This window comes from Platichthys flesus, chromosome 18, assembly GCF_949316205.1.
Source record: "Platichthys flesus chromosome 18, fPlaFle2.1, whole genome shotgun sequence".
In the NCBI taxonomy this organism is placed as follows: domain Eukaryota; kingdom Metazoa; phylum Chordata; class Actinopteri; order Pleuronectiformes; family Pleuronectidae; genus Platichthys; species Platichthys flesus.
The window spans coordinates 20,000,393-20,055,124 of NC_084962.1; the positions used below are offsets into that span (position 1 = coordinate 20,000,393).

Consider the following 54,732-nt stretch of genomic DNA (forward strand, 5'->3'; position numbering starts at 1 on the left):
CAGACACTGTTTCCTGAATATTACAGCATTTAAGCTTTTTTAAAAAAAAAACACAATAAAGTATGCATTAGTTTTCACACTTCAAAGTGCTTAAACAATATTTAGAAACCTTTCTCAAACCTGTGGAGGAGGAACTGGAGTCCCATCAGACGTACCAGAGAGAGAGAGAGAGAGAGAGGTTAACAGTGTGTGGTCTGAAGTGAAGCCTCCAGCTTCACTTCAGACTTCAGGTTGTTTCCGGTCGAGCGAGGGCCGAGCGAGGTGTCCTCACTGTTAAGGTCGAACGCAGCTGTGATTGGTGGAGATAGTTATCAAGTTATCAGTGCAGATTAACACTGTCCCCTGTACACAGCCCGTCCTGCAGCGTGTCTCTGTGTGTGTCTGTGTGTGTGTGTGTGTGTGTGTCTGTGTGTCCATCCATCCAGAAAATAAAGCCTTATTGAGGATGAAATGGGATTTTTAATTGGCTGAGCCTTGGCCTAACGCGGCCGCATGAAACTTCACGGCCCCTCGTACAATGTCACCGACACACACACACACACACACACACACACACTCACAATGGACACAATGCACAGTCACTATACACACACACACACACACACACACACACACACACACACACTATGTCTTCATGTCAGGGAGTATTGATTAGACCATTTAGTCCAAATGGAAGAGAACACTGGCCCTCATCAGGGAGACCTCCCTAACAGGCTCATTTACACACACACAGTTTCTTTCTGCAACACAACTGCAATCAGCTGACACACACATTTACTGTCTCTGACACTAACCTCCACTCCCATCCAACACACACACACACACACACACACACACCTCGTAGGACAGACCCACACATGCAGAGTGTGATGGGCCTGTTAAAAGGTTGTGTCCATGTCTGACAGGGCCTTTAAGAGCCCTGCGTCGATCCCCCCCCCCCCCCCTCCCTTTGCTGACTGACTGAGGGGGAGAGTGAGGAGGGGGAGAGGCAGAGTCAATGTGTCGAGCAAGGCACTAACACTGCCGAGGTTCAGGGTTCCACCGCCTGCAAACCTTCTCCGTCTCCTTGTGGACGAACACGGCTTCACCGCCGCAGGCCGACACACAGCATGTGTGTGTCTGGAAGACGGCGGCTGCGAGTGTGTGTAACCGATAGTCACAGCTCGTGAGCGTGAAAGTTGATTTACATAACGTCTTATCCGATCTGCCGCCCTGAGAGGAATCTATTTCAGCAGGCAGAGGGGGAGATTTGAATTCAGCTGCATGTGTGTCAGCCTGGAAGTGGACTTTCATGTCCCATGGGCAAATATGGAGGAGACCCTCGACTTCACTTCCTGGAGATGTCATGGAGGCACAACTGATGGAGGCGCAGGGGGTTCAACCGACAGTCCAGACGAAGTGAACTCTGTAGTCCTCTCAGGGATCATCAGGAGCGTCATGGAACCCACACACGTGTCTGTCTGTGTTCAGGTCTGATCCGGTCCAGAGTGCGAGGGGCCGACGCTGCCAGGGCCGGGGTCCTCACCTTCCTGGACAGTCACTGTGAGGTGAACAAGGACTGGCTGCCTCCGCTGCTGCAGAGGATCAAACAGGTGACCTCCAGCATGTGTGTGTGTCTGTGTGTGTGCGTGAGTGTGTCTGTTTCTGTCTGTTTCTGTGTGTGTCTGTGTGTGTGTCTGTGTGTGTCTGTGTGTGTGTCTTTATGTGTGATGACAGTGGTCGAGGTGAACTATCCCCATGAGAGAAAATAGCTGTCGCTCTGATTGCCTCTCATTAAGAAATAAGTGCTGCACTCTCTCCTTCACCCCTCGGCTCGCCTCCTTCTCTTGTTTCGTCTCCTCACCTCCTCCCCCTTCTCTCTTTTTACCACTCGTCACTTCATCCTCCTCTTTCTCACCTCGCCCTCCTCCTGTCCTTACCTCCCCGCTCCTCTTTTTGTCTCTGCTCACACGTCCTCTGTCTGTCCTCCAGTGTCATCGCCTCCTCTCCTCTTTTCTAATCACGTCTCACCTCATCTTTTCTCCTCTTTCCCTCCATGTCACCTCTATATCTCCCATCTCTTCCAATTCCCCCTGCTCTCTTCTTTGCTCTCCCCCTCCCACCTGCTGTCAGCTTCCTTCTCCTCACCACTTCTCCTCAATAACCTTCTACACCTCCTTTCTTTCTCCCTCCTTTCACACCATCTTTCTCTGATTTCATCCCCCTTTTCCTCTGCCAATCCCTTCATTTTCTCAGCTGTCGCCTCCTGCTCCGATGCATCAAGTCAACAGTTGTTTCTGATGATATTAAAGACCTGTGATCTCCATCAGCACAGCAGCGATCAATAAGTAAAACCACCACGGAGCCGGTGTGTGTGTGTGCGTGTGTCTGTGTGCGTCTGTGAGGGTGAGTGAGTCATTTGTCACTGTCTGTACGCTCACTTTATAGTCATATATTTAGATTTAAATGTATGAGGTATTGATCCAGGTAAACAAACACACACACACACAGCACACACACACACACACACACACAGCACACACACACACACACACACACACACACACACACACACACACACACACACACACTGTTATGAAGCTGTCTCCTACCATGAAAACAACTTTATTAATCCCACTGGGGGCCATTCATCCTGAAGAGCTTTTACAAATACAACACACACAAACAGATGCAAGGGAGCTAAATGAGGGTTTAGGATAAATACTAAATGAATAACAAAGTTAATGACAATACAAAGTTATGGCTAAACAAAGATAAACAAGGGTGTAATAATCGATGCACCATTTACAAGACAGATTGCAGAAGGATTAATGATTTTTTTGAAGCGCAGCATTAAGTTGGATTTACAAAGTCAAATACAACCACGTGGGATACGTTGTGTTAGCAACTTTTAAATGTTCTATTTATTGTACGATCGGACAAATGAAGAAATCTTCTTGTGTTTCTATTATCGTGATGAATAATTCACCGGTCTAAGTTTTAATTTTATTGATTTAGTTTGAAGTTCGGCAAAATATCTAAATGTTAAACCCATTGTTGTAACAATATAAATAACTCCAGCTACACTGCATTTTCTTCAGGTCTATATTTTACCATTTCAGGAAGGCAGTGGCGCTCTGGCTCATACACCGTGCACGCTCTCCATGCACGCTCTCCGTGCACGCTCTCCGTGCACGCTCTCCGTGCTCCCTCTCTGCTCCTGTAATTGGTCTGTTCCCCGTTTCTTTATTGGTTGAATGAGGTTGGAGATTCTGCAGGTGAAAGTCTTTTCTCTGCTAATCCACGAGGGCACAATATTCTTATCGGTGTTAAAACATGAAGCGTATCACTTACTCACTGAAGCAACCTTAATCATGTTTCCCAGGAAAGATATTCACATATGAGGAATACACCTGAAGACACTGATTCACTGTTCATTGTTGGGTTTTTACCAAATGTTCAGTTTATACATATACTAGTTGGTAAATGGACTATATTTATATATACTTTATATACTTGACATCCTCTCAATGCCTCAATCTATATCTCCCTCCATCAGTCCTGCAAACGAATGTCTGTCAGTGACACCGGATGTTTCCCGTCGCTCCTCCTCCTCATTCAATGTTGTCTTTTCAGAATTAGGGTGGGGGTGATGGTGGGGGGGGAGGGGGGGTAAAAACAACAACATAAGAAATGGCTGAAATTAAGAAATCGTTCCCAAGCGATTTGAGAATAACATTCATCCAATTAAACCGTAATGTGGCGGACGCCTCGCCCGGAGTGCAGCTCACTGTCATTACCCTAACAGCCATTAAAGCAGAGCAGTGCTTTGTAATGTGGCCGGAGCTGCAGAGGGAAGCAGTCTGCGTCCCCTTGTACTGACCCTGCAGCTAATGGTCCAGAACCGCTCCACCTGCTCCGGAATATCACCGGCTGAAGACGCATCCAGCCATTTGGCCAAACTAATAGAGGGACGCTCCATGATTTAGCAGGGAGCTCAGGTCTGGAACTTGTGTGTGTGTGTGTGTGTGTGTGTGTTGTACTTTTATTCTTGTAACGAGCAAATGGTGCCGTCGAGGTGGAATATGAGGGGGAATCAAGTTCAGACCTTTTGCCAGTTGGGTAAATGCTACGGGTTCTATTTAAGGCTTAAAGAGGTAATAACCAAGCTAAATCCACGAGAGTCATGTGGCCTCATGGATGATTAAACAAGGCTGAGGGATTGTGGGTATTTTGTGTCTGGGACACTGCGGCTCCTCGATCGTTACTGCTCCGACTCGATAGTTACATGGTTTCGAACAATGGGAGGAAGAGGAGATACGTCAGAATCAGCAAACCAGTAAATGTTGGAGTCGTTCCTCTCGCCCCCTTTTGTCTGTGCAGGTTCCATAAGTTAGTTAAAATCCAACTTTAAACCATTAATCTATGAACATGTGATGTTTGAACATGTTGGTCAGCTGATCAGCCTCCAGTCTCCCTGATCTTACCAGTTGTTGGAGTTCTGGTTTAAACAGGGAACAAAAGACGGTCTCTCTCTAAAGACACTTTAATGTTAAACCCACTGTTAATACCAGAACATCTAATATCTCCTGCAGCTGTTTCCCTTGAGACCCCCCCCCCACACACACACCTGAACCCCCCACATGTAACGACTCTGTATTCACTGTATTATCCAGCTTTTCGTGCCTCGTCTTGATTAATTCTGCTTTCATCAGTGTTTCCTATTTTCACATGGCTCCATGGTCTGACATGAATGTGAGGAAAGTGAATAAAAGGGAACTGAAGTAGAGCAGAGGTCACTCTCTCCTCACTTGATGTGCCATGTGCTTGATTGCTGTTGAATTACTTAAATTCCTTTTAATGTGCTTCAGTGTAATGACCTTGGAATATACAATCACACACATGTGCACACACACACACACAGGAATGAACATCTCATCTAGTGGAACCTAATCTGATCTGCTCACAGGAACACGCTCTTATTTTTCATTTTCTTTAGAACCCTTTTATTCATCTCTGTGTGTTTGTGTGTTTGTGTGTTTGTGTGTCTGTGTGTTTGTGTGTTTGTGTGCAGGACCCAACCCGTGTGGTCAGCCCGGTCATCGACATCATCAACATGGACACGTTTGCCTACGTGGCGGCCTCGGCTGATCTCCGTGGAGGTATGGAAATGCTTTCTTTCCGTTTACAGTCTGGGAAATAAAAAATGGCTCTGAGGCAAATTCCAGGGTTTTTTGATGACGGAGCAGAAGCCCAGAGGGTCTCTCCTCTGAAGAAGCTCTTCAAGACCAGTTCATGAACCTTCTCTCTCTCTGTGAACGTCAGGAAGCTTTTGAAGTCTATGAAAAATCTACCTTCAGGATCCCAGAGGGACTCGAGCAGTTTCCCTTTTTGAATAGGATTTTATCTTTGATGCAGAAAGAAACATGAAACCTATATGTGTGCAATGTTACATTAATATGCATCACAACTTTGTAAGAGCAGCAAATCTCACTCAGGGATCCAACCAGATTTTAAGCGTATAAATTATAATATCAAATTGTAGATTAAAAAAATGCTATCACAGGAACAAGTAGTAGGTAGGTTGTAGCCTGGGTCGGCCCAGTGGTGGCCCAGTGTCGGCCCAGTGTCGTCCCTGTGGTAGTCCAGTGTCGTCCCAGTGTCGGCCCAGTGTCGGCTCAATGTCGGCCCAGTGTCGTCCCTGTGGTAGTCCAGTGTCGGCCCAGTGTCGGCCCTGTGGTGGTCCAGTGTCAGCCCAGTGTCGGCCCTGTGGTGGTCCAGTGTCGTCCCAGTGGCGGCCCTGTGGTAGTCCAGTGTCGTCCCAGTGTCGTCCCTGTGGTAGTCCAGTGTCAGCCCAGTGTCGTCCCTGTGGTGGTCCAGTGTCGTCCCAGTGTCGGCCCTGTGGTGGCCCAGTGTCGGCCCAGTGTCGTCCCTGTGGTAGTCCAGTGTCGTCCCAGTGTCGGCCCTGTGGTAGTCCAGTGTCAGCCCAGTGTCGGCTCAATGTCGGCCCAGTGTCGTCCCTGTGGTGGTCCAGTGTCGTCCCAGTGTCGGCCCTGTGGTGGTCCAGTGTCAGCCCAGTGTCGTCCCAGTGGCGGCCCTGTGGTGGCCCAGTGTCGTCTGGGACTGGCTCCAGCTCCCCTCAGGCCTTCTTATTATAAATGGTCCAGATAATGAATGGATGCTGAAGAGCCCAGAAATCTCTACCAGCAGCGGAAGTGGAGGACGCAGGTTTTGTCACTGTCTGATTCGGTGTTGTAGGACGACACACAGCCATGTTCTCCACCTCCATCATCCCTCGCTCCTTCTGAAGCCAATCTCCCCGAAGAGCCTCCTCATCCCTCTCTCTTTCCATTAGCCTGTCTTCTTCCAATCTTCTTCTCTTGGTAACAGCCGTCTGCCAATCAATGCTGATAATAGCCCTGTCCACCACACACACACACACACACACGCACACACACACACACCTACTCACACACACACACACACACGCACACACGCACACACACACGGGAATCGATGGTGATAGTTGGGCTCACAAAGGACGTTTTAATTATAGATGAAGCCGTCGCTCATAATATAAAAAAGAGATTGGTATAAAATGGACCTTCATTGATCCACACACACACATACAGACACACACACACACAGACACACACACACAAACACACACAGACACACACTGATGGGGGAGGGGACTCCATGACCGGTCTTGTGCTGAATCAGCAAACGCACACGTTTACTCACATCAACGCAGACAAATCGATGATTTTATTGACACAGAAAGTAAAAGACAGAAATCCACTGAAGCAACGTGACAAGGACTTAGAGACAATATCATCGGCCGATATCGATCCATCACGGATACATTGGAATTGACGTAAAGCCGATTGAATATGAAAACTCATAAATACAAACATAACCTGATGAGGAGGAAAATGCTTTGTTACCAGATTTAGCTACCGGCCTGTTTCTCTGCTCGCTGACTCGGCTGTGAGCGGAGTATCGTTAAACCATCAATCTCTATAAGCCAACGACCGACCGATAGAACAAACTGCCGCCTAATAAAAGAATCATGTTCAATAATTCAATATTGATCAGGCTCTACACTAAATGTACAATTTGTAAAAGGCTACTTTACTGATTAGTTAAAAACATGTTCTGTCTTGTTTCTCACTCGGTGTTTAACTGGATGAGATGAGGTCTCTGCACTTTGCAGTATTGTCTGTAAATATAATATAAACATGTGTTTATTGGTTATTGTTTGTTGTTTTTCTCTCAGGTTTTGATTGGAGTCTCCATTTCAAGTGGGAGCAGCTGTCGCCGGAGCAACGGGCTCGTCGGCTCGACCCGACTCAGCCGATCAAGTAATTCACACATTCACACTCCCCCGTACACATGTGTGCAACAACAATACACACACGTGTAAACACAAGCATATGATGGTGTGTTCACATCCTGACCCCAGAGCTCGTTAACCGTAGATCAACACACAGACTCAACAACACGTGTGGAGGGAAGTGGAAACAGAGGAGTTTGTGTTCAGGTTTTAAAAACACTGGAAAACTACGGCAACACAATCTGCTCATGTGCATTTAGACGCTTTCTGACATGACAACCTCCTCCTCCTCCAAACCGCTCTATCCTCAAGTTATAGAAAGTTAAACAAATAATTAACGACTTGACAGAAAAAGTTTGGCGTGGGCGTCTGACCCCCGATCTTCACTTCCCGATCTCAAGCTCGAGTGGAGCGTTTTAATTGGTGCTGAATGTGGTTCAGTGTCTCGGTGTTCGTGAGGCTGGTGCTCGATGTGGAAAGTGCAGATCTCTGCTGCGTCTGCAGGGAAATAAAACTGCTTCACTTTTTATTCCAAGTATAAACTGTGGACTGCAAACAGGTGCACACACACTGTGATGTCGTGGCCTGAAGAAAACACAATATATGATCAACATGCAACATAAAGCCAGAGCAAATAATTCAATACTGGATCACAGAGAGGATCAATAATAAAAGCATCAACCACAGGAAATCCTGTTTTCTGTGTTGGTTCGTTTCAGAGGACGTGAGTCATCACCGCTCAAATGATAAACGAGGAAGATTCTTCTGTGACAAACACTTTGACCCGTTTCTGCTGCAGCGCCGAAAACTTAATTCACTGCAAGTTTACACAAAACTAAATCATCAGGGCCTGAGTCATTGGCTCCGGAGAGAGGAACAAACAAACAAGGCTCAGGAGCCACAGACACACACACACACACACACACACACACACACACACACACACACACACACTCACCCTTGTGTACTGTTCCTTCTTCATAAATCAGATTGGTGGCAGGAACCCAGATTTACTGCTGTGCCAAGTTGTGTCTTGGTGCATGTTATTTTAGTGGAGGCAGAATGTTTAGCACTCACAGGTGTGTGTCTGTGTGTGTGTGTGTGTCTGTGTGTGTGTGTGTGTCTCAGACGCACATGAGGAGAGATGGAGTGTGGCTTATTAATTATGACGGCCCATCTCTACCTGGATGTCAGTTTGCTGCTTCTGTCTGTGTCATGTCAACCTGCGGATGATGGACTGAGTCACTGTGTCCGTCTGTGGACTCACACACACACACACACACACACACACACACACACACGCGCACACACACACACCACACCACACCACACACAGACACACACACACAAACCATACTTAATGACCAAATAAGTTGATTCATATCAAGATATCATTTTAATGTAGATAAGTGGAGAGCATGTTTTTGCAGATGTCCTCTCCTTCTACCTTCATGATTCTTTGAAATGTTGTTGACAAACGTCTCGACATCGTCACTGAGCACTGCACTGTACCTCTGTGGCTGCAGGGGGCGCTGTTGCTCAACACGGGTACTTGAGAAAGATTTGTAAGTTTGTGATTATGCATCATGATGGTCAAATATGTCAAAGCTCAGATTTTAACTGGGACCTCTGCTGTGATGATAAAATGGAATTCAAAGCCCAGGCTCATTTTGTGTAGAGTTGTTGTGTCTGAAGATTCTGTGAGACCGATGTTGTAACTGTCCTCGTGGATCCGTCCTCACAAACACATGTAATCACACACACACAGAAAAGTGCACCAGCCTCGTCTGCTTCTGTTTATTTGTTTGTTTCTGCGGTTTAATTTATTTCTCATTTCCTGAGACACACACATGCTCCACAATCAACACAAGTATAACGTTTTACACATACACACGTACACACACTTATATTCCTGTAAACACACAGGACAAATTGAGCTTGAAAAAGGTTTATTTGCCTCAACCCACATACACACAGATACACACAGACACACACAGACACATACACACAGACCCACACAGACACACACACAGACACACACAGGGCTATTTGCAGGTGGTGGCAGCAGGATAATTGTTGATAAACAGGATATTTGATGACGTGTGCTGACGGCCTTCAGCTATTCACTCGTCACATTGTCCAGATCATGATTCACCCTGTGTGTGTGTGTGTGTGTGTGTGTGTCTGCATGTGTGTGTGAGTGTGAGAGTGTGAGAAGCAGCAAAATACCAAGCTCTTTTCTATTGTTGGAAACACAAAGGGACAAAAGAGTTGAGAGCTTCTTTTTTCTGCTTCGATCAGATTCAGTCTGACTTTGGATCGATTTAAACATCGGGGAGAAAACGAGTTTCATGAAATTAAACAAGTTCTTACATCCTTAAATTCAAATGCACCAAATTTCACACACTCAGATATTGTCGTCCACACAACTCCGGAGTTTTAGAGCCGATGCAACTGAGAGGTTGATTTGTGTGTCTTAGTCTGGACGAGCAGAAACTGAGAAGTTTGGACACAATGATTCGTCAGGTTCCTGTCACATGACCTCCTTCCAGAAGAAACACAACACGGACCGACAATTACAACTCGATGTCTGAACAGCTGCTCAGTTAAATTCTGTATTTCACGATGATACATCTGCTCCAGTGTGTGTACGTGAGTGGACGAGGTCGTTTGATTTTTGGAGCTTCGTAAATAACCAGGAGAGAACATCTTCTGTTTTTAGATCTGCGTTTGAGCCGGAGGACGTTTCCACCTTTTAATCAGACGTGTGAGTTTGAAGCTGAAATTAGTCGTGTCTCATATTCACGTCAGATCGGTTTGATCAGGAGGAGAATTCAAACCCACACGAATCCCAGTGTCCTCAGATAACCTCACCTGCCTGAACACATCCCTCACCCGTCTCTCTCTCTCTCTCCCTGACAGGACGCCCATCATCGCAGGTGGGCTCTTTGTGATTGACAGGTCCTGGTTCAATCACCTCGGCAAGTACGACACCGCCATGGACATCTGGGGCGGAGAGAACTTCGGTGAGTCATCCCCCGACCGGATAGAGCAGCTACTGGTGCAGCTACTGGTCCCACTGGTCTGATAAAGAAACGAAACGAGAGATCGGAGCAGATGATTCGATCTTTTAAAAAATACGATACCGTGAGAGAGTTTAATGTTCTGCAACATCTGGTTCCCCTGCTGCTACCTGCAGTCATCTGAAGGGTGTATGTGTGTGTGTGGGTGTGTCGAAGTGTGTCGATGTCTGTGTGTGTGTGTGTGTGTGTTTGTGTGTGTGTGTGTGTTGGTTTGCTGATTGCTGCATCGCTGCTTTTTGTAGATCAATGAAAGTCTAACCTCACTTTTCCCCTCTCTCTCTGAGACACACACACACAGACAGACACGCACACACACACACACACACACACACACACACACACTCATTCGCTGTGTGTCAAGTTGCTGTTAGTCTCTCCGGCTCTCGTCTCAGTATCTCAGCATCTCACTGACTTTGCTCGTCCTCCTTTCTTCTCTCTGGTGTTTGATCTTCCATCTCTCCTCTTCCCCATTAAAACGTGCTGGTGCTCTCGTTTTCACTTCCTCTCTCTCTCTCTCTCTCTCTCTCTCTCTCTCTCTCTCTCTCTGTCTCTCTCTCTGTTTCTCTCTCTCCCTCTCTCTCTCTCTCTCTCCATCGCAGTCGCTGTAAAACTTCTCGTTCTTCGGAGAAACTCAGACAACAGCAACTTTATGAATCAAAACTAACACACACATGGTGAAGTTGATTGTTGTGTACTTGTTGCTGAGCTCATGTCAGTGTAAACAGGCCTTACAAACACACACAGTGCATGTGAAGTTACCACAGACACACACACCAAATTAAACCAATCGGAGTCCATCAGTGGCTCATCACATATTCAGATGTTTTCCACACACAGAACCAACAAGTCTAAGGGTGTTTGTGTGTGTGTGTGTGTGTGTGTGTGTGTGTGTGTGTGTGTGTGTGTGTGTGTGCAGAGATCTCGTTCCGGGTGTGGCAGTGTGGTGGCAGCCTGGAGATCCTCCCCTGCAGCCGAGTGGGTCACGTCTTCAGGAAGAAACATCCGTACGTCTTCCCCGAGGGAAACGCCAACACCTACATCAAGTAGGTCCTCTCCTCGTCCTCACAGCTGCTGACCACCACTCATAATCCAGAGGAGAACAGCTGTTGTGTTGAGTTTCAAACCACAGTGTGTTGTTGTTGTTACATGTAGCGTCTGTGGGTATCTTTAGTTTTTACCTACAGGCTGACTTAGGGTTGTTTCCCTGATGTAAGATTCCTCTGACCCGTGCGTCGCAGCCGCCGAACGCCGCTCACATCGTTGTTAAAGTGGATTTACAGCTGCCTGGGAGCCTTTGAGCTGCGGGGACAATATTATCCTATTAGCGTAAGCTGCATTCTGTTCTCTGCTCCTTTTCACTCAGTTCAAACAGAGGGATGTTTACAGGCAGTCCAATAATCCATTAACGGGACTAATGTGCTCACACTGCATGTGAATTGATCTGGTATAAATAGATTCATCAAGGCTACAATGAGGAAGCTGCTTCCGTCCAGATTATGATATCAAGAGCACTGTCACCATCCTGGTCTCTGTAAACCACACTGTGTGGTTCACCGGGGGGGAAACAGGAGGAGGCGGATTCCAGAGGATCCAGAGCGACATGTTTTCTTATTAAAACCACCACAAGGGAGTTTCACTTGGACTCGAGGATGAAGTGACCAGTGACCTCAAGAGACTGGGGACTGAAGCTGCACTGGTCTGAGGAGACAAGCGACCCCGAAGCTGTTTGTCGAGTTGTTTTTTTAAAACACAATTGTAGGAAGAAGGGGAGCACAGGAGTCCAGGTGTAGGAAACGATCATTTACCCTCTAATCATCTCCAACACGTCTTACCTCCTTTATGTATTAAAGCCAAATCCATTAATGACCACTATTGTTTTTTTGGGACATTCCAACACATTGGCACCATATGTTGTTAGCATTGTTAGCACAGAGGCTAACCTCTTGTTTCGTTACTTTGGGAGATGGAGCAGAAAGAAATGACGGGTCCGGCGCTGCAGCCAAACGGCTCATTTAAACTTTTTGTGTCGACCACATAATCCAAACCAACACTTCTTTTATTTATTTTTTAAGCCGATCTGTTGAGCCGCTCATTTCGCCCCCTGTTGGCCGTTACAGAGGCAACATCTGTCCCCCCGGAAGACGACTTTGTGTCCCGACATCCTGATGTTTGCAGCCGGCGCTGATCTCACAAAACAAAGCCGCTCTTTTCTGCTCGCCTGTTGCTGCTCAATCAGCTGGAGGCTCGGCGTCGGCAGGCTCGGGTCTGAATACGCAAAATAAAAAGAGCGGCTTAATAAAACGATTACCAAGATTATGATGCGGCTTGCTGCTGTGACCTTGTGTGTGTGTGTGTGTGTTAGTGTGTGCGCGCGTAGGGAGTGAGGTTTTAATTGTAAGACTGCTCATATCCTCTCTCTCTCTCTCTCTCTCTCTCTCTCTCTCTCTCTCTCTCTCTCTCTCTCTCTCTCTCGTCCCCTTTCATTGAACCGCCACAGCCAGTGTGTGTAATGCCTCTAATGGAGGGTTTCTGTCATTTCCATGGGAGAGTTCACAGCTCAGAGAAACTCAGCTAATGGCTAATTACTACAGAGAAGGAGAACGAGGGGGAAACAGTAACTGGGGATAAGAGATGGAGAAAGTGTGTGTTACTCCTCATGCACTGTTTTTACACCTGACACAAACGTGTTCAATATAATCAGGATCAGTGTGTATCTGGAAATACGAGTGTTAAAGGAGACATGTGACATTTCAGTGGTTTGTGAATGCAAACATTTTCAGCAGTGGAACTCATGTGTATGTTTGTTTGTGTGTGTGTGTGTGTCTGTGTGTGTGTGTGTGTGTGTGTGTGTTTACAGGAACACACGTCGCACAGCTGAAGTGTGGATGGACGACTTCCGACTCTTTTACTACTCTGCTCGGCCTGCAGCTCGAGGGAAATCCTACGGAGAGTAAGAGAAAACACACACACATACACACACACACACACACACACACACACACTCTATAGCTGCTTGCAGAGGTGCACTGAGCAGATCCTCTATATTTTGACCAGAGGACATGCATGTGTGATCCTAGACGTCTGAGTGGAGCCTCTGGGTTATCTGCAACCAGCCTCTTAACATTATAATAGGATGAACTGCAGGGTACGACTCGGGGACATGATGCCTCTAACCATCACATCTCACAGTTGAACAGCTTGTCTGACGTCCCCGTTTGCTGCTGAGATGTTCAGGTGTCCTCCTAAACCTGCTCACGTCACTGCCGGTTGTTTGAAGCCCTTGAGCACAAAGAGCAGTGAACCTGAATGAAAGGGTTCAACTCGTAGCTCTGTGTTTTCCCCGTGAAGGGAGGCGACTCCCTACAATGTGATTAATGTGAGACACAGACGGCACGGAGCTTAAAGCCGACAGCTTTGCCTAAATGTCAGAATTTATCAGTCCGACTCAGGTAAACACTGACATTTAAACACGGCTTTAAGGTCTCAGCTGCGTTCACTTCACACGTCTCCATTGTTCTCCCTTGCTGAACGCTGGGGCTGTTGTCGGTTATTTCAAGGTTTAGTGGAAAATGTTTCTGATTGTTGTGTTTTTAATCTGAAGCCTTTTACTTCACGGAGCTAATGTTTGTGTTTGTGTGATCGTGTGTGTGTCGCTAGTGTCCACGGACGAGTGGAGCTCCGCAAGAAGCTCAAGTGCAAATCCTTTAAGTGGTACCTGGACAACGTTTACCCTGAGCTCAAGTAAGTGTGTGTGTGTGTCTGTGTGTGTTTGTGTGTTTAACATCATGAGGTAGGGTGTCTATTCCGGAGAACAATTCATTGATATGACTGAAAAAAATCAGCCATGTTCAGAAGATTGATATTCATTTGTATTATTTTCTATTTAACTATATGAGTCACACATAACATTTTCTAGTTGCAAGAATAATAATATCTTCCCTGAAAAGCTCGTACCGGCCGACTGATTGTCAAATTTCTAAGAATAAAAGATTCATGAAGCATTTGGAGATGAAATATCACAACAGGAAACAAACACAGGAACAGAAAATAAGGATGAAACAACGAGTTCTATTTGAAACATCAGACCTGACGGTGACTCTTTCCCAGTTCACGTACGCTGCTACACAAACATGCCAATACAAAAACCTTTAAGACACATAAGCTCTTTCATTTAAATGCTTCATCTTCACCTCAACACACACACTCACTCTTAAATACCCATTTATCCACTGGAGGCAGGATTTAATCCCCAAGAATGGAATTAACAGTCTTGCTCTCGGGGGAAGACGGACCTGACCCTTAAAACGCAGAATAACCTTTAACGGGTTATTAAAACAGAGAGAGATAGCAGATTGAATTAATGCTACAGGGCTTAAGCCCGAGTTTATGGCACCGGCCGTGAATTAAACAAGACTGAGAAAGTTTATCAAAGAGGAAGATTGGAGGAGAAACTTTCTGAAGTAATGAGTTCAGAGAATTGTGGTCTTCAGTGGATTTGTTAAAGGTGCAGTTCGCCATCTTTGAAAGTACAGATGAATCAAATTAACGGTGATCGTGATAATAAGGTGAAGATGATTGAGCCTCATCTCAGTCTTTAAGAGACGACCGGATTTCATCTAAACCCTGAAGCTTCCACACGTGATAAACGTGGCTTTGAAGATCAAAGCACCTCTTGGAAAATAAGCGCTTCACTTGTTTTTTATTTATGAACAATTTTTATAATTCAGTTTACAGCTCAAAGAATGAACCTGATCTTAAACTGCTGTGTCGTGTTTCCTCCGTCAGGGTTCCAGACGACTCGGACTCTCGGTCCGGACCAATCAGACAGAGGCAGAACTGTCTGGAGTCTCGAAGGCTGGAGGGACAGGAGCCGCCCGTCCTCACGCTGGCGCCCTGCATCGGAACAGAGGGGGTCCCCGCCATCAACCAGGTGGGTCCACCAGCAGAGTCAACCAGTGCTTCTATGGGAAACTGGCAGGGAACACGTGAATGTTGTTGTGTTTTGTTGCCACACAAAAACAACACAATGGATTTAACTTGGGTGGAAGGATGTGACCCTCTTCATTGGTGTTCGGGGTCGTGGTAACTCTGCTTCACTCCTCTTCCTCACTACTACACACCCCTGAGTGTGACTGTGTGTGTGTGTGATGATCTGTTACGATGGAGGAGGAGATATGGTTCACCTGACTTCACCTCCTCCCACTGGCTGTCTCCCTGTGGTCATTAGTGGATGTTAATACATTTCCTACGAGAGTCTGCAAAGGAAAATATAATAACGTTACAACTGTGTGTGTGTGTGTGTATTTATGTATGTGTGTGTGTCAGTGATTGACAGGCAGGGTGTTACAGTTGTGAGCAGGTCCATGTGTGTACACTGTTTCTGTACTTGTGTTTGTCCAGTTATCTTTTCGTTGTGAGTACGTCCGACCTGCTCTCACTGGTTTTCTCCCTGTGTGTGTGTGTGTGTCTGTATTTGTGTGTCTGTGTGTGTGTGTTAGTGTGTGCACGCTCTGCCTTCTCTCAGCCATAATTAATACCCGCAGGATTCTCATTATTCCGAGTGCAGAGCGAGTGCGGAGGCTGTGATCCGCTCTAACAAGCAGCGAGCGAACATGTCAGCTGCTGAAATGCCTTCAGGCTGGAGAGGCCTGCCTGTGACTGGAAGGTCGCTAGTTCAAATCCCTTAACTCTCAGTGCAAGTGTGAGTGAGAAACTCCCCCTTGTCGACCACTGTAGGAGGACGAGTCCCCGGAGGAAGCTCTCGATCCTGTTTGTTCACGTTCTGAGGCTTTGGTCTGAAGTGGGAATGTTTTTCAACTCAGAAGAATTCATTTTTCAGTTTCTTCTTTGAAAAGTGAGAAAAGCTGATTCCTCTGATGTTTGCAAACAACGAAGTAAATGAGAATCTGCATTGGATGAAAATATGAATTCTTCTTATGAATGATGTTTCAGGGTTTTCCATCCATATGTTTGCTTTCCTGGGAACATGATGTCTCAGAAGCTCTATATGGAATCTTTTTCAAATGTGGTTTAAAGGTTCGATTGGGCTTCATTAGGGATTTCTGTCTGGAGCCGCCATTTTGCACCGACACTCACATAGCGAGAGAAATCCGTCGTAGAATTAAAAAGACCAATTTGTGAACCCGCCGCTGCAGAAAGCCGAGCAGTCATCTGGGATTCAGATGTATTCTGCTGGTCCGTTAACAGGAGGTTTCACAGGGTTTAAGGTTTGACGTCCGTGTACAGCAGAGCAGAAACGAGAGTGACGGGTGTGAAGCTGAGCCTCAGAAACATCTGCTCACATTTCAGCCCCAGAGTGAACGAGCAGGCGTGAAGCTGCGGTTGTGTCATTTCTGCAGCTCGGTTAACTTCTCTTGCTTGAAGCCTTCAGCTGTCAAACTGAACCAAAGTGCAGTTTTTAACCTTTAATTCATCGACTTGTGTATTTCATTTCTGCTCACATCTGTCATGTATCTCGAGCCGTGTTCACCTGAAGGCCTCGGCGCTCAGGTGAGACGTGTGCATGTAAACCAGCCCAACCTGACGAGGCTCCAGCGGAGACGAGACGAATCGCTCTACAGCACCAATTAACCTCCAGTGTCATCCTCTCGGCTGCAGCTCAATAAATCAATCACACGGTGAAACGAACCTGCAGCACCGAGATGTTCCCGATAAGAGTCAGAGCTGCTTCAATAACACCTCCCACTGTCACATCCCCAATTACCAGCTTTAAATAAGATGTGAATATAGAATAATGTGAATATAGAGCTCAACAGGCAAAGAGACGACTTCTCATTAACTTTGTAACAACATTAACCAGTGTGTGTTTGTTTCCTGCAGACATTTCGTGTTTCTACGTGTTTGTTGAACTGATTCTTTGATTTCAGTTCTTGACATTTTACTTTTGACTGCACATAAACTAAATCGGTTAACCAGCTTTTATCTCAAGTTTCCAGAGACTTGAGACAGAAGGTGTGAGGCTACGTCAGCGTCCTCCTTTAAAACGCTTTAAAAATTATATTTTATAAAATGGCTTTCAATTCACACACACACACACACACATGGATCCTGTTTGCTACCATAATAAAACAGACCCAGTTCCACTTCTCTCTGCTGGTGTTGGTTTGTTTTGCTCCTATCGGCTCATTTATAAATCAGGATGCCATTACTTTGAACTTTGACCGCCTGAGAGACCCTGTGTGTGTGTGTGTGTGTGTGTGTTTGTATGTGTGTGTTTGTGTGTGTGTGTGCGTGCATCACCTACAACTCTGCTTCAGACTGAAATAGCTAACACATGAATATTTGAATGTGGAGGACCAGATCTTTTTTACTGTCAGAGTTATGAATTCAGATCAGCAGCACGGAGCTGCTTAAATGTTTTAGAGGTTAGTTATTGGTGTATAAGACCATGTTAGACAGTTGTTTTTCTCTTTTTTATTTTGGGAATCTGTTCTCCTACAATAACAGTTCTACTCCAACCGACTCTAGGTGTCATATTATATAATAATGCAGATGATTTGATCACTGGCCCTTATCTGTAGTTTGTATTAGGGAATCAGAGTTATCACAGCCCCTCCATGTCTGAAGCAGCTTTTACTGCAATTATACTTCACCTGAATGTCACTTTTCTTCACTGTCTCTGCCTCTTTTTCATCTTCATCACCTCTTTTCACAAAAAACAAAAACAAGGCAGCTCTGCAAAATGTGTATTTTCAAAACGCTCTACACAGACAAACAGCTTTAACAGTGAAACGATGAGAAGATGAAGATAAACGATTGACTCTGTCCTGCTCTCTGTCTGCAGGAGTGGGTGTACACTCACGGGCAGCAGATCCGTCAGCAGCAGCACTGTCTGTCTCTGTCCACCACCTTCCCCGCCTCCCAGGTCCTGCTGCTGCCCTGCAACATGGCCGACGGCAAGCAGGTCTGTACTGCACACGCACACACACACACACACACACACACAGCCCGACAGGTGGTGTGTACCTGCAGGCGAGTCACTGCCATACATCATATGGCTGATAATTTAATCTAAATGTTAATTAATCTAAAGCTAAATTTATCTAGAGATGATTGACACACACACACACACACACACGTTCATGCTGCAGGGGCAGATGCTTGACACTTTTTTGGACAGGCAGGTTCAAATAACGCACACACACACACACACACACACACACTTGTCACTACCTGACCACTGGGCTCCTTGACGGCGTCCCAGAAGCCCCTGCAGCAGAGAACAACCTGACAACCAATAAATCACTTGAGAGAGAGAGAGAGAGAGACAGAGAGAGAGAGAGAGAGAGAGAGAGAGAGAGAGGCACAGGTGGAAAAGCGAATCGAGGACGAGGGAGGGAAGGAAGGGTAGAAAACGGTGAGAGAGGTAGAGGAAGATTAGCTCATTACACCTCACCAACTGTTCAGTCAACGTGGACAAATGTGCTTAGTGTGTGTGTCTGTGTGACTGATTATGTGGATGTGATCACACATGAAAACAGTCCTCACGTGTGTGTGTGTGTCTGTGTGTGTGTGTTGCTGTTTGTGATTCACTGGGTTTTTGTCATTGCTGTTATTATGCTTTCAGGATCTGTGAGTCATCTGTGACAGGTGGGAACGATGAAGAGGCCAGAAAGAAAGAGAGAGAGAGAGAGAGAGAGAGAGTGAGAGAGAGGGAAACTTAAATAAAGAGAGAGAAGATGATAAAGAGGAAGACGATGAGAGGATTAACAGTAAAAAGATGGAAGGAAATAATGACGAAAGATGGGTTATGAAAATGTCGTAACCTTGAATTCTTCCAGTTTCATGTCCGTCACGTGTTAAACACAAACGCAGGAGGTTCATTTTATAAATCAAGATCATTTAGATTCAAATAGACAATAAAGCACCGCATGCATGGGGGGGGCATCGTGATTGACAGCAGGTACCGTCCGGCTGTGGCTTCCACTGGTCGAGATATTTTCATCCCTCAACAATATGGTATCATCTAAAACGACAGAGCTGGAGGTGCAGTAGAATTAGGGTTAGGTCAAGGGTTAGGGTTAGGGTTAGGTCAAGGGTTAGAGTTAGGGTTAGGCATTTAGTTTGGGTGGTTAGTGTGAGGGGCTAGTTAATGCATTATGCCAATGAGTGTCCTCACTAAGACAGCTGTACAAACGTGTGTGTGTGTCAGAAGGTAGGAAGCAGAGCGATGACGGATAATTAGAACGAAGAGTCACTGGAGAAACAGCCCAGAGCCGACTGGTAGAGAGACACCGAGACCAGCAGAGAGAGAGACAGAGAGAGAGAGAGAGAGAGAGACCGAGACCAGCAGTGAGAGAGAGAGAGAGAGACACCGAGACCAGCAGAGAGAGCGAGACACCGAGACCAGCAGAGAGAGAGAGAGAGAGAGACACCGAGAACAGCAGAGAGAGAGAGAGAGAGAGAGAGAGAGAGAGAGAGAGAGAGAAAGAGAGAGAGAGAGAGAGACACAGAGACCAGCAGAGAGAGCGAGAGACCGAGACCAGCAGAGAGAGAGAGAGACACCGAGACACCGAGACCAGCAGTGAGAGAGAGAGAGAGAGAGAGACCGAGACCAGCAGTGAGAGAGAGAGAGAAAGAGAGAAGAGGAAATGCAGAGTGAGGTTAAATTAAGGAGATAGAGAGAGAGATGGGGACGAGCGAAAGTGGTGGAGACAGAACTTAACAGAACATGACAGAGAGAGAGAGAGAGGGGGGAGAGGGGATGGTGTTGAGGAGGGGAAGAGAATGAGGGAGTGAAATCAAATAAAAAGTTATAAAGATGTTTTGTTAATTTCTTTTTAGTAATTTCTTATCATTTTTCACTCACCATTAGTTCATGTTTGGACCTGATGAACGTTGTGTGTCCACGAGGACGGTTCAGTTTTCATCGTTAACACAATCAACAGAAACTTTACTCTGCTCCATTTTCTGAACAAGTTAAAGTCCCTTCAAGTGACTGTACTTTATTTTGAAAATGTCCGTCCACATGTTGCTGCTCTTCTTCCTGCTCTGGGGTCTTTATCCAGAGTTTTACTTTTTGTTTACATCTGCCTGTCTGCTGCTGCATCAGTACACGTCTCTATAGATCGGGTTGAAAGAGGAGCCTCCTTCATGAGGACGTATTTCCCAGCTGATGGCTCGTCTCACTCTAACATGTGACTCCGGCTCGATGCCTCTTCAGCCAAAGAACGAGTCAAATCCAGAAGTCAGGGCTCAGAAGTCGTGAAATGTTGATGCACCCTCAAACCCCAGAGGAGGAGGTTTCAGGTCTGATGTGTGATCACCCTGCAGTGACCGCAGCCTGAGCCCCAGTGCATCCTGGGATAAACTCCTGTAACCCCCCCCCCCCAATTATGCAAATTTAATGTAAATGTAAAGACAGGTGTTATTCTCACTGCAGCCGTCGGTAACGAGGTGAATGCTAATTGATTTACTTTTAATTATCCCTGCGTCTTTTTTTTTTCCAATTAAAAAGCTCCACATCCCATCGCTACACATGAGTGTGTCGTCTCCACAATGCAGACGCAGACCCACAATGCAGTTCTCTGCCTGTGTGTGTGTGTGTGTGTGTGTGCTCTTACAAGGTCTTAAGAGATCAAGATCCACCAACATGACGGCGACACGCCTCAGAGGCTCAGCAAACACAACATGGCCGCTCCCTGCCGACATGCACACAAACACACCCGTACACACACAAGCTCAAATTACAGACACACACTTACACAAAGACGCACTCAGATAGTGTGTTTGTTCCTCTCTCTCTCCTCCTTTATCTGTCAAGCTGCTCCCTCTCTCTGAAGACTGGGTTTCAGACCCACAGCTTGATAAAAGCCTCTTTTCACATCTGATCATATCTGCGGCTTTGTTTTCCAGCTATGAATCATGCACGAGCCGACACACACACACACACAAACACACACACACACATTGTACTTCTATTTTAGTGAGGACACTCATTGGCACAGTGCCTTCCCTAGCCCCTGATATAAACCGAAACCTAATCCTTACTCTAACCCAAACTAATTCTTATCATCAAAATGTAAGGTCTTCACAAAGCTACAAGTACACACACACACACACACACACACACACACACACACACACACACACACACATGGATTTCCTGGAGACTCACTCTAACCTTAACCCTCAGTTATTACTTCCTTCCTAAACCTAACCTTCTGACATGTAGTTTTTACATCATGGGGACTTTCTTTTTTCCTAATGTGACTGTTTAAACAGATTAAGGTCCCCACAACATGAGTAATACCGAGACACACACACTGGTCATAGCAGATAAAGTCAGGAGGGTGATGACCTCGCCATCTAGTGGTGATCAGTAGCAATCACACGTTTCCTATTATGAACCTGCAGGCTGCTGTTAGGATTTAAAATCACCACATTTTCATTAACATGATAAAGTGGGTCACTGCAGAAAACCATCCTGTGATAGCTCGTGACTTGTTGTTGAGTCAGGTGAGTGTGTCGGGGGTTCGATTCCTCGGCTGTCCATGTGTTGCTGCACTGAAGTTAGTGAATTGAGTAACATGTGATACCTGCTTTACTTTACTGCACCACAGGAATGTAACAAACGAGTCGAGTGTTGGTAGCGTGAATCTGTGTCCAGCTTCTGATTGGATGTGTCGTGTCCTTCACAGCGGTGGCAGAAGTCCGGGACCCACCTGGAGCACCTGGTGTCCCGGTTCTGTCTGGACTCGGAGATGGCTCTGGACGGGATGGACTCGTCGCGGATGCTGGTCATCAGCCCCTGTGAACTGACGGCGTACACACAGAGATGGGAGGTGCCCTTCTCCTGACCCCCACCCCCCTTCCTCACCTTTTGACCTTTCACCTGCAAAACAATCTGCCCTGAAGCCGGTTCTCCAGCCCGCCACCTCCAGCTCGCCACCTGCTGCTCAGACGGTGGAGGTGCACGGCTGCGTCCTGTCGAGTCGCTGCGGGGACGAGAGTCGAACAGAAGGTCGACGGACGCTTCGTCTCTTTAGAGTTAAACTGAGAAGAAATCCAGTAGAGAACTTCAGCAGGACTCAAATCCTGATTCTCACAGGATGGAGGCCGGATCGAAACTTTGCAGAAGGAGGAGACGCATCAGGAAAGTTTGTTTGGGTCGGAAATTATATCCATAAAGTTGAAGAGTGGAATCAAATGCACCTTAAAACATTGACCTGTCAAAGACGTGAGTCGGACAGAAGCTTTGCTCGAGGGAAAAAAAGTCAAACAGAGAATGTGTCCTGGAATCTTTTGCAGTGAAAGTGTTTGTTGTTGAAGCAGTTTGAGAATTTTGAAATTAAAACCAAGCACAACTGAAAGTTTTAGTTTACTTGGTCAAATATCTTTATTACAGTAACCGGACCTTCTGGTTTTGTCTTTACACTGAAGCACAAACGATTAGCTCACCTCCTCCTGATTTAAAACTATGAATTATAAGATTAACAACTTAAAGCCACACGTCCAACTTGACTCTCACCACAAAGTCCCAGTTTACACCAGTTTATCAACTGGATCAATCATCTGACTTGATTAACATCTTGAAAAAAACTCTAAATCAAAGCTTTCCTAAATGTTTTCACCTGTTGCAGGATTAAGTTAAAGCGAAGCAATGATTCTCTAGTCTATCCCTGAGGGTGATCCCCCCCCCCCCCCCCCCCCCCCCCCCACAGCTGGAATGTGTAATTCACAAATATCGTACAAGCTGGCGGAGGAGAAACTGGAAACCACGGAAAACAAAGAACCAGTTCGACTGACTTGGGTTTTGGAGTCTGGAAGTAAACGTTTGCACTTTCACTGTTTTCAACTCCGAGTAGAAAAGAGGCAAACGAGCTAACGAGCTATTACAGCGAGCAGGTAGCCGACGCAGTTCTGGATGTCCGAGCAGGATGTGTATCAGATTACGAGGAATTGTTTGGCTGACTTGTTAAATCTCTACTGAAATGGGTTCTCCTGGTTCTGATAAACCAGCAGAGCAGCACAAGACAAAGCAAACAAGCTAAAGGTCTGATGACCAATAACAGCAGCACCAGGGCCACATCTGTCCTCCATCCTATAGCCTCTCTTAGCTTCAGTCTAATTTAAATGTTTAAAATAACCTGCATTTACCTGATCCTGTTGGAATAGAAGAGGAATAAGTTTGTGTCACATCAACATCATTTCAACGCTTTAATTTGAAGGTTTTAAAAAGGACTTTGCTTTGTATTGAAAATTAGTAAAAGATGAAATTGTGTTGAGTCTTGATTTGATTGGATGGAGTCATCGCTCGTCTCTGTCTGCTACAGTTTCTATATTAAGCTGTTAAAAGGATTCGGTTCCGTTTCTCCTCTGAAGTGGACGCTTTGGCTCCAGTGGCTTCCTCGGTCATGTCCGCAAATCTGATGCAGGAGAAGAGAGGAGCACGAAGGAGAAGGAAAGACATGAAGGAGGACAAGACCCAGGAGGACACTTTAGTTTCCAACAGAGGAGTTCAGTCTAGAGGCGAAACGATGAAGAGCATGAATGCAGCACATCTCCTGCAGGGTGTCGCAGAGACTCCAGATGTGAAGTGCTGCTGTGCATGTGAGGGTTTTCTAGATTTCTGTTTAATTGGGATCTAACTGGGAGAAAAGCTTTTACTCGCTGTGGTCTGTCAGTCACTGTGATGAAGATTCAACTTTGGAGGATTCACAAAAGAGTTTCTTGCTGTTTGAGGTTTAGAATCTGAAATCATCCATAAGCAACCAAACCTGACTTGAATTTTCAACATTTATCTTTGTGGTTTTCATTCTTTAAATTTCAAATTTTCAACACAACTGAAGTTAATTTCTGACTTGAAAATGTTAAAGGAATCTCTAAACGCCCCCCCCCCCCCCCCCCGACAGTCACAGCAAAAGACAGACCCTTTTCTGATTCCTACTTGTGGAACCAGATTCTGTGTATTTGACATCTTTGATATCACGTTGACTCTGAATAAAGGTTTTGTATTGGTCGCCTCTATTTTATTGAAACAGCTCGGATGTTTGCATCGAGGTACAAATACACACACAGATACTGCATGAAACTCCACTGGAGTTATTACCCAGCTGATACTTTATTATGTGCCAATGCTTTTAGTATTAATGAGATTTTACTAATATAACAAGTGTTGCTCAGTGTAGATTATTGAGCTGTTGGGTGATGCTGCTGAAAGACGACCTGCTGGGAGGTGACAACTGCAGACATAAACCTCAATTATTAAAATACAGTACAATAATATTTGTTCTTCTATAATAAGTCACATGGCTATTCACAGCACGTTTCTATATTTGCTTGTGTTGTGAATTGTTGCAGCTTGTGTGTCGTCAAATTGATTTTTTTTTAATTTGCAGATTGTGTAACTCTCGTCCTCCATGTAAACGTCTTTTGAGACGATCTCAGTTTATAATTTATTCTGACACAACATTATTTTTTTTCATTATTATTGTCCTGCTGTCAATGATGAATATACAGGAGCTGTTTTCTTTCTCTGTTGAATTAAATAAATATTAGAATAAACTCTGTCATATTTAAGAAATGAAGAGAGAAAAAATGAGTGTAGATCAAACATGTGTGTTTGCTTTAACACACAAAGTGAGGGAGGGTCTGTTTAAGAACACACACACACACACACACACACACACACACACAGAGGATGCGTCTCCTCCTGTTTCTTCTTCTTCATCTTCCATCATGAACTCCTCTTCTCTTTGACTTGTATCGACTCTCTCTCTCAGCTCAGGTCTCAGATCAGCTGATCTTCCTCTGACCTTGTTCTCCTGCAGGAGACTCGTCTTCACGTGAGTACCTTCATCTTCTCCTTTCGCCATTTTCAGCTCCTGAGGAAACGAGACAAACCCCCGCAGGTCGCGTTCCTGCTCATTTCACGTTAAACCTGATTCTTACAACTCAAATTCATCCGCAAGATTTAAGACGCAGGAGAAATGTGACGTTTAAGAATCCTCACGATTAAAAAAATAAAAACGAATTCATCTCTGAGCCACGTTTCCGGTCGGACCAGTGTTCCCGTCGCACCGACGTGGCTGTAGTCCGTTACGTCGTTCGTTTCTTATTAGACATCCGGCAGAAGACTACAAGTCCCAGGTAGAGAGGCGGAAGTAAGAGCGAATCGCCTGCGGTACAGAAAATGTAGGAATTGGTACAACCAGAGTAAAATAGAGGAATAAATGCTTAAGAAGAGACGTTTATTTAACTTGATGAATTAAGGACGAATCAAATAATTATAATTATCTGTTTAAGTGCCTGGAAGCTTTATGAAATACTAGAACTGCATTTTAGTTTGGGTTCCTTGTTTTTTATTGTCAATGACGAACTCTCGCTTTGTGAGGAGCCTGAACGCACCTCAGCTGTCCCCGGCGCACGTTGTGTCGTCATCACCGAGGGACTCACGAGAAGTGGTTTGTTTTTGGTCAGAATCGAAAAATAAAAACCTTCATAATGTGAATTTCTAATATTAATGCAGATATTTCCAGAGCGGAAGTTAATGGACGAGTTTTCCGCCTCCAGAGAGAAGTGAGTCGGGTTCAGCTGCGATTTAAAACAACTCGTCTGTTTTCACTTCCACTGAAAACAGCTGACAGTTAGTAAACAAAGAATCTTTCACGATCTTTTTTACACGCGACGCAGATTTTGGGTTCTTTAAATCTTCAGCTACTTGTTTTTTTTAATAAAGCTCAGTTTGAATTCAAAACAAGTCTTGAGAAAAGCTCTGAAAAATTGACTTAATGAATGAAAGCGAAACCAGAGAAATCCAGGGAGACATAAATATAACCAGAATAATAAAAACAAAGACAGAAGCAACAATTACAAATTATAGTAATATTTGTAGAACAGTATAAATATAATTGTTCTTTACGTACTTATGTTATTCCCCTGTTCACGAAGTCGTCACCTTCTTAATTCTACTGAAATTTAACGTTAAATTAATACAAATCTTGGTAAAAGTTTCTGAAATGAAATGAATGAATAGGAGAGAACACAGAGAGACAAGGAGACGTGATTATTATAGTGAGTATTGTTATTGTATCAATAATTTTACATCCTTTTTTTTTGCGTAATGTTCCTTTTTAAGCTGGATTTTGTTCTTAGACGCATTATGAATGATTACAAACAGTATAAGTTGAATTGAAATTAGTAAAACTTTCACCAAAGGTTGTTTGTTTGCCTTTTTTCCTTTCCTCACTCCTGTTTAATTCCCCCCCCCAGTCACCCCATGTTTCTTCGCCGGGTGATCTCCGTCAGCTCCTCCGTCAGCTCCTCCTTCCTCCCCCACACCTCCTGTCGTCCTCTCAGCAGCTCCAGCCTCAGGAGCAGCAGCGCCTCCTTCACCTCCCGTCCCCAATTTATCCCCACGCCACATCCATGGTGGTCAGGGCGACCACCCTGGCCTCCAAGACCCCCCCTCGCCCACCCAACGGCACCTCAGGTTTTCCCTGGCAGGACCTTTTATCCTCATAACATCAGCGGCAGCGGCGGTTGGCGTTCGTTCCACACATCTGCCGGCCTCCTGATGGAGCGGGCGGACAGAGATCGAGAGCCTCCACATAAACGGAGGAAGAGTGAAGAGGAGAAGAGGCGCTATGAAGGAAGAGGAGGGCCAAGGGGAGGAGCAGGGGCAGCAGGAGGCGGATTTAATGATGGAAACGCAAGGAGGGAGCGACATCCCCTGGATCCCAGCGAGGAGAGCCGCCCTCGACCGAACCATCACTCTAGAGAGGGGGGTGGGGACAAAGGGAAGAACGGAGCTGGAAAAGGTGCGAGCCGGGAAAACAGCAGAGATAAAGATGCTGGAAAGACAAAAGCTGTGAATAGAGACAGCACCGGTCAACAAAGGAGCAAACATCAACAAGAAGGACATAAAGATTCTCGAGCTGCAGCTTCCAGGACTCAAACACCTCAAACTAAACCTAAACAAGGTGAAGTTCCCACAAACAAACCCAAACTCAACCACTGGTTCAAAGAGGGAGGTGCAAAGCAGCAGGGAGTCGATCACAGGAGAACAACCCCCCCAGAGCAGCAGCTACGGGACGGAGGTGGAGGTCCTCGTCCCCACAACCCCTGGCAGAGAACTGGAGATCAGACGCAACCTTCTCCACCCGGAACATCTCCACCGGTCAGACACAAGGACGCAGCTGCACCAGTGACGTGTATGTTCATTCTTTATTCGTGATTCATGATTCACTGATTATTCTGGACGTCTACTGTTTAAGTAGAAGTTTAAAAGCCTTTGTTTAAGGTAGATTGTAAACCGTGAACGGTTGAGTGGGATTATAAGCAAAGATCAGGAGCTTGATTCTAGTTGTTCATCAAAATATAGTAATTGATTCGGTCTTAAGCCTCCTGATCTGTCTGAGATCAAATCTATAAACTCTAATTTTAATTTTTCCCCTTTTTCATTTTCCCTGCTTTCTCCCTTCAGCTCTTCAGAGACACTGGGAGACTTCCCCTGCCTGCAGTACCTACCCTCAGCCACCAGGGGCCAGCACAGTCTTTGACTTCTCAGTAATGAGCTACAACATCCTGTCTCAGGAGCTGCTGCAGGACAACCCCTACCTGTACAAACACTGTGAGCCCGACGTCCTGCCGTGGGAGTACCGGCTGCCCAACCTGCTGGCAGAGATTCAGCAGCACGACGCGGACGTGAGTGGATCACACAACCTGAACATTACACACAAACAACCTGAACATCACACACAAACAACCTGAACGTCACACACATACAACCTGAACATCACACACAAACAACCTGAAAATCACACACAAACAACCTGAACGTCACACACAAACAACCTGAACGTCACACACATACAACCTGAACATCACACACAAACAACCTGAAAATCACACACAAACAACCTGAACGTCACACACAAACAACCTGAACAGCACACACAATAAACCTGAACATCACACACAAACAACCTGAACATCACACACAAACAACCTGAACGTCACACACAAACAACCTGAACGTCACACACAAACAACCTTAACATCCCAAACAAACAACCTGAACATCACACACAATAAACCTGAACATCACACACAAACAACCAGAACGTCACACACAAACAACCTGAACATCCTAAACAAACAACCAGAACGTCACACACAAACAACCTAAACATCACACACAAACAACCTGAACGTCACACACAAACAACCTGAACGTCACACACAAACAACCTGAACATCACACACAAACAACCTGAACATCACACACAAACAACCTGAACGTCACACACATACAACCTGAACATCACACACAAACAACCTGAAAATCACACACAAACAACCTGAACATCACACACAAACAACCTGAACGTCACACACAAACAACCTGAACAGCACACACAATAAACCTGAACATCACACACAAACAACCTGAACGTCACACACAAACAACCTGAACGTCACACACAAACAACCTGAACATCACACACAAACAACCTGAACGTCACACACAAACAACCTGAACATCCTAAACAAACAACCAGAACGTCACACACAAACAACCTAAACATCACACACAAACAACCTGAACGTCACACACAAACAACCTGAACGTCACACACAAACAACCTGAGCATCACACACAAACAACCTGAACATCACACACATACAACCTGAACATCACACACAAACAACCTGAACGTCACACACAAACAACCTGACCATCACACACAAACAACCTGAACATCACACACAAACAACCTGAACATCCCAAACAAACAACCTGAACATCACACACAAACAACCTGAACATCCCAAACAAACAACCTGAACATCACACACAAACAACCTGAACGTCACACACAAACAACCTGAACATCACACACAAACAACCTGAACATCACACACAAACAACCTGAACATCACACACAAACAACCTGAACATCACACACAAACAACCTGAACGTCACACACAAACAACCTGAACAGCACACACAATAAACCTGAACATCACACACAAACAACCTGAACGTCACACACAAACAACCTGAACAGCACACACAATAAACCTGAACATCACACACAAACAACCTGAACGTCACACACAAACAACCTGAACGCACACACAAACAACCTGAACATCCCAAACAAACAACCTGAACATCACACACAATAAACCTGAACATCACACACAAACAACCAGAACGTCACACACAAACAACCTGAGCATCCTAAACAAACAACCAGAACGTCACACACAAACAACCTAAACATCACACACAAACAACCTGAACGTCACACACAAACAACCTGAACGTCACACACAAACAACCTGAACGTCACACACAAACAACCTGAGCATCACACACAAACAACCTGAACATCACACACATACAACCTGAACATCACACACAAACAACCTGAACGTCACACACAAACAACCTGAACATCACACACAAACAACCTGAACGTCACACACAAACAACCTGAACATCACACACAAACAACCTGAACATCACACACAAACAACCTGAACATCACACACAAACAACCTGAACATCACACACAAACAACCTGAACATCACACACAGTAAACCCGGCTGCAGGGATTCACTAAACCTCCAGGAGATGAAGAACCTCTGATCAGGACTTTGATGGAAACTTTATTTTTCTTTAGATTCTGTGTCTGCAAGAAGTCCAGGAGGACCACTATGAAAACCAGATCAAACCTGCACTGCAGGGGCTAGGTAATGTGTGGGTGTGGGTGTGTGTGTTTGTGGTTGTGGCTTTGGGTGTGGGTGTGTGAGAGTGGATGTGTGACTTCCTGTCATTTTACAACATCAGTCTCAACTGTCAATCATGTGGTTTTACCAGAGAAAACGGATCTGTCAGGTTTTTGAGTTTTTAGTTTGGTCCATGTCCCATCCACTAACATGGAGGGGGTGGGGTTTGTGACCAATTCTGCAGCCAGCCACCAGGGGGCGGTCCAGATTATTTGACGTTGATCTATACTCTGTTGTTGTGCGTGGTTGTGTACCTGTGTGTGTTCTTATAGTTTCCTCTGTGTGCGTCAGGTTACCAGTGTGAGTATAAGAAGCGGACAGGAAGTAAACCAGACGGATGTGCCGTCCTCTTCAAATCATCCCGCCTCTCCCTCGTCTCCTCCAATCCCGTTGAGTTCTTCCGGCCCAGCGACGCCCTCCTCGACAGGGACAACGTGGGATTGGTTGTGCTCCTGCGACCCAACAATGTCGTCGGCAAGTCTGATCCCTCCGGTTTCATCTGCGTGGCCAACACCCACCTCCTCTACAACCCGCGCCGCGGGGACATCAAGCTGGCTCAGCTCGCCATCCTGTTGGCCGAGATCCGCCGGCTGTCCCGCCTCCCTGACGGCTCAACCAATCCGGTGGTGCTCTGCGGGGATTTCAACTCAACACCCTTGAGTCCGCTCTACAGCTTCTTGACCACCGGCTGCCTGGACTACAGAGGACTCCAGATCGGCATGGTGACACACACACATAGACACACATACACACACACACACCGAACACACACACACACACACTCACACACACACACACACACACACATGCACACACAGACACACATGCACACACAGACACATAGACACACAGATACATAGACGCACAGATAGACATACACACATGTTTGTCCAGCTTTCTTAGTGGGGACCCTCATTGGAATGATGCTTTCCCTAGCCCCTTACTTTAATCATCCAAACTAAAAGCCTAACCCTTAATCTAACCCTTAATCTAACCTGAACCTGATTCTAACCCTAAAACCAAGTCTTAACCCTCAAACAGTCCATTAAAAGGGGGGGGGGGGGGGGGGGGGGCACAAAGTGAGGACCAGACATAAGGTCCTCACTTGGTAGGTTCAAACTGGTCCTCACAAAGATAGATGTACAAGAGTACACACACACTTCTAATGATCAAAAATTTGTTAATTATTTGAAAAGAAAAGTTGAACTCTTGATTATATCAAAACAATAATTTTGTTTCCGTGTGAAGGTTTCTGGTCAGGAGAAAAGTCCCAGAGGTCAGCGTCTCCTCACGTCTCCGATCTGGTCTCAGAGTTTAGGAATCAACCCCCAGTGTCAGTACGAGAACAAACACACAACTGAGTCCTGCCCCGACAGCAGCAGTCCCACAGGTGAACCACCCTGCTGCTGGGTTACTTAGTTTAGTTTAGACTCCAGTGTCAGTACAAGGACAATTTAGTATGATTTATGTTTTGGTTTAGTTTTTAGTTAATTAACTATAATTAAGTTCAGTTGAGTTTATTTGTTATGAGTTTGGTTTTAGTTTAAATGACTAGTTTAAAGTGTGTTGTTGAACTTCATGTCTCTGTCCCTCAGCTGTGGAAGGAGCCATCTCTAATCTGACTGTCCAAGATCTCGTCAACAAAACTGCAGCTTCTGCTTTTAACAGGTAACGTGTCATTTTCTCTTCTCACGTCACAAACACGTGGGTCAGTTCATCTGAAGTGATCACAACACCCTGACAGCTGCTAAATTAAAGTTAATTATGTGTGTGGGTCTTTAGAGCGAAGATCGAGCACAGCCTGAATCTGAAGTCGTCTTATCAGCACCGCCTGAGGCATGATGGGAGACCTGAGATCACCACCTGTCACTCCCGCACCGCCATTACTGTGGACTACATCCTGTTCACACCCGGTACTGACACACACACACACACACACACACAGACACACACGTACACATTCTGTCCGGATTTTCTAATATATTAATTTTTAAATGTACTCAGTGTGGTAGAAAAACAAATGTATAAAATAAATCAACTACACAACACAAGTCAGTTTTAGATTTACTTCAGTTTCTTGGTTTTTAATTATATTGAGGTTTCTTCTCATTTCTGACTCAGGTTTCTAATTTGACCTCTTGTTTCTTCTCTTCCTCTCGTTGTCCCGTCTTGCACCGTTTCTTTCCATCCATTAAAGAATTCCCCGCCTCTCCTTCATCTCCCAGTGTCCGTGGCCTCCAGCTGCTGGGCAGACTGTCACTGGTCGGCCAGACCGAGCTGGAGGAAGTCAATTCCCTCCCCAACCCGCGCCACTCGTCCGACCACCTCCCTCTCCTCGCTCGCTTCCGCTTTCGGCTCTGACCTGAGAAATCATCAGAACCGATCAGAACTGTTCTCACGACGCGGCGTGAACAAGAGAAAGAAATACAGTTTCCACCAGAATCAATGTGAAGCATGTGCGACACGAGCAGTGTTTGGATTGGTGAATTCCTTTTAATGCAGACATTGTCACGTTGAAGAAGGAAGTTGATCCACGCGGTGCCGGAAACTGCAGGAAAACACAACATGATGTTTAAGGACAAAAGCTTTTAAATGAAAAAATACAAAAAATTGATCTGTTTGAATTTTGTTGAACATTGATGTTTCTATTTTGAACATTTAAAGTGTGGATAATTCTCTGGGTTCAAAACAAGTTTTAACTTTACACAGTTCTCAAAGTTGAAGGTTTGAGGTTTTACTTGAGGTTTAATATTATAAATAATTTGTGTAGCTAAAGTACACTCAAAATTTTTTCTTTCATTATGACTAATAATTGATCAACAGTTAAATGGATTTATTCACATATTTTGAAAAAACATCACCAACAGAGACAAACAACAAGAATGGATATATTTTCGATGTTTTGGAAAAATCATTCTTTTACAGTTTGTAAATAAAAAAGACGTTTTTCTTATGGCTGCTGTTCAGGGTCGATGTTTTTAAATGTGTCGCCTGCTGCTTGTTTTCTGCTTCTACAGGAGTTTGCTTTATTTGACTCCAGCATCTTCACACTGGGAATTTATCACCTCCACCAAGAAAGTGATGTTTTCACTCCTGTTTGCTTGTTGGTTTGATTGTGAGCAGGAATACACAAAAACTCCTGCTAATACCAGCTTTCCCAATAAATTAGACCGTATTTCTTCATGCGCAGATAGTTTTAGTCGGTGCTGATGGATATTTTCTCTGCAACTAGCACATGACGACAGAGGAGACATGTCACTGAGGGGAAGTGATCAACAGGAAGTAAACACCACATTGCACTTTTTACTAAGAGCCGAGAAGCAGAGGAGAGAAAGAAGAAGAATGGATGAAATCAAACGGATTCAAATGTCTTTACATCTGCTACTGGTGCTGATTCCATTTACAGGTGAGAATAAATACACTTACACAACTTTACCAGTGTGAACAATAAGAATAACACCAGATTGTTTGTGTTTGCTTTTAAAAGTGAAGAGTTTCACTGATGTGTTGTGGCACAAGTCTGGCTCATTCAGGGGACTGATACTTATGAGTACTCTGATATTGTACTTGTGTGTATTTGTGTACTGGATCATTCCTCATATTTTGATCTGCCCATTAACTCACGGTTTAACTGGTTAGATTTGGAGGTTAAAGGTCAAGGTTTCAGGTTTTTGGCCTCTCACTCATCTCAAGTCTGAATTTCTTCAGATTCTGACCAGTTGTCTCCTCGAATGAAAACTTAACAGATTAGATTTCAGTGATCAAGTGTCAGAGTGACCTCATGAGTCTGGAGACAAAAGTACGTAGACTGGAACTGGACTGGTTGGCTGAGGCATTCAAATGCAGGGAGAAAACTGGAGTTGATGTTTTTCAGGTTTATCTTGTCAGTCATGCTCCATTTGGTCTTAATTTACAAAGTTATGTCTAAAAGAATCCTCACATTCAGAAGTGAATGAAAATATGAGTCTTTTTCTTGGTTCAGTTTAATTGTTGCTGTCTCTCTCTCATTTCCTCCACAGTGCTCGCTGTCCAATATTCCTCCATCATCATCAGAGCTGGAGCTGAAGTCACTTTGTCTTGTGACAAGATGAGAGATGATCATGTGAACTGTGGAGCTACTGAGTGGCTCTTCGTTGATTCAGAGGGGACTAGAACAGACCTGTTTGTAAACAGGCAGCTCGACACATCTGTGATTTCCAAATCTAAAGCAGACAGACTACGTCTTGCTGCAAACTGTTCTCTGGTTATTAGGGAGGTCACAGCTGAAGATGCTGGTCAATACACCTGCAGACAGTCTGACCTGACAACACAAACACATGAAGATCATTATGTTTATCTCTCTGTTGTCAACGGTGAGTAAAAGAGTCTCTTCATAAAAACATTATGATAATTCTGATCATTCTGATGGACATAGTTTCACTCATGTTATCTTTCTCTCTCAATATCTCCATCATCCCCAGTGACTGAGCAGAAGAGAAGTGATGAGGTGACGTTGAGCTGCTCTGTGTCCACATGTAGAAGCTGTGTCCTCACAGTGAAGTGGCTGTTTATGAATATGGATGTGACTGAAAACAACAAAGACCTGAAGACATCACAGTCTTCCTGCACGGCCAATGTGAGCTTCTCAAAATCCCATTTTGATCACAAGATGAAGAACTATAGCTCATTAACATGTGAAGTGAAGCATTTTAACAAAGAGGAAAAGTTTTCCTTCATCCCTCCGTCATCAGGTGAGAAAACACGGAACACGATGAACTGCTCCTGATCCAATAAATTCCATTTATTAATACATTTCTTTTTCTTAAGAAGGAAAGAACGAACCAGCTCCAGGAAACAAAGAGATGACAACAGGTACTGAATATTCACTGCACCTCTCATTCATCTCTGTGCTGCTGCGTGTTGATGGAGTTCATGTTAACAACATGTGTAAATACAGGAAGTTGGACTGAACAGGAAACTAAAGCTCTTGTCATTCTGTTCACAGATTGGTGGCTGTACATCGCTCCGGTTGTGGGTTTTGCCACAATCGTGATATTGGTTGTGATTCTCATCAGATGGAGAAGAAACAAAGGTGAGAACATTCACAGATGAAACTAACATGTCACTTATAGAGTTTATACCTCCTCTAAGAACTGATAGTCTCATGAAACCACAATTGAATTCCCTAAATCTGGATTTGGATCTGCACCAAATTTCAATCACTAAATATCAGTCATCTAAATATTCCAGATTGTTTTAATCCTTCCAGCTACAGACACACAGATGAAGGCAGATGAAAACAGAACCTTCTCTGTGGAGGAGACGAGAGGTTTTGATGAACCTGACTCTTCTCTCTGCGAGGCCAACTCTTCTGTTCCTGTCGTCTCAGGGAACAAAACACAGACGCACAAACACACGGTCAGTTACAAAGATGAAAAGAACTGTTACAACTTCACAGAAGCAGCGTTTCTGGACGATGGTTTTCATAATCTACAGCTAAACAAAACAATAAAGCATCAGAGGAGCTAAACCTGTTTTATGTTCATATAAACCAGACAATGCTAAGTTTGTATTTATCTTGTAATAATGCCATGTCATCATGATGTCATCACAAGTTATAGATTTTTGATGTAGAAGTTATAGAATATAAAAAGGTGAAGTCAGTATGAATCCATATAAGTGAAGAGTCCATGTGGTGTCTTCATGGTGTAGGTCGACCCTGCAGAGGATGTGGCCTACGCCTCCATCAGCCACTCCCCTCACAGCACGGCCCAGGTAAACTCCTCTGTTCAACAAGACTTCCTTATCTACATTAGTGTTCGTTGTGTTCTGTGAAGCTCATTGAAATACACTAACCTGATGAAAGGTGCTATACAGATGATTGATTGATTGATTGATTGATTGATTGATTGATTGTATATCCTACAGATCCAGGGAGGTGATGATGCAGTGACCTACAGCACTGTGAAAGCTCCCTCCTCTTCTACTGGACCCTCAGCTGATCCCAGCAGCCTCTATGACACCGTCAAGTTCAATCAATAGAGATGGGCGGTGTGGCCTAGTGGTTAGAGTGGTGGTTCTTCAACAAGAAGGTTGCCGGTTTAAACCCCACTCTCTCCCATCTGCATGCCGAAGTGTCCTTGGCAAGATACTGAACCCCTAAATGGCCCCTCATGAATGTTGAGTGTGCTAATTGTAAGTCGCTTTGGACAAAAGCGTCAGCCAAATGACTTGTAATGTAATGTAATGAGACATGGAGAGACTCCTCCTGGTGATTCCTCCACACAGCATCAGTATCAATGTTTCTCACCAGAGCAATAAGCTGTGTCTTTCCACTGACGTCTGTCCATTCATCCAGCTGCAGTGAAAATGCTTCAGCAAGTTTTTACACAACTTCATCAACAATGTCTGTTCCATCGTTTCTATTCTGCAGCAAAGTGTCATTTGACAAAGACCCAGTTTAGAACTGATCTGCTGTGTTTGTGTCCAGCATCGTCTCGGTCAGTACAGCAGCAGCTGGAAGTAGCAGGTCCTCAGCTGTGGTGAAAGGCCTTTTGGCTTCATGAGAAGCCTCCAGTGCTGTGGCTGATGTTCTGGAGACTTTTCACATCGTTTCTTGTGAAACTATGAAGTCAGACTGTTTCGTCTTGAGAAACTCTGGTGTGTTACCGACATGACACTGATGTGTTGTGCTGAGATGTCGCTGCAGCTGCTCTGACTTCATGCAACTGTTTGATCATTTTTCCATCAGAAAATGCTCAATGCTTTGGGCGGATTGCAGCTCGTTGAAGTAAATCCCATTAAAACATATTCTTCATGATACTAACGATATTGTGTTGGCTTTTTTTTGTTGGCACAATGTATTTGTGATCCACAGCTCGGGCCTACATGTGTAGTCAAAAGCCTACAGCCACATGTCCCTTTGTTCTGGAGAAAACCAGAATCTCCAGAACTCAGTCTCCCAGGATGCATCAACTTCACAAAGGAGTGAAAAACGACCAGGGACACAAGTTTCAACTTCTATTGGTCACTCTGGGCCCCATGACCTGTGAGGTCACCAGGGCCAATATAAGGCCAGGTCTCCCCCTCTTCATTCTCTTTCCATGTAACTCTGAGGAGAGAAGTCCGGCTTCTCCATCTCACATCTTCTCTTTCCATTCACCTCTTCGAGAGGAGCCCACCTCTCTGTCTGAGCAAGAGGTGCAGCTTTCCTCTCACAGAGCGAGGGAAGCCTCCTCCAAATCCAAGCTCTACCAACCTTCACACGAGGGCCTGATGAAGAACTGCAACGGAGCTGTATGCAGAGCAGAACCACAAAGACAGGAGACACACAACCAGCAAGACGACTTCACAGAACTTCAGACAGCACTTTCTTTTTACCTTTCCACGGACGGTAACACAACTTGGCTTAATAATTATACTAGGCTTTACAATGACTGTTTATTTGATTCCTTGTGATGTTTATAAGTTTAATTTGTGTTGATGTGATATTGTGGTTACAAGTTATTTGAAAGTTAATATTAGTTATGACCTTCAGTCTTTCATGCATGCATCTAGTAACTCTCTCTAATTTGGCACCAACACACACAGACACACGCATACTCATATACATATCTTTATTTAGTAAGTACACCGTTAGTAATTTGTATTTTTATACTTTATTATATTCATAATAAATGTTTTTCTTTCACAAATGTTTTTTTCATTAATGTTGCATAGTGAAATTTGCCAACCTCTACACTTTCAAGAACTCCATATACTTCAACTTACCTAATTATCTAAATGGTATTTTTTGTTATAGTTATTAATTGAATTGTTTGTCAGAGTTCCAAATTCGTAGTTATTAGATTTATGAAACTTAATCAATAAAATTGGTTATTTTTCCATCCTTTGAAGGGTGGTGCCCCGAGGTAACTTAAATCAATCAATGATATTATTTATTATTAATATTTTTAATAATAAATGTTTTATTTTGATAACTAAATTTATTGAATACTGAAAGGCACACCATATTATAGTATCACATGTATTGCATTATTGCAAAACAGTGTTCACTTCCTCCTCCTTATTCTCAGCTGCGTTGCTTCAACAGTTTTCACTGTAAGGGAACTAGTTGATCAACGTGAGAAACAGGAACCTCACGTTCATGTCACTGTTTCTCATGAATTCATGTGATAAATGGTTTATTTTCTTTTGTAGAGTTTATTATTTAAATTTATAACCAGACCCAAGGTCAGATTCTGGTTGAGTTGGTAGTATATTCTGCTCCCTTTAACCTGGGTATGAACCAGAATCACATGTTTAAGCTTGCAGCCCTCATCTTCAGATTCTCAGTAATTCTTCCATTTATTTCTCGTCATTTCTCTCCTCAAGGGAATGATCACTCACCTGTTAATGGATGAGTATAGAACATGGGTTTTTGTCTATTAAGCACGAGGCATGTCCTTATGAATTCATCCTGTCATTTACATGTTATACGCTCAGACACATGCAGTCATGCACCTCTCTACCATGGGATGTGGGACGTTATCATGGGCGTAGGCAACCTCTATATATATTGTGCTTTTGATGCCTGCAAAGCGGGCTTCATTATTGCCGTGTGAATGTCTCCGGATTTCTAGAGTCCGTCCTGACCTGTAAGACCTTTGTATCATTATATCTATACAAGCAAGTTTTGGATCCGCAGAGAATTCTTCCTTCAGCATTAACTTGACCATCATCGACATCTCGGCTCCTCAGAATATACGATACGATTAATGCTGATTTTGTTGTGTCTTTGTTTGTGTGTTAACAACAGATCATTTCTTTCTTTCTTAATTTCTCTCTTTCTCAGTAGATGAGTAGGAAGTGGGAGGCAGCTTCTGGTTTCTACTGAAGAAACCGTGATGCTCGTCACACTGAATGATGTGTTGATTTATTTTCAGACACAGTGAAGTTAAAGATGTGACCATATATGACAACGACTCTGAGACATGATGGACGGTTACTTCTTCATTTACTTTATTGGTCCACAGGCAAACTAAGTTCAATCCACAGCTGGAAACCACAGAATCACATTTGATTCACGTGAACATTTTGAAGCCCAAGTCAATAATGTTATTAAATCTTATTAAAGTAAAATCCTCCATGCACATGTGACCTGAACAAATGGTTAAATAGCTCTTGGCTCCATGTGTTTGAATATGAACCTGAATAAGTTTCATTCATTCAGTAACTTCAAGATAAGTTTCTAATTTGTTATTGTTTTTTTAACAAAGGAATAAAACAATAAACATGAGACAGAAATTCAAGCTGGACCACCTGTAGAATATCAAAGTCCAGATGTGAAGCTGCTCCAGAGGTGACGTGTGTCGTCCTTTGTTTGGACTGAATCTCCTGATGTTTGCATCTCTCATGTGAACGAGTGACAAGTCTCTGAATCTAAAAGTCGCTGCTGCTCATTAGTTCATCGTCAGATATTCACACAGTCTCTGGTCAACGGGGGAAAGTCGGTGCTGATGGATATTTTCTCTACATGCAACTAGCACATGACGACAGAGGAGACATGTCACTGAGGGGAAGTGATCCACAGGAAGTAAACACCACATTGCACTTTTACTAAGAACCGAGAATCAGAGAAGAGAAAGAAGAAGAATGGATGAAATCAAACGGATTAAAATGTCTTTACATCTGCTACTGGTGCTGATTCCATTTACAGGTGAGAATAAATACACTTACACAACTTTACCAGGGTGAACAATAAGAATAACACCAGATTGTTTGTGTTTGCTTTTAAAAGTGAAGAGTTTCACTGATGTGTTGTGGCACAAGTCTGGCTCATTCAGGGGACTGATAGTTATAAGTACTCTGATATTGTACTTGTGTATACTTGTGTACTGGATCATTCCTCATATTTTAATCTGCTGTGCGTTGCTCTTTGTCTAATTGTGATTATTTGCTCTAGTTTGATTCACCTGCTCCGTCTCCTGTGATAATGAGCTGATGATGTCACTTCTTCAGTCTCGTTCTTCCTTTGCTTTACTTCTTCTTTGTCCCCTGATGAAGACCAGTCTGCTGCAACATGTAGTTGCATCTTTATGCCTCTGGGCCAACGACCCTCAGGAACACTTTGAGGGGAATTCCTTCAAATGTGGGACAAACATTCAGTTTAACACAAAGATGAACTGATGAGACTTTGGTCGTCCAGGGTCAAGGTCGCTGTGACCTCACATAACCCTCTTTCCCTCTTGAACATGTTATCGAGAGAAAGCTTTCCAGTTTACCATCAATGGTCTCATTAACTCACTCTATTTAGATTTGGAGGTTAAAGGTCAAGGTTTCAGGTTTTTGGCCTCTCACACATCCCAAGTCAGAATTTCTTCAAATTCTGACCAGTTGTCTCCTCGAATGAAAACTTAACAGATTAGATTTCAGTGATCAAGTGTCAGAGTGACCTCATGAGTGGATTGCTGAGGCATTCAAATGCAGGGAGAAAACTGTTTCTCAGGTTTATCTTGTCAGTCATGCTCCATTTGGTCTTAATTTACAGACTTATGTCTAAAACAATCCTCACCTTCAGAAGTCTAAGAAAATATGAGTCATTTTCTTGGTTTAGTTTAATTGTTGCTGTCTCTCTTGTTAGGGTTTGTTGTTCAGTTGAACCCCAAAGCAGACACTGACTGTAAGTGTAGAACAAAAGAGAGTTTATTTGCACAAAATAACAGATGCAGTGGGCGGCAGGGTGCTGGCTGGTTCGGATTTCCAAGGCGAAATGAGAACGAAGCAGAGCGGCAAGGCTACAGAAAGTCAAGGCATATGGCGGAAAATATACAGGTTAGTAATACTTCTGGTAAAGACACGAGGGCCGAGAGAATCTATAGAGCGTGCTCTACCGGACAAGACGCTTAATCTGGCAGCGTAGCGGAGAGCAGACCAGGCTTTTATAGTGAGGATGATTAGATGAAATGGGGCTCAGATGGAGGTCTTAGAGGGCTAGAGGACAATGGCTTGAGGAGTGAAACATGGAAAGCAGGGTGGACATTTAACAAGAGGGGTAGATTAAGCTTCACAACACATGGGTTAATGACACGATCAATCTCATAAGGGCCAATGTACCTGGGGGTCAACTTCCGGGGCTTAGTCTGGAGTGGTAGATCACGAGAAGATAACCAGACCCTTTGGCCTGGCTGGTAATCCAGAGCTGGGGTGCGATAATGATCGGTTACTCGCTGGCTGCTAGCAGTGGTGCGGGTGAGAGCTTCCCGGGCCTCGCACCAGACCCCCCTGAATGGAGGGACCTGCCACGTCTGTCTCCTGGGCTTGGAAGAATGGAGGTTGAAATCCAGTAGCGGCCATGAACAGGGACATTCCTGTGGCGGAGCAGACCAGGGAGTTGTGGGCATATTCTACCCAGGGGAGGTGGGTGGACCAGGAAGCCGGCTGCCGAGATGCAGGACTGGCCCTAGCACATTTCGTGCTCTAGGCAAGGTTCACTCCTGATTTCTTTTGCTCGGCGCAGTTTTTGGTGCCCCCCTCTGAGTGGCGCCCTTGGCAACCGCCTATGTCACCTGTAGGAAAGGCCGGCCCTGCCGAGATGTTACACAGCGTAGTACCACCCCCAGATCCTGATTGGCCCGTTCTGTCTGGCCGTTGATCTGCGGCTGGTAACCAGACAAAAAGCCAGGACAAAAAGCCTTCAATGTCCTGGCGGAGAACTGCGGGCCCCTGTCCGAAACAATGTCCACAGGAATGCCATGTATTCCAGAACACATGCCGGGCAAGTAGGTTGGCAGTCTCGAGGGCGGAAGGCAACTTTGATACGGGGATGAAATGTGCCGCCTTCGAAAAACGGTTGACTATGGTCAGGATATCCGTATTACCTTCCGAAGGAGGCAGGCCAGTGACGACTCCATCGCGATTACTTCCGGCGCAGACAGAACAGGCGGCTACAAACTCCTTGGTATCAGGAGCCATGGAGGGCCACCAGAAGCGTTGCTGCAGTAGAGCCAGGGTTCGGCAAAAAGCAGGATGACCGGAAATCCTTGATGAGTGTCCCCACTGGAGGACTGGAGATCTGGCGACGAAGGAACAAACTGACGGTTGGTTGGACATCCTTGAGGGACTGACTGATCCCTTTGGGCCCCCTGGACCACTCCCTCAATCTCCCACCCAGCTGCTCCCACCACAGATGGCAGTATGGTGCTCCCCAACGAGTCCTCCCCAGGAGGGGCAAACTGACGAGACAGGGCATCTGGCTTTATGTTCCTTGAACCCGGTCGGTAGTTAAGCCTGCCAGCAGTGCAAAGGTACGAAAGGTTCTTATGATCCGACCAAACTATAAAAGGGTGAGTGGAGCCTTCAGCCAGTGCCTCCATTCCTTCAGAGCCAGAACGACACACTTCATAATTTCTCTCTGCAGGGGAGAGCTATCGGGAGAAGAAGGCACATGGATGCTGCTTCAGGTCGGAAGTGGTTCGCTGAGAGAGAACCGCCCCCACCCCGGAGTCAGAGGCATCCACCTCCACTACGAACTGAGCAAAAGGGTAAGAATGTATTAACACAGAAGCAGAGGAAAACAAAAACTTTAGCTTGGAGAACGCACCCTCGGCGGCCGGCGACCACCCAAAAGGAACTTTAATAGATGTCAGCTTGGTAAGAGATGTGGCAACTCTGCTATAGTCCCGTATAAACCTACGGTAGAAATTGGCAAACCCGAGAACCCACTGAAGTTGCTTCCTTGATGTAGGAGTGGGCCAATTCGGCCGCTGCCTTAACTTTGGCAGGGTCGGCCTTGATTTCTCCACAATAAACCCCAAAAAAACTAACAGAAGACACATGAAAATAACGTTTCTCAGCTTTCACATACAGTTTGTTTTCAAGTAGTCTCTTCAACACAATTTTCACATGTTGCACGCGTTCCTGGATGTTACGAGAAGATATACAAAAACAAATCTATTGAACATATCCCGTAAAACATTGTTAATAAGAGTCTGAAACACTGCAGGAGCATAAGTGAGGCCAAAAGACATGACCATATACTCAAAGTGTCCCAGGGGAGTGTTAAACCCCATCTTCCACTCATCCCCGTCCATAATTCTCCCTAAATGATAGGCGTTGCATTTAGGGCCACCAAGATGGCGGGGGCTATCTTGATGGTGGGGGCTAGCATCTTGACGCAGCGACCACTCGCGCTCCCAACAAAGCGGTGTTTTGTTTATTTAATAAGTGGTTGTTCGGACGTTTTCCGTGTTCGTCTCGTCTGTCTGCGTCGGATTATAAGTACAGTCAACAGGCTCTGTTAGACATCTGCAAGAGCAAGATTAACAACGGGTTGGATACAACAACAGAGACAACCATCAAGGAGCTCGGATTACTCCGCCAGCCTGTGACTACACCGGACCCGACTGCAACCACAGCCCCGATAAAGAGACGTCGGAAACGGTGTGCGAGGAAGCAGAAGAGGGCAAGCGCGGAGGTATCCGAGCTAGGCTAGCGGCTAGCCCGACTCGCCCAGCCATACCATCCATCATCATGGCTAACGTGCGATCCTTGGACAATAAAATGGATCATATACGACTGCTGAGGTCAGCGAATCGGACAGTGAGTAACTGCTGTGTGCTTTTTTTCACTGAAACCTGGCTTAATGATAACATCCCCGACTCCGCTGTACATCTGGGGCAGCTAACATGCTATCGAGCGGACAGAGCCCTCGTCAACGGAGGTAAACAACGTGGTGGAGGAGTTTGTGTTTACACACGTGATGCGTGGTGCCAGGACGCTGTGGTAGTATGCAGACACTGTTCACCACTGGAGGAGTTCATGATCATAAGTGCCGTCCTTCTATCTGCCGAGGGAGTTCACTGCGGTTTTAATAATCGCGGTATATATCCCTCCAACCTCCAGCTGCAGTGACAGGGATGCGGCACTTTGTGAACTTTATCAGGCTATCAGCGAACAACAGACAGCACACCCAGATGGATTGATAATCATCGCTGGAGATTTGAATCATGCTGATCTTAAAACCGCCTTACCAAAACTTCATCAGCATGTTAATTTTCCAACAAGGGAGAAAAACACCTTGGACCTGGTTTATACCGCACACAAAGGAGCATACAAGGCCTCCCCTCTCCCCCACATCGGACTTTCCGACCACATCACTGTCATGCTAATGCCAGCATATATGCCCAGAGTGAAAGTGGAAAGACCGGTCCGGAAAGAGATTACAGTGTGGCCGGATGGATCAAGGTTTGCTCTCCAGGACTGTCTTGCGACAACAGACTGGGATATGTTCAAGCAAGCAGCTACATACAACAACCACATAGACAATGAAGAGCTTACAGACACTGTTCTCTCCTACATCCGCAAATGCACAGATGATGTGACCCACACAAAGTCCATCATCACTCGGGCTAACAAGAAGCCATGGCTGACAGGAGCTGTCCATCGGCTGCTGAGGGCCAGAGACAAAGCCTTCAGAGCCGGGGATAGAATTGGCTTGAGAACAGCGAGAGCCAGCCTGTCCCGTGGCATCGGAAGAGCAAAACAGGACTACTCCAAAAAGATAACCAGCCACTTCAAAGACAGCAGAGACACGCGCAGCCTGTGGCAGGGCATCCAGACCATCACGGATTACAAACCTGCATCCCAGACCTGCGACAACAACATCTCTCTGCTTAACGATCTCAACAGCTTCTTTGCACGGTTCGAAGCAACAAACAACACAAGCCCACAGAAACCCCCCCCCCCCCCCCCCCACGACCAGGTTCTGTGCCTGTCTGCCGAAAGTGTGAAGAGGGCACTCTCCACTATCAACCCCAGGAAAGCAACAGGCCCAGACAACATTCCAGGCCGTGTACTGAGGGACTGCGCAGAGGAGCTTAAAGACATCTTCACGGATATCTTCAACACTTCTCTGAGTCAGGCTGCTGTTCCATCACATCTCAAGACCTCCATCATAATACCTGTGCCAAAGAAACCGGCTCCATCCTGCTTCAATGACTATCGCCCTGTGGCACTGACCCCCATCGTTATGAAGTGCTTTGAACGGCTAGTCATGTCTCACATCAAGTCCATCCTCCCCCCCACCCTGGACCCCTTTCAGTTCGCATATCGAGCTAAACGTTCCACAGAGGATGCAATCTGCTCTGCTCTCCACCCAGCCCTCACCCACCTGGAAAATGCAGACTCACATGTGAGAATGCTTTTCATAGACTTTAGTTCAGCGTTTCCCACAACAACTCATCTGTAAACTGGACCAGCTGGGGCTCAACACCTCCCTTCGCAATTGGATTCTGTACTTCCTCAGTGAGAGGCCACAAGCAGTACGGGTCGGCAACAACACCTCGAGCAGCATCACACTCAGCACAGGGGCCCCACAAGGATGTGTGCTCAGTCCCCTGCTCTTCACCCTGCTGACTCACGACTGCACATCAACCTACAGCACAAATCACATGGTGAAGTTTGCGGACGACACAACTCTGGTGGGTCTCATCACCAAGAACGATGAGGCCCACTACAGGAAGGAGGTCAACCTCTCGACCACCTGGTGCAGAGACCACAACCTCCTGCTGAATGTCAGCAAGACAAAGGAGATGGTGGTCGACTTCAGGAAAAGCCTCACTGAGCACCCCCCACTGACCATCGATGATGCTGCTGTGGAGCGAGTGAGCAGCACCAAATTCCTGGGGGTGCACATCAGCGAGGACCTCTCCTGGGCCACCAACTCTGCATCACTGGTGAAGAAAGCCCAGCGACGCCTCTACTTCCTCTGCAAACTCAAGAAAGCGAGAGCTCCCATACCCATCCTGAACACATTCTACCGGGGCACCATTGAAAGCATCCTGTCCAGCTGCATCACTGTGTGGGGCAGTAGCTGCACTGCACACAGCAGGAAGAGACTGCAACGCATAGTCAACACAGCTGGTAAGATCATTGGTGCCCCACTCCCTTCCGTGCAAGACACTTACACCACCCGCCTCATCCCGGAAAGCCACCTCGATCGTGGGTGACACCAGCCACCCCGCACACGGTCTGTTCAGCCTCCTACCCTCTGGAAGAAGGTATAGGAGCCTCCGTTGCCGCACCACCAGACTCGGAAATAGTTTCATACACCAAGCTGTCAGGAAGCTAAATTGTCTCCCCTCACTCCCCCCAGCCATATCCTCTAGTCTGACTGGAGGCAGAAATCACCCCCCAAAAAACTAAAAACACTCAGGACTCTGCAACAAACTGTCTCTTGTGCTTCTTGTACTGTTTGCACTTTATGACTTAAATCACTACGTTTACACTTTTAAAGAACCTTATGCTGCTGTACAAAAAATTCTGTGTGTTTACTTCTGCAACAAACTGTCTCTTGTACTGTTTGCAATTTATCACTTAAATCATTACGTTTACACTTTTAGAGAACCTTATGCTGCTGTACTTAAAAATTCTGTATATTTACTTCTGCAACAAACTGTCTCTTGTACTGTTTGCACTTTATCACTTTAATCACTACGTTTACACTTTTAGAGAACCTTATGCTGCTGTACTTAAAAAATTCTGTATGTTTACTTAGTATTAGGAAATGTCTTGTGTCTTCTGTTGTGCCTGTGCACTTTTTATGTCTCACTGTGGGAGAGTAGGAAACGTCGTATCGATTCCTTGTATGTTCTGAACATGTAAGAAATTGACAATAAAACTACTTAACTGTAACTTTAACTTTAACAATGGTGAGGAAGAGGGACGAATGAGTCCGGTAGCCAGAGAGTCAGTGATATAGGTTTCCATGGCATCTCTCTCAGGTTTGGACAAGTTTACTGGATGGATAGGGGGCGCCAGGGAGCAAATTAATGCCACAGTCATATGGTCTGTGAGGTGGAAGAGATAAGGCAAAGTCCTTACTAAATACCTCCTGGAGGTGATGCTAATCAGAAGGAACAGAGGGGAATGGCTTGGGTGGAGACAGTGTGGTTGCTAATGTGAATTGGGAACATTGCGGTGAGTGACACGGGCCAGGAGCCTTCCATCATGGGCAAACAGACTCTTGGGTTGAGGAAGGGGCTGAGAGGGAATCTTTGACTGGGTAGTGAAGTCAGAGTCAATGAAATTGTCATCTGCCACGGAGTCTACTGGCAGTGCGTTACCTGATGGCCATCCTGACCACAGTAAATGCAGAGTCTGCAGGACTGACGACGTTGACGCTCGTTGGTGTGAGTCTCATCCTCCCTTGCTGCATGGGTTCCTCGGCGCAGAGGGATGAAGAGGCTGTCCGCGGGGGAATCATGCCGGAGGAGGACGGTGGAAGAGGAGAGGGCGCAGACCCCCCAAGGTGAAGACTCATTGTCCAATTCAAGGGAGGATTGTGCTTATCCCTGCCTGATCTCTCCCTGCGCCTTTCATGGAGGCGATTATCTAAACATATCGCTAAAGAAATGAACTCTTCTAGGGAGGCGGTCTCGTCCCGAGCAACTAACTCATCCCTCAGCTCATCCCTTAGTCCACGGAGAAAAAACCCTTGAAGCGCTCGCTCATCCCACCCGCTCTCGGTAGCGAGAATTCTGAAGTCAATCGAGTGTTTCGCCACGGAGTTATCTCCTTGACGCAAAGAAAGGAACCGGCTACTGGCCTCCTTACTACGCAGAGGATGGTCAAAAACTTTGAGGAATTCCTCTGTAAATGATGAAAAAGACACGCAAATGGGTGAATTACTGTTTGAGATGGCTACAGCCCAAGCCGCGGCTTTCTCCGACAAGACACTCATAACGAAGGCAATCCGCAACTTGTCTGAGGAGTAAGTTAACGGCAGCTGATCGAACACGAGACTAGAATGGTGGATGAACTGTCTACATGACCCAACTGTCCTCCATACCTGGTGGGCGTGGGGATGAAGGGTTCCCTAGGTTGTGTGGGATGAGTAGACGGAGAAACTGGTGGTGGAGGTGTTGGAACTGGAACCGGAGCCAGAGCTGTAGTGAGAACAAGAGCCACAAGCGTGGTTAGGTGAGTGGTCAGCTGTTCCATGCTGCCACCGATCTGTGCCACGTTGGAGGATAGGTTGTGGAGTGCTTCCATAACTTCTTGCAAAGCTTTCTCGTTCTGCCCAACACGAGTTCCTTGGTAAGACAGCGCCTGTCTGAATTTCTCAGCATCTGCAGGGACCATTTTGGCCAGATTATTCTGTTAGGGTTTGTTGTTCAGTTGGACCCCAAAGCAGGCACTGACTGTCAGTTCAGAACAAAAGAGAGTTTATTTGCAAGAAATAAAAGATGCAGTGGGCGGCAGGGTGCTGGCTGGTTCGGATATCCAATACGAAACGTGGACGAAGCAGAGCGGCAAGGCTACAGAAAGTCAAGGCATATGGAGGAAAATACTCAGGTTTGTAATACTTCAGGTAAAGACACGAGGGCCAGGAGAATCTATAGCGGGTGCTCTACTGGGCAAGACGCCTAATCTGGCAACGAAGTGGAGAGCAGGCCAGGCTTTTATTGTGAGGATGATTAGATGAAATGAGAAGAAAAATATACTGTTTCTTCGTCAGCTGAAGCGAGGGAGCCAGCCATACCCCCTGCAGAGGAAGAACAGAAAAGGAGAGGGGGAGAGAAAGAACAACAAACAAACTAACAGAATCATCACATCTCTCTCATTTCCTCCACAGTGCTCGCTGTCCAATATTCCTCCATCATCATCACAGCTGGAGCTGAAGTCACTTTGTCTTGTGACAAGATGAGAGATGATCATGTGAACTGTGGAGCTACTGACTGGCTCTTCGTTGATTCAGAGGGAACTGCACCAGTAAAATTGTTTGTAAAAGGGAAGCTCGACATATCTAGGATTTCCAAATATAATGCAGACAGGCTGTGTCTTGCTACAAACTGTTCTCTGGTTATTAGGGAGGTCACAGATGAAGATGCTGGTCGATACGACTGCAGACAGTTTGACCTGACAAACCAAACAGATAAAGATCATGTGGTTTATCTCTCTGTTGTCAACGGTGAGTAAAAGAGTCTCTTCATAAAAACATTATGATCATTCTGATCATTCTGATGGACATAGTTTCACTCATGTTATCTTTCTCTCTCAATATCTCCATCATCACCAGTGACTGAGCAGAAGAGAAGTGATGAGGTGACGTTGAGCTGCTCTGTGTCCACATATAGAAGGTATGGAATCACAGTGAAGTGGCTGTTTATGAATATGGATGGGACTGAAAACACAACTGAACTGAAGACATCACAGTCTTACCGCTCGGCAAATGTGAGCTTCTCAAAATCCCATTTTGTTCTCAAGATGAAGAACTATAGCTCATTAACATGTAAAGTGAATGATGGTTACAAAGAGGAAAAGTTTTCCTTCATCCCTCCGTCATCAGGTGAGAAAACACAGAACACGATGAACTGCTCCTGATCCAATAAATTCCATTTGTTAATACATTTCTTTTTCTTAAGAAGGAAAGAACGAACCAGCTCCAGGAAACAAAGTTATGACAACAGGTACTGAATATTCACTGCACCTCTCATTCATCTCTGTGCTGCTGCGTGTTGATGGAGTTCATGTTAACAACATGTGTAAATACAGGAAGTTGGACTGAACAGGAAACTAAAGCTCTTGTCATTCTGTTCACAGACTGGTGGTGGTACATTCGTCTGGTTGTGGGTTTTGCCTCGATCGTGATATTGGTTGTGATTCTCATAAGATGGAGAAGAAACAAGGTGAGAACATTCACAGATGAAACTAACATGTCACTTATAGAGTTTATACCTCCTCCAGGTTTTTATTTATCTTGTAATAACACCATGAAATAATGATGTCATCATAAGTTCTAAAGTTTTAATATGAAAGTTAAAGTTCTGGATGTTTCTTTGTGTTTTGAAACATGTTGTTATGCTGAGATGGTTTTGTTAGCACTGCATTAGGTTATTTTACTTTTCAATAATTATTCGCATTGTGTTGTCTCTCTGTCACTATGGTAACCGTGCTACATCCTGACCTGTGGTGTTATACATCCTGTTGTGTCTTTTTTTTAATCCATTTTTATCATACTTCCTCGTCAACATTTGTATTTGTTGCGTTCTGTGAAGCACATTGAACTACACTAACCTGATGAAAGGTGCTATACAGATGACTGATTGATTGATTGGCTGATTGATTGATTGATTGATTGATTGATTGTATATCCTACAGATCCAGGGTGGTGATGTTGCAGTGGCCTTCAGCACTGTGGAAGCTCCCTCCTCTTCTTCTGGACCCTCAGCTGATCCCAGCAGCCTCTATGCCAACGTCACATTCATACAATAGTAGAGTTTCATTTGACTTCGATATTTTTATATCAAGAATCATTTGTTACAACTTTCTGCTGTGAAAACAAAGTCACTCGTAATAATGTGATTCTCAACAGATAGAAAAGAAACAAAGGTGGGAACATTCCCAGATGAAATTTTGATTTAGTTTAAACCACTGCCAAGGCCCGACAGTCTGTGAAGATTGTTGTCCAAAACCGGGAATATTTTATTGTTGTTTATGTTCTTCTGATCCAGCTGTTATTATTATACATTACAATGGTGACGTGTTATTTGATAGAACATTGTTCTTTCTTGATTCTTCCTGTTCTGGGTTTGAACCCTCATGGTTGATGCTCTTATTGTATTTCACTTTGGATAAAAGCCTCAGCTAAATGAAATGTAAGGAAATGTAATGTATGATGATATGATATGAATGATTGTTTATGATCCAATGTGTTGTAAAAAGCGTTTTGCCCAGAGTGCCAGAAGGGGGAGCTGTAGGTTAAGCTACTGCTGCAGTGTTTAAGTAATAATAATAATCATAAGATGGTTTATCTTCATATAGATATCGTACGTTTAGCTTGATGAGCCGGCTGTTATAGACATGTTAGTGTTTCATGCTGTGATGTAGATACTGCAGGTTGATTCTTCCAGGTTTGAGTTGAGAGACTTTTTAAATGATGTTGATTTACATGCAACAAGATGAACCTTCCCCCCCTCAGTCGATATCAGTATTCATAACAATATTCAGTGCTTTTATTAAACGGGATGTCCTGCAGGTTCCACATCTCTGAGCCTGTGTGTGTTTTATTGAGACAGATGTTTGCAGCGTTCACCTCGGCCCCCCCACTAACTCTCAGGAGAGAGAGAGAGAGAGAGAGAGAAATATCCACACTAACGCTCAGGACTCAGGCCTCTTGCTGCTCCGTGCATCTCTCTGCTCTGCGGCACGACGCTCGACTGGTTCTCAACCAGCTCAGTCACTGGGAAACTTACTTTCATACAGTCATTGAAGTTTCAGCCCAATGATCTGAAAGAAAAAGGTCAAAATGAAGCAGAAAATAGGAAGAAATGAGGAAAGCAACTCCCCTGTAATCCTCAGAGAGACAAACTGACACCAGAGGAAGAATTAGACTGAACACAGTTCTGTGAAACTGACTCTTGATCTGTGGAGTGTTTCTATTATGAAGTTTCTTTCTTGTATTTTGGAATTCCTGGATCCGCCCCTTTGTCCGGCTCCGCCCCCAAACTGACTCAGTTCTTTCTGGACTCATGTTTCCTGATTCCACCAGTTTTTTTTACTCCTGCCGAAAAACTAAGAAACTGTCAGAGGCACAAACCAACTCTTTGGTGGAAGTCAGACATGTTAGTGGTTGTTCAATAAATGAGCACTAGATGGCAGCAGTGGACAGAGCAGAATAACTGGAAGATGTAATATGAACCCCCAATAATAATTAATAATTAACCAATTTGTATCATACTTCCTTATCCACATGTGTTTTTGTGTTGTTCTGTGAAGCACATTGAACTACACTAACCTGATGAAAGGTGCTGTACAGATGATTGATTAATTGATTGATTGATTGTATATCCTACAGATCCAGGGTGGTGATGATGTAGTGACCTTCAGCACTGTGGAAGCTCCCTCCTCTTCTACTGGACCCTCAGCTGATCCCAGCAGCCATGAAGAGACTCGTCCCGGTGATTCCTCCACGGAGCAGCAGTGAAGACAGTGAGAGAGGACAGAGTCTGTGGGACAATGAAATCAAAAGCCTGTTTATTTCTGTCCTTAAAGTGTCTGTAACAGACATTTAAATTGTCAAAGTAAACAAAATACTCCTTGTGTCTGTAATTTACCTCGAGATGCTGTTTCCTTCTTCTTTCTCAGGTCCCAGTTGAAGATGGTGGGAAAGGTGATGCAGTGACCTACAGCACTGGTTCTCAAACTGTTTTCAACAATATTTCTCCTTTGAAATATGTTTTCATTCAAGTGCAACACAGCATCAGTATCAATGTTTCTCACCAGAGCAATAAGCTGTGTCTTTCCACTGACGTCTGTCCATTCATCCAGCTGCAGTGAAAATGCTTCAACAAGTTTTTACACAACTTCATCAACAATGTCTGTTCCATCGTTTCTATTCTGCAGCAAAGTGTCATTTGACAAAGACCCAGTTTAGAACTGATCTGCTGTGTTTGTGTCCAGCATCGTCTCGGTCAGTACAGCAGCAGCTGGAAGTAGCAGGTCCTCAGCTGTGGTGAAAGGCCTTTTGGCTTCATGAGAAGCCTCCAGTGCTGTGGCTGATGTTCTGGAGACTTTTCACATCGTTTCTTGTGAAACTATGAAGTCAGACTGTTTCTTCTTGAGAAACTCTGGTGTGTTACCGACATGACACTGATGTGTTGTGCTGAGATGTCGCTGCAGCTGCTCTGACTTCATGCAACTGTTCGATAACTTTTCAATCAGAAAATACTCAATGCTTTGGGCGGATTGCAGCTCGTTGAAGTAAATCCCATTAAAACATATTCTTCATGATACTAACGATATTGTGTTGGCTTTTTTTTGTTGGCACAATGTATTTGTGATCCACAGCTCGGGCCTACATGTGTAGTCAAAAGCCTACAGCCACATGTCCCTTTGTTCTGGTGAAAACCAGAATCTCCAGAACTCAGTCTCCCAGGATGCATCAACTTCACAAAGGAGTGAAAAACGACCAGGGACACAAGTTTCAACTTCTATTGGTCACTCTGGGCCCCATTACCTGCAGGTCACCAGGGCCAATATAAGGCCAGGTCTCCCCCTCTTCATTCTCTTTCCATGTAACTCTGAGGAGAGAAGTCCGGCTTCTCCATCTCACATCTTTTCTTTCCATTCACCTCTTCGAGAGGAGCCCACCTCTCTGTCTGAGCAAGAGGTGCAGCTTTCCTCTCACCGAGCGAGGGAAGCCTCCTCCAATTCCAAGCTCTACCAACCTTCACACGAGGGCCTGATGAAGAACTGCAACGGAGCTGTATGCAGAGCAGAACCACAAAGACAGGAGACACACAACCAGCAAGACGACTTCACAGAACTTCAGACAGCACTTTCTTTTTACCTTTCCACGGACGGTAACACAACTTGGCTTAATAATTATACTAGGCTTAACAATGACTGTTTATTCGATTCCTTGTGATGTTTATAAGTTTAATTTGTGTTGATGTGATATTGTGGTTACAAGTTATTTGAAAGTTAATATTAGTTATGACCTTCAGTCTTTCATGCATGCATCTAGTAACTCTCTCTAATTTGGCACCAACACACACAGACACACGCATACTCATATACATATCTTTATTTAGTCATTACACAATAACACAGTAAGTTGTATTTTTATACTTTATTATATTCATAATAAATGTTTTTCTTTCACAAATGTTTTTTTCATTAATGTTGCATAGTGAAATTTGCCAACCTCTACACTTTCAAGAACTCCATATACTTCAACTTACCTAATTATCTAAATGGTATTTTTTGTTATAGTTATTAATTGAATTGTTTGTCAGAGTTCCAAATTCGTAGTTATTAGATTTATGAAACTTAATCAATAAAATTGGTTATTTTTCCATCCTTTGAAGGGTGGTGCCCCGAGGTAACTTAAATCAATCAATGATATTATTTATTATTAACATTTTTAATAATAAATGTTTTATTTTGATAACTAAATTTATTGAATACTGAAAGGCACACCATATTATGGTATCACATGTATTGCATTATTGCAAAACAGTGTTCACTTCCTTCTCCTTATTCTCAGCTGCGTTGCTTCAACAGTTTTCACTGTAAGGGAACTAGTTGATCACCGTGAGAAACAGGAACCTCACGTTCATGTCACTGTTTCTCATGAATTCATGTGATAAATGGTTTATTTTCTTGTGTAGAGTTTATTATTTAAATTTATAACCAGACCCAAGGTCAGATTCTGGTTGAGTTTGTAATATATTCTGCTCCCTTTAACCTGGGTATGAACCAGAATCACATGTTTAAGCTTGCAGCCCTCATCTTCAGATTCTCAATAATTCTTCCATTTATTTCTCGTCATTTCTCTCCTCAAGGGAATGATCACTCACCTGTTAATGGATGAGTATAGAACAGGGTTTTTTGTCTATTAAGCACGAGGCATGTCCTTATGAATTCATCCTGTCATTTACATGTTATACGCTCAGACACATGCAGTCATGCACCTCTCTACCATGGGATGTGGGACGTTATCATGGGCGTAGGCAACCTCTATATATATTGTGCTTTTGATGCCTGCAAAGCGGGCTTCATTATTGCCGTGTGAATGTCTCCGGATTTCTAGAGTCCGTCCTGACCTGTA

At 44.8% G+C, this 54,732-nt stretch overlaps 4 protein-coding genes across 7 annotated transcripts in view; all 4 read left to right on the plus strand.

Annotated features, from left to right (window-relative positions):
- galnt14 (UDP-N-acetyl-alpha-D-galactosamine:polypeptide N-acetylgalactosaminyltransferase 14 (GalNAc-T14)) overlaps positions 1–23,058 on the plus strand; it is a 91,535-nt gene extending 68,477 nt beyond the window's left edge. The window contains exons 6-15 of the mRNA XM_062412022.1: positions 1,471–1,592; positions 5,054–5,141; positions 7,259–7,343; positions 10,238–10,341; positions 11,315–11,441; positions 13,256–13,348; positions 14,056–14,139; positions 15,184–15,328; positions 18,203–18,322; positions 22,059–23,058. Coding sequence (XP_062268006.1) covers positions 1,471–1,592; positions 5,054–5,141; positions 7,259–7,343; positions 10,238–10,341; positions 11,315–11,441; positions 13,256–13,348; positions 14,056–14,139; positions 15,184–15,328; positions 18,203–18,322; positions 22,059–22,217 — 1,127 coding nt within the window. The 3' untranslated portion in view covers positions 22,218–23,058. The remainder of the gene's footprint in view (positions 1–1,470; positions 1,593–5,053; positions 5,142–7,258; positions 7,344–10,237; positions 10,342–11,314; positions 11,442–13,255; positions 13,349–14,055; positions 14,140–15,183; positions 15,329–18,202; positions 18,323–22,058) is intronic.
- Positions 23,059–25,801: 2,743 nt separating this feature from the next.
- Positions 25,802–33,114, plus strand: angel2 (angel homolog 2 (Drosophila)). The gene is made up of 9 exons (XM_062412049.1): positions 25,802–25,938; positions 26,632–27,572; positions 27,845–28,065; positions 30,056–30,125; positions 30,453–30,883; positions 31,410–31,551; positions 31,757–31,829; positions 31,944–32,074; positions 32,359–33,114. Exons 1-9 carry the CDS (start codon positions 25,883–25,885, stop codon positions 32,520–32,522), a joined length of 2,229 nt encoding a protein of 742 aa, XP_062268033.1. The 5' UTR covers positions 25,802–25,882; the 3' UTR covers positions 32,523–33,114.
- A 361-nt stretch (positions 33,115–33,475) lies between these two features.
- LOC133973631 (uncharacterized) lies at positions 33,476–37,768 on the plus strand. The gene is made up of 8 exons (XM_062411602.1): positions 33,476–33,567; positions 34,181–34,513; positions 34,622–34,891; positions 34,968–35,012; positions 35,146–35,232; positions 35,410–35,558; positions 35,853–35,915; positions 36,069–37,768. Exons 1-8 carry the CDS (start codon positions 33,504–33,506, stop codon positions 36,180–36,182), a joined length of 1,125 nt encoding a protein of 374 aa, XP_062267586.1. The 5' UTR covers positions 33,476–33,503; the 3' UTR covers positions 36,183–37,768.
- Positions 37,769–39,625: 1,857 nt separating this feature from the next.
- On the plus strand, positions 39,626–53,704 carry LOC133973632 (uncharacterized). 4 transcript variants are annotated; one of them, XR_009924588.1, is made up of 9 exons: positions 39,626–39,837; positions 42,538–42,661; positions 48,754–49,089; positions 49,198–49,467; positions 49,544–49,588; positions 49,722–49,807; positions 50,280–50,392; positions 51,976–52,109; positions 52,266–53,704. XR_009924588.1 is itself a non-coding variant. In XM_062411603.1 (7 exons), exons 2-7 carry the CDS (start codon positions 42,565–42,567, stop codon positions 50,391–50,393), a joined length of 948 nt encoding a protein of 315 aa, XP_062267587.1. In that variant the 5' UTR covers positions 39,626–39,837; positions 42,538–42,564; the 3' UTR covers positions 50,394–51,164. The 4 variants fall into 4 exon arrangements, 3 of the variants coding, with proteins under 3 accessions (XP_062267587.1, XP_062267589.1, XP_062267590.1); XM_062411603.1 differs by lacking the exons at positions 51,976–52,109; positions 52,266–53,704 and having other exon boundaries at positions 50,280–51,164; XM_062411605.1 differs by lacking the exons at positions 51,976–52,109; positions 52,266–53,704 and having other exon boundaries at positions 49,547–49,588; positions 50,280–51,164.
- The last annotated feature ends 1,028 nt before the right edge of the window (positions 53,705–54,732 follow it).

What these genes read in the sequence shown, in the direction of transcription:
- LOC133973632 (XM_062411603.1), top strand. Translation starts at nt 42,565, where the DNA reads ATGGATGCTGCTTCAGGTCGGAAGTGGTTCGCTGAGAGAGAACCGCCC. An exon ending in ACTACGAACTGAGCAAAAGG is followed by an intron (nt 42,662 to 48,753) that starts GTAAGAATGTAT and finishes TTTCCTCCACAG; the next exon opens with TGCTCGCTGTCCAATATTCC. An exon ending in AAACAAAGTTATGACAACAG is followed by an intron (nt 49,589 to 49,721) that starts GTACTGAATATT and finishes TTCTGTTCACAG; the next exon opens with ACTGGTGGTGGTACATTCGT.
- LOC133973631 (XM_062411602.1), top strand. Translation starts at nt 33,504, where the DNA reads ATGGATGAAATCAAACGGATTCAAATGTCTTTACATCTGCTACTGGTG. An exon ending in GGTGCTGATTCCATTTACAG is followed by an intron (nt 33,568 to 34,180) that starts GTGAGAATAAAT and finishes TTTCCTCCACAG; the next exon opens with TGCTCGCTGTCCAATATTCC. An exon ending in CACAGACGCACAAACACACG is followed by an intron (nt 35,559 to 35,852) that starts GTCAGTTACAAA and finishes TTCATGGTGTAG; the next exon opens with GTCGACCCTGCAGAGGATGT.
- angel2 (XM_062412049.1), top strand. Translation starts at nt 25,883, where the DNA reads ATGCAGATATTTCCAGAGCGGAAGTTAATGGACGAGTTTTCCGCCTCC. An exon ending in GAGGACTCCAGATCGGCATG is followed by an intron (nt 30,884 to 31,409) that starts GTGACACACACA and finishes TTCCGTGTGAAG; the next exon opens with GTTTCTGGTCAGGAGAAAAG. An exon ending in CGACAGCAGCAGTCCCACAG is followed by an intron (nt 31,552 to 31,756) that starts GTGAACCACCCT and finishes TCTGTCCCTCAG; the next exon opens with CTGTGGAAGGAGCCATCTCT.